A 55,533-nucleotide genomic window follows, 5' to 3' on the forward strand; every position below is an offset into this window, starting at 1 on the left:
ACATAGCATATTAAAAAAAAAAGAGCAACCATGCATCATCAAACCTCAAACGATTTTAGAAGACAGTAGATGGCAAAGATTCAATACAATTCTCAAATGCAAAGATCTGTGAAAAAGCAATACATCAAAAATATGTTTAAAAAAGCATATTTTTTAATATGTAAAAATATGCAAGCATAAAGCTGAGACACCGAGATAAAAAAAAAATTGTTGTGGACTTGGAAAAGGCATACGACCGTGTACGAATTCTGTGTAGAGTGCTTCAGGAGTACTGGGTATCAGGCTTGCTGCTATGAGTCACTCGGTCCCTTTATGTCCAGAGCAAGAGTTTGTTTTGCATTGCCAGCAGTAAGTCAAACTTGTTCTCAGTGAATGTTGGACTCCACCAGGGTTTCCCCTTGTCACCGGTTCTGTTCAGAATATTTTTGGGCGATAGAGTTCTGCAGGCCAACCCGCCTGCTTCCAAGGCTGATGTGGAGCAGGTGTTAGAAAAACTAGAGGATATGGAAAATTGGAGCAGACATATCAATGTTTGTTTTGTTTGAATCCCAGAGGGAAAGGAAGGTCAAGATATGGTGCAGTTTTTGGAGGGGCTTATTCCGAATTTACTCGACACAGCAGGCCACCGGCTTGAGATAGAGCACGCGCATAGAGCTCTTGGTCAGCTTCCTGGGGTGGGTGACAAACCCAATCTATCCTGGCAAGATTCTTGCAGTCGGCTAAGAGAGACTTTGTACTAGGAGTGGCAAGGAATATAGGCAAGTTTTGCTGGGTGGACCACAACATCATGGTTTTTCCGGACTTTGCTAGAGTTGCTCAAGCGAAGCGGGACGGATTCAAATAGAGTAAAAAAACTTACACCAACAGAAGGTAAGCTTTGCACTGCTTTATCCTGTTAAGCTGAGAATTGACGGCAAGGATGGATGCAAGACTCTTACATACCCATGGCCTTCATTAAATCAGTGGTCTGAGTGTGTAAGTTTGCCTGCACTCGATCAACAATACAGACTACACATCGTGCATTTTACTGATACAGCCTGAGAGGTTTTGTTGTTCTGTTGTCTGCCCACTGGCTCCTGACTGACTCTCTTTTTTTTCTTTTCTTTTTCTTCCCTAGTTGACTTGCTGTTACGGCTGTGGGAAGCAGGAGAAGGCAGACGAGTGATTTGGATCCAAACGTGGCTTTATTTATAAATCATAAACAAATAAACACAAAGAAAAGTCCACGCTGGGAAAAAATAAACTAAAACACAAAAGAACACACGGCAGGAAGAACATAAACGAAGGGAAGGAATTAGGGGCATAGACAACGAACATCCACGAAAGGCAGGGGGGTAACCTCGAACGAACAAAGGGAACAGAGAGAGAACCACGAGAGAACATAGGAATCGACATGAAACGCCAACGAACGACAAAGGAAAACGAAAACAACAGAGTTTAAATAGACAGACACGGTAATAACAAAATCACGAACAGGTGCGGACAATAACACAGTGCAGGCAGTGATGAGGGCCGGGAAACATGGGAAATGATGTTTTATACACGGAACGGACAACAAGGAAAATGTGACATGGAACATGGAAAGTGGCATGTGAAACAGAAAACACGGGGCAGACAACACAGGAACGTGACATAATCCCCCCTCAAAAGGACCGGATTCCAGACGGTCCTAAACAACAACAAAAAAAATAGAAAAAACAAACAAAAGTTCAAGGAGAGGGGGGCTAGACGAGGGGGAGAACAGACAGACCAAAGGGGCCACACGGTACACAAAGACAGACTAAGGAGGCACAAGGGACACGGAGACAAACCAAGGAGGCACAAGGGCAAGGAGGCAGTCCAAGGGGAGCATACAGGGCAGACAGGAAGTCCGGGGGGCACAGAGGGCAAGACGGCAGTCCAAGGGGCAGGGACAGGTCCAGGAGGCCTGGGAGTCGGCCACAGCACAGGTTCAGGAGGCCTGGGAGGCGGCCACAAGACAGGGACAGGTCTAGGAGGCCTGGGAGGCGGCCACAGGACAGGTTCAGGAGGCCTGGGAGGCGGCCACAAGACAGGGACAGGTCTAGAAGGCCTGGGAGGCGGCCACAAGACAAGGACAGGTCCCGGAGGCGGAGCTGAGAGGGGCTCTGGAGACGAAGCTGAGGGAGGCTCTGGAAGCTCTGGAGGCAGAGCTGAGGGAGGCTCTGGAGGCTCAGGAGGTGGAGCTGAGTAAGGCGGAGCCGAGGATGGCTTGGGAGGCCCAGGAGGTGGAGCCGAGAGAGACCCAGGAGGTGGAGCCAAGGGAGGCGGAACCATGGAAAGCTCTGGGGGCTCAGGAGGCGGAGTCGAGGGAGGCTCAGGAGGTGGAGCCGAGGGAGGCTCAGGAGACGGAGCCGAGGGAGGCCCTGGAGGCCGGGCCGAGGCAGGCTCGGGAGGCAGAGCCAAGGAAGGCTCGGGAGGCGGAGCCGTAGGAGGCCCGGGAGGCGGAGCCATAGGAGGCTCGGGTGGCTCTAGGAGCAGAGCCGTAGGAGGCTCGGGTGGCTCTAGGAGCAGAGCCGTAGGAGGCTCGGGAGGCGGAGCCGTAGGAGGCCCTGGAGTCTCTGGGAGCAGAGCCATGGAAAGCTCGGGAGGCTCTGGGAGCAGAGCTGTGGATGGCTCGAGAGGCTTGAGAGGCGGAGCCCTGTAAGGCTCGAGAGGCTTGAGAGGCGGAGCCCTGGAAGACTCGAGTGACTTGTGAGGCGGAGCCCAGGAAGGCTCGAGAGGCTCGAGAGGCGGAGCCCAGGAAGGCTCGAGAGGCTTGAGAGGCGGAGCCCTGGAAGGCTCGAGAGGAGGAGCCCTGGGAGGCTCGAGAGACTTGAGAGGTGGAGCCCTGGGAGGCTCGGGAGGAGGAGCCCTGGAAGAATCGAGAGACTTGAGAGGCGGAGCCCTGGGAGGCTCGGAAGGAGGAGCCCTGGAAGACTCGAGAGACTTGGGAGGCGGAGCCCTGGGAGACTCGAGAGGCGAAGCCCTGGAAGGCTCGAGAGACTTGAGAGGCGGAGCCCTGGAAGGCTCAAGAGGAGGAGCCCTGGGAGGCTCGAGAGACTTGAGAGGTGGAGCCCTGGGAGGCTCAGGAGGAGGAGCCCTGGAAGACTCGAGAGACTTGGGAGGCGGAGCCCTGGAAGGCTCGGGAGGAGGAGCCCTGGAAGACTCTAGACTTGGGAGACGGAGCCCTGGAAGGCTCGGGAGGAGGAGCCCTGGGAGGCTCGAGAGACTTGAGAGGCGGAGCCCTGGAAGGCTCGAGAGGCTCGAGAGGAGGAGCCCTGGGAGGCTCGAGAGACTTGAGAGGCGGAGCCCTGGGAGGCTCGGGAGGAGGAGCCCTGGAAGACTCGAGAGACTTGGGAGGCGGAGCCCTGGAAGGCTCGGGAGGCGCTGACTTTGGACGGTCATGGCTGCTGGCGCTGGCTCTGGGACGGTCGAGGCTACAGGCGCTGGCTCTGGGACAGTCGAGGCTACTGGTGCTGGCTGCTTGGCAGAGGTAGGCAGAAGCTGGAGGGCAGAGGCCTTTCCTTTCCTCCTCCGGCCGGACGAGGCTGGCAACGCTGGATCGCTGACCGTGGCTGGCGTGAGCTCAGGCTCGCTGACCGTGGCAGGCGCGGGCTCTGGCTCGCTGACCGTGGCAGGCGTGGGCTCTGGCTCGCTGACCGTGGCAGGCGTGGGCTCTGGCTCGAAAGCCGGAATCAAAAGGGGTGGTTCCTCTGACTCTGTCTCCACAATGAGCTCCATGTACTCCTGCCAGGTATAGTCTCCGATCTCCGGCAGATCGTAACATCGGTGTTTAGGTACCCCGATCCTATAAACGACCTTCAGGAGGTTGTCATCCCAACCGGTGCTGCCGGCCACGCAGGAGAAAAAGTGTGAGAACTCACGAATGTTTAGGTCCATCCGTGTTAGTTCCACGAAGAACACCGCTGGATCCATCTTTGTGGTCGTTCGTTCTGTTACGGCTGTGGGAAGCAGGAGAAGGCAGACGAGTGATTTGGATCCAAACGCGGCTTTATTTATAAATCATAAACAAATAAACACAAAGAAAAGTCCACGCTGGGAAAAACTAAACTGAAACACAAAAGAACACATGGCAGGAAGAACATAAACGAAGGGAAGGAATTAGGGGCATAGACAACGAACATCCACGAAAGGCAGGGGGGTAACCTCGAACGAACAAGTGGAACAGAGAGAGAACCACGAGAGAACATAGGAATCGATATGAAACGCCAACGAACGACAAAGGAAAGGGAAAACAACAGGGTTTAAATAGACAGACACGGTAACGCTGGATCAACTTGCCGTTGAGCTCATTTGGTCACTTATTATTTCATATTTTATTGAAGACAGTTAATGTTAAGGGAAAGAAAGGGAAAATAAGAAAAGGAAAAAAAAACATTTCATATAAAGTATATACACTGCATATACACTATACTGTATATATGTAAAAATCAATGGACTTGAGCAATCTGGTAGCAACAGTGTCGCAGAAAATCTTGTGAGCTTGCATGGACCGTCGGATTACCGAGCAATGGTTACCATTTGGGACTGTTATGCGTGAGTTTGAAGCACATTTTTTTCTGTTCTGTGGGTTATTAAGGAATTTATGGTTACTTCAATGTTGGATAGTGGTTTATATAATTTAGCCTTGGGTACACCATTTTTCTTTGCATGTCAATATGTCACACTTTATTATAGGTAAAATATATCTCTCCACATGGAATGTTAATGGGCTGGGGCACCCTATAAAAAGAAGAAAGGTGGTATGTTTTCTTAAGAGTAAAACATTTGATTTAGTGTTCCTTCAAGAAACACACCTTTCTCCACAGGAAGCTGAAAAACATGACAGGACGGGCATGTGTTTTGCAGTGCTGGTTCAAGTAAGAGCAGGGGAGTCATCACACTGATAAGTAAGCATTTACAATTTAAATGTCTCAAACAGTTCAAAGATAATTTAGGAAGAGTCATTAGTGTTTTGACTTAAATAAAGGGGCAAAATCTTATTTTGGCTAATATTTATGCGCCCAATGCTGATGATCAGAACTTTTTTATAGATCTTGAGGGAAAGTTACAAGCAGCTGTAACCCGCACACACACACACAAGACGAGACAGTCACAATGTCGGTGGGAAACTGCTTTTATTTACAGCATAGCAGGCAAAAGTACAAACAAGGGTAAATCCAATGAGAGTGGTCAACGAGAGCGGGAGGTCGAAGCCGGGGAATCAGAATGGAACAAAGGGGCAAATCCGGGAGAGAGTGGTCAACGAGAGCGGGAGGTCGAAGCCGGGAAAACAGTTAACAACTAGGGCGCAGAACTAGACGGGACTAGTGGGATCAAAGACAGGGGAACTAGGGGAACACTCGAGCTGGCAAGCTAAGGGGTAACTATTCACAGGGGAGTTCGGAACTAGACGGGACTAGTGGGGGGCAAAGACACGGGGAACTAAACACAATAACCAACAGGAGTGAGACGAAAGGGTTGTGATATATATAGGGGCGAGTGCAGGTGTAAACAATGATGGGTGATCAGACGAGTACAGGTGAAACTAATGTGGTGACTGAGAGCGGGCTTGCGAGCCCGAGGAGGGAGACCTGCTAACGAGCATGAGAGCTCGAGGGAGCAAAACGAGCGTGCAAGCTCGAGGGAGCAAAACGAGCGTGCGAGCTCGAGGGAGCAGAACGAGCATGGAAGCTCGCGGGAGCAAAACGAGCGTGCGAGCTCGAGGGAGCAAAACGAGCGTGCGAGCTCGAGGGAGCAAAACGAGCGTGCGAGCTCGAGGGGGCGGAGCGAGGGAGCGGGGTTCGTGACAGCAGCTGGGATCCTTCATGATATGGTTGAGGGTGGAGACTTCAATCTTTTAATTGCCCCAATCCATTTTTGTTATTAACAATTTTTATTGATTCCAGTGATAGATTAAATAAACAGAGAGGAAATACGGAATCAAATTATATGAATTTTAAATCCTTTCTTCCAAACAACTCCGTGCACCACTCACGAAAAATCGATCCAGTCCTTGATCATAGTGATACAATGGTGTGTAGACCATTTAAAGCTTGGGTCGGGAACCTATGGCTCACGAGCCACAAGTGGCTCTTTGTTAAAAATCAAGTGGCTCATCGGGTGTCTCACCATTCACCAACACATGATAATTTAAAACTTTCTAGAGATAATTTTCTTGCAGAAAGTGTGGGTGCGATTGCAATGCTTGAAGTCAATGACACAGTTTTGATTTCCTTTCTCCCAAATTTGTCGTACAGCCTACTCATTGTGAACAAAGTTTTGAAATGAACACCCGCCAAATGCAGATTTTTCATGCAGAGTATTTTGCTGATGTACCAGCCACTGTGGAGGGTGATCTGTAAGACTTCTTGGATTGATATATTACAAGAAATTAGACACAGAGATGCATGTTTGATGAAACATTATTATATTTTGAAGAACAGACGAAAGAAAAGCCATCTGATTTGATATGTGTGCGCATTGAGCTCTGCTGTTCATGAGTGCATTGAAAGCGCTTCTAAATGACATGCACATTAATAGAGTTCTGGGCCTCGTTTCCCAATAACTATTGATTGTAATGGCAGTGACTCCTGAAACGTGCATGTGAGCTGAGTAGGGTGCAAGCCATGTTTTGCAGGGCTTAGAATGCACCTCTGGGAAGAATGGCACTTTACGCTGGGGAGTGGATTGATGCCGGCCCGTGTTCAGATACCATTCGCCTTGTTGTGAGTGCTCAGGTTCAAATGAAGGAGACCATTCGAGCTCCACGACTGCTCTGGAGAGAATGTGCACCAGTTCGGCTTCTAATCTGCCAACCCTTTTGCTCGTGGGATAGTCAGACAGATCATCAGCCAAACGGTACCATACTTTACCTTTAGATGCCACAATAGACACAGCATCATATTCTGGAAATATTCCAAACAAAATGTAACCGTCATTGTTGACAGAGGCACCAAATTTTCACCGGCATTCTCCATGGGCGATAATGCTGTAAATGGAGAGTAGGAAGCCCGCAAAGCTTGTGCTGGCGGGAGACTCTCTTCAACTCCGCCTCGTGCACACCCTACTGAGTTACGCCCAGAACCACAGTGGGGGTGTTACGAGAGGCTGCAGATGAGGTGGCGGAAAGAACGCCACCCGTGAATGTAGTATTTTGATGCTCATGCGCTCGCAGTGAATGCATAGGGCATCCATGAACACTGCTTCAACGTGGGTGCTGTCTAGGCATAAATGACAGCGATCATGCCCATCCTGCGGTTGGATGTTTTGTCTACTGCATGGGATAAACTTGCGATATTCCATCCTTAAAAGGACGTATATTTTGTAGTTTTTTGCTGTGGGTAAAAACACACACAAAACAATTATACTTGCAAATAAATACTTTGCTAGGCACCCAGGGAATAGGTCTTCTTCTGAACCTGGCAAAAACTCACACCGCTAGGCAGGAGGGAAGACATTACTGTCCGCTGAACTCTGTGCTACAATGATAGCACAGCACTAACGATTACATCCTTTTGTAGAGACATCACTACATTTTTGGTATACAAAGGCATTTCAATACAAAGAGTCTAAGACATATAGCCTGTGCAAAGTGCACTGCAAGTCACATCTATAGTTTTAATATTATTCATATTTGACAAAGAAAAACACAAAAGATTTGTAAGAATCCAAAACAAAAAAGACAGCCCAGTTGACCATGTGAACCAAGTCACTTTTGATTGGCGTAGGACACCTTTTGGGGGATGCGGCCAATTTCAGTTCAAATGTTTCCAAAGAGGAAGAACACACTCTCTTCCTCTTCGCTCTTCGGTCATCTTCTCTCGTCTGGTCTCTCCTGCTCTGCTGACTGCTCAGACTTCGCTCTGACACTTCCCTCGTAGTCTTCTATGAATCTACAAAAACAGATCCATGCCATGTGAGGTCCAAGGAAGCTCGGGACTCAAAGTTCCGAAGAAGCCTCTCACTCTCTATGGTGCATGAGAAGGCCTCGCTTCAAAGTAAAACATCATAATTTATACAGACAATAACTCCAATCTTACAGAGGTCCAAAACATAGACGGAACAAACTTTCGACCAAGAGCCAAGAACCAAGCAACACAAAGAACGCAAGGAAACACCACAACACGCAAGTACATCTCCAATATTGTGCTCAAAGTGCTGGTGTATTTGTTAAATACTTTAGGTAATCCGATAGCAAATCGATGTAGACTCAAATAAGGATAAGTGGTTCTTAAGGTATTGTCAACAGACTCCATAAAGTTCATCTTCACTGTATTGATAATTTATTTCACATTCTGTCACTCTTTTCACCAGCCTGTTTTGTGTATATATGTGTTAGATTAGATTTATGTTTAGAATAGTAATAAAGTTTGTCTGTGTTCAGAGATGATTGACTGTGGTATATTTTGATAAATAATCTCATCCCTGTTTCTGAAAGATTTCGCTTCAAAGCTGTACCTAAATACATGTGATATTATTTTCAATAAGCCATGAGAATAATATCACTCCAATAACTGAATTAATCATAATTCACATATTAAAGCTAATTCCTTACAGTAGAAATTGTGAGTGGATACAAATAGACGTTGTATTAGGATTTAAATGGTGAAGAATCTATTAAGACAAATAATCTAGTTATTTGTAATTTATCTAATTTACAATGGTTGTCGAACTCGACTAATTCCATTATACATGCACATTTCTACAAGCATATATTTCATGAAGAGCGATGTTTTTGCTGTCTTACACAAATAATATCACATGTTCACTCATCACATGACCACTTATGAGAAAAATATCCTATAAAGTATTTTAAATGGTCAAGCACAGACCTCGACACTTGGTACATAAAACACGACAAGGTTAACAATCAACAAATTGATCATTTTATTACAGAGTCAAACTCATCCTGATATCACAAAACAATGAGTTACCATGACAACAAAATAAACAATGTATATGTAATAAAACAAAATGCCAAAGGCCATATTATTCATGCCCCAGTGCATGCTGGGAAGAGGGTAAATGGTAATGAACCTGTTATGAATCAGACGAGGGCAGACGAGGATTAAGGATCTAAATACAGCTCTTTAATGAAGGTGCAAAAGGTGAACAGGATAACTAAAAATAAAACAACACAGGGAACAAACAAAACATCCACTGGGGGAAAACAAAATATAAACATGAAAAACATCCACGAAGAGCATGGGCAGGAGAAACATCGAGGACAACCATAACATTCATTTGACGACCGACCACGAATGAACAAACAACAGGGTTTAAATACAGAAGGATGATGATTAAATTAAACTCAGGTGAGAACAATGACACTGGCAGTGATGAGGGCAGGGATGACAAGTGAGAAACACAGGGCAGACAACAGGGGATCGTGACATAACCCCCCCCCTCAAAGGAGCGGATTTCAGACGCTCCTAAAATGTTTTTTAAAAACCCACAAAAACAAAATCATCCAAAAGGGGGAGGGGGGGGGGGGCAGTCCCCTTCACTCCATGGATGATGTCCCCTTCACTCCATGGATGATTTTGTTTTTGTTTTTGTGGGTTTTTAAAAAACATTTTAGGAGCGTCTGAAAACAGACAGTCCAAGGGGGGCACAAGGGGCAAACAGACAGTCCAAGGGGGGGCACAAGGGGCAAACAGACAGTCCAAGGGGGGGCACAAGGGGCAAACAGACAGTCCACAGGGGGCACAAGGGGCAGACAGGCAGTCCAAGGGGGCCACAAGACGGGGACTGGGTCAGGAGGCCTGGGAGGCGGCCACAGGACAGGGACTGAGTCAGGAGGCCTGGGAGGTGGCCACAGGACAGGGACTGGGTCAGGAGGCCTGGGAGGTGGCCACAGGACAGGGACTGGGTCAGGAGGCCCGGGAGGTGGCCACAGGACAGGGACTGGGTCAGGAGGCCCGGGAGGTGGCCACAGGGCCACAGCCATGGAGAACTCAGAGGGCGGAGCTGTGGAAGGCGGAGCCATGGAGGATTCAGGTGGCAGAGCCATGAAGGGCGCAGCCGTGGAAGACTCAGGTGGCAGAGGCGTAGAAGGTTCCGGAGACAGGGCCGTGGTAGGCGGAGTCATGGAGAAATCTGTGTGCAGAGCCGTGGAAGGCGGAGTCATGGAAGGCGGAGTCATGGAAGGCTCAGGAGGTGGAGCCGTGGAAGGCAGAGCCGTGGAAGGCTCAGGAGGCGGAGCCGTGGAAGGCTCAGGAGGCGGAGCTGTGGGAGGCAGAGCCGTGGAAGGCTCAGGAGGCGGAGCTGTGGGAGGCGGAGCCGTGATAGGCTCAGGAGGCGGAGCCTTGGGAGGCGGAGCCGTGGAAGGCTCAGGAGGCGGAGCCGTGGGAGGCGGAGCCCTGGAAGGCTCAGGAGGCGGAGCCCTGGGAGGGTCGAGGTTACAGGCGCTGGCTCTGGGACGGTCGAGGCTACAGGCGCTGGCTCTGGGAACGCCACCAAGGAATACTCGGGGAAATCCGCCACATTTGCCAGCTCCAGAAACTCACGAATGTGGTTGTCCTCCTGCTTGAGGCAGAGAAGCCTGTAGTTTGCCTGGTGAACTGCTAGATCCATTTCGTCTTCGGTCGTTCTGTTATGAATCAGACGAGGGCAGACGAGGAGTGAGGATCTAAATGCAGCTCTTTAATGAAGGTGCAAAAGGTGAACAGGATAACTAAAAATAAAACAACACAGGGAACAAACAAAACATCCACGAGGGGAAAACAAAATATAAACATGAAAAATATCCACGGAGAGCACGGGCTCCCACATAAAACCTTTTGTTTAGGCCAATTTGAACTCAAAGAAATGCAGTAAAAAGCAAAGTATGTGTTTAGTGGTCCATATCAGAAAATACTTCAGTCCAAATATTTATAGAAAATGAAAGTTTTTCCATCACATATATAGTGTTTATTATATCTACCAATCATCATCAGTTGGCTCTGGCCAATTAATGATGTATCAATTTCTTATCATTGCTGTCTCACCCATCAAATGTGATGTTACCCAAGTATATTGTTTCACATTCAGAGCTTCCAAATTATTTTTAATCTCTTGCCTATAAGGAACAAGTACTAGGCATTCCCAAAAAATATGATAATGGTTGGCTTCCTTTCCTCCACATAATCTCCAGCTTGTACATAACTCCTGACTTGTGGATTTCCATTTCCATTGATTTACAGATTTTCCCCCAATCCTCATCAGAGATAATCATACTTCTCCTAATTTTTTTTTAACATACAATGTATCACCAGGATTGGTTTGAAGAAATCCATTATGTAGTTTAGAAATGACCTTATAACATGAGTGAGATTTACATGCTGATAAAAACACCTTCAGTATTCCTGTCTCAGCTGTTTCTAATACTGACCTAATATTCTGACTGAAATAATGTCTTCCTTGGAGGTATCTATAGAAATCAATTTGACTGAGTGCATAATTTTCCTTTAAATATTCAAAGCTTTGAAATAATCCTTTATAGAAAAATGTAAAATAATTTGAAATAAATTTTCTAAACCAATTTCGAAATCTTTCATCTGTTCTATTTGGGACTAAATCTGTGTGAAATGCACACCATCTTAAAATTCTAGATGCATCTTCTAAACCACGGTCTCCTGCCAAATATGTATGAATATGTCAATCCATGGATTTGTTCCATCAAGCAACCTATTCTTTCATTTATTATCTGCAATTAAAGCTGCTATTGTAACTCCTAACATTGTGCTGTCCTTCCATCTGGCTGAATATGTTGGGCAAATCCAGCAGACTAAAGGCCTTAATTGGGCTGCATTATAATAATGTCGTAAACCATAAGTACTTTAATCAGTCATTGAAAGTGTCAAATAACAGGAGAGTTACTGAGATTAAGTGACTAGTTTTAACCTGGTCATGTGATTCTGACATGGCAGCCCCCATGTGCGGACCCTCTCCCTCACTCCTCTCCCTGTAGATTAAAACAGCTTTTATTAGGTTACTGATATTACCAGAGTCTTCGTTTTATTGTGTGTGGTCATGACTTCCTACACAGAGTGCACCTTTAAGGCATATTTTCTATAGCCTAACAGAAAAGAGGCTTGAGAAACTTCAAGAAAACATAAGAATAAAAGACCTTCATTATGGAACATTATGAAGAAAAATACATTTTCTTAATATTAAAGTTGTGTATCTTTTGCTGAATACGTTATGAATTCAAAGGAGAACATGTTTATAGTTTTTTTTACGTATGTTTTATGTTTTGTTTTAATGAATGCATTATCATAAAATAATGAAATAATGAAAAATTTACTGAAATCGAATTGTTCTGCAAAAATGAAAAGTCTCTTTGGCTGTGAAACTTGTCCTCAGCGTTACTCGACAACAGTCGACACATTGCACGCTGAGGACGTCTGCTGGTGAAAAGACTGGAAACACGAGCAGCTTGTTTGATTGACCTCAACGAGCCACCGTAGCCTACTTCATAGTAGAAATAAACATATGTGGTGAACTGCCAAACATAAATAAAAATCCCTTCTAATACTTGCTTTCAGTTTTTGTGAAATCTTACTTGTCTCACACCGCTTCAGTAGATAAAACGACATTATTGAAGTGAGTTTTGTGGGTGAAAAGATCTCCAGCTCTGTCAGAATATATTGGTCAAAGGGCGTCAATGACATATATACTCAGATCTGCACTAATAAGTAAGTCATCCTGTTTGATCATGTGTCTAATTTATTATATTCACAGTTTTAAATAGATTCGCAGTTTGGATATTTAAATATGAATTATATTTGTGTTTATGTCGCTGTGAAAACTAATAGATCATGAACCATGAAATATTTTATGACACTGAACATACTTTTTAAGAAAACAAAAGTGCATCGTCAGATAGACTCTTTTATTTAGCCAAAATGACCCAATATCAGTTTCTTTTACATTGTAATGAGAAAATATTGCTTTTCTGTTGCTGTAAAAGTCGGTGCATGTTGGTGAATATATACCAATAAACAAGTTGAGGAAAGTTAACTGGGTGAAAGGTCACTCACTCAGTTAAAATAGGTGTTCTCTGTTCGTTTATTTATATTAATTTGTCCTGTCACTACTTGCCAATTAAATTAACAAAATAATACAATTAAATCGATATGGTAGAATTAAACCAAATCAAGGATTAATCAAATCAAAAAGTTGATTAGTAAATTACACTAAACCGCATGTAGCAGAAATTGCTGGCAATGAGTTGGCAGTTCTGCATACTAAAATAAAATCATCATTAAAATTGAAGAGTTAAAGTTATAGAGAAAGAAGTGCAATAAAAGGAAAGAGTATGTAAATTATATTTGCATACCTATATAATATACAAATGTATAAATGGTACAAACATTTATCTTTGTTATTATTATTATCATAAACCTATACAGTGACCTACAGTGAAAAAATATTTTGGACAATTAAAAATAGATGAATGTTATTGCATTAGATCAGGACCCCTAAATATGATGGGACCCAATTCCTAAAATATTATGGCAATATAAAAGGGAAACACTCATGATTAGTCTTTAGGGAGCATAAGGAATATATCGTCATTGGTCCCAAATCACTCCTCCCCTCCTCCCAAGACTTCACTCTCTCCGTTGATGGCCATACAGTTACCACCTCTACCCAGATCCGAAATCTTGGTTTCATTTTTGACCCCACACTCACATTTAAGCCCCATATCCGTCATATCACCAAAACTGCCTTTTTCCACCTACGTAATATTGCTCGTCTACGCCCTACCCTCTCCACATTTGCTGCGAAAACTCTCATTCATGCAATCATTACATCAAGACTCGACTACTGCAATAGTCTCCTATATGGTCTCCCATCCTCTGATATAAAAAAACTGCAATACGTTCAAAACTCCGCTGCTCGCCTCCTCACCCACACCCGCTCCAGAGACCACATCACCCCTGTCCTTCAACAGCTTCACTGGCTCCCTGTACAACAGCGCATCCATTACAAAGTTCTGCTCATCACTTACAAAGCCCTCAATAACTTGGCACCTCCATATCTCACAGACCTCTTACAGCATCACCGCCCCTACCGACGCCTCCGCTCTGCCGACTTAGGCCTTCTCAAACCCATCACCAAATCAATACACCGAACTTTGGGGGACCGAGCATTCGCCATCGCTGCCCCCACCCTTTGGAACTCACTCCCCATCCATATCAGAAACATCGGACTCACTAACCACCTACAAAAAACTGCTCAAAACCCATCTGTTTCACCTTGCCTACAATCTATAATTCCACTCTCACCATTGATTGTTTCATTTGTAAAGCGTCTTTGAGTTCCTTGGAAAGCGCTATATAAGACTTATGTATTAGTATTATTATTATTATTATCAAGCAGCACTAATAATGTCAAATTTGCTAAATGTCAACTAAATAACTTTTTAGTAAAAGAAAAATACACTACTAAAATTTGAAGTGGACCCTCTAGCACCCTCTTGATGCCCCTTGGAAATCCTCGGGGCCCCAGTTTGAAAACCCCCTGCATTGGATAACAACATTTCAAGCACAATAACACTTTTCTAGCCAAGTTTTTTAGGTTTCAAATGATAAAACAATAGATATACTGTTCAAAATTAAAAGTATTTGTACACTTTCTAGTTGTCACATTTTAGTGGAACATGTCCATATTTAAAGGGATAATTCACCCAAAAATGAAAATGCAGTCATTCACTCACCCTTGTGTTTTTCTAAACCCACATGTCTTTCTTTTTTGGTATACAAAGGGAGAAATTTTGAAACAGTGTTTACGCTCGCTAATGTCATACAATGGCAGTGAATGGTCACCACATCTTCACATTTTTTAAAGGACACATATGTATAATTCAGAAGTGTAATAAATAATCCTATGCGGCTCTAGTCTTGTTCTGAAGGCATACGATAAGGTTTAGTGAGAAACAAATCAAAATCAATTGTATTATTTAGTGAAAATCTTCACTGACCATTGCTCTCCTGGGTACGTTAATTAGAATGCATGAGAGCAGAAGTTCACACAGCCCGCTTGAGAGATGGGCCGTTCAAGTGAGAACTCGCTGTGATTTTGCTACAACCAGACCACCACTGAGATATTTGCAACAGAGCACACTACATCTGCACACAAACCAGAAAATTGAACTTAGAAAACACATCTAAAGATTTGGAAGTCAAAGAGGAGATGCATTTCTATGCAGGGGCTGTGTGAACTGCTGCTCTCGTGCGCTCTCATGAACGTGCACAGGAGAGCAATGGCAGGTTGCTCAGAACAAGGCACGAGTCAGATGGACTAATTTATAAGACTTCTGAATTATGCTTTTGCGATCTTTTGAAGCTTGAAGAGGTGGTCACCATCCACTGCTATTGTATGAGATCAGTGATCTTTTTTTTAAATTATTTCTGCCTTTGTGTACCTAAAATATGGGTTTAGAATAACAAGTAAATGATTAATGACTGGTAAACAAATAATGACTGAATTTATTTTTTGTGAATTATACCTTGTGATGAACAACATCTGTGGTTACTGAACTTCATATATCCACTAAAAATCATATTTTTTAGTTTATCTTTACTTTGATAACATTTTTTAAACTGGTGTGTTCTGTTTCTGTCAGAGTTGACGTGTGTTGTCTGATCAGAACAGGGTCTGTTGATGCCTGTCCTGAATGCTGTTAGAGGAATGTCTACTTCAGGAGGTCCCACCCCCCCCTATACCACCCTGTCAATCACCTGCCCGGCTGACACCATCACTCACGTTGAGTTCTGTCGACCAGAGAAACGTAACGCAATGAACAAAGCATTCTGGAGGTGATTTGTGACATCTATTACCATATCAAACACTGCTCAATTCAGTATTGTTCAGTGCATCCACTTCACCCAACCTTAACTTAATGTGAACGACAAATAGATTTCAGTGACCACAATATACAGTACATGTAATAATGTTGAATTGTCTTCTGGGTATTTTTGTTCTGTTTGCAGTGAAATGGTTGACTGCTTCAATCAGATCGCTGAAGACTCAGAGTGTCGTGTTGTGGTTTTCTCAGGTGCTGGGAAGCTCTTCACAGCTGGTAAAAATGTCAAATACTATCTTGCCCCACTTGATGAATATGGCTAGTTGTCAGTCTCTTTCCCTTTAATTGCAGGTTTGTCTGTGGGGTGAACAACATTCTTCATTACGACAACATTAACTGAGAGTGGTGATCTAATTTAGCAGATAACAATGCTAATTAATGGGTTTTGTTAGGACAGACACTATTGTTATCATTCATTCCTGGGTTTAGGGATTTGAACAAACTCCTAACCATTTTCTGTCATAGTCGTATATCAATGGACCAAAATATCATAGAGACTTGGGGCTCTTCTGACTTGTACCAGGAAGCAACCACCCCGCAACGTCCTATCAATCACCCAGAACACTCAAGGCCTGTTGCTGATCGCTCCACGCCCAGTATGTGTGATGCAAATTTTGTCATCAGTAGTCTGTGCGGCCCAGATTTTCTTGACCCACGGTTTCACAATGCAGTTGTAGTGCGCATGCGTCAAATGCATTCATATTCGCTCACGGTCAGAAAAGTATACTTTGAAAGGCAACAAGGTCGGCTGTGCGCAATCTGATCCGGAACACGTAAAAACTAATTATACCCGGGCCTTCAGTATCCACATAGCAACACCTTGGCAACCAACCACAACACCTTAGTATTGTGGCAACTACTTTTCCATGGGCAAGCCAGGCACCATGCACTTGTCTATAAAATGTAAAAAAAACAATATATAATAATTGTAAAAATCTGGTTATACGTGCTCTCCCTTTAACAACTACAATTGTACCTTTAAGAGAAACATTCAGTCTGCAGCACTAAAGACACTATGCATACAGTCCACACGCAGCCCAGATTTTCACGACATGTGGACGCGGTCCTCGTCTGTGCGCATTGACTGCACTAAAAGGTGACCACAAAGCAACTGTGCCATACGTCGAACACATTCATATTCACTCACTGTCAGAAGAGTATAATTTGAAAACCAACGTGGTCGACAGGGCGATCCGATCCGGAACGTGGTAAAAGGAAATATACCCGGGCCTTAAGGCTGTCAAATTAAAATGTAAAAAAAAAAATCTTAAATTCGAATATTTGATGAATGTAAGATAAAAATGCATTTAAATTTTAGATGTGTGCCAAGCACTGACGATGATTAGTGTCTCGCAGCACAATGGGTCATTGTAATCACCATTTTTGCACCACATCCAGCTGTTTTTTGAGTGTCTCATGCAGGAATGGCATGCTTTTAGATGCCATGTTAGGCAAAAATAACTTTTAAATGCATGTCTCTAGACAGTTGACTAACAGTTGACGTCTGGCTTTTTAATGCAGGAACGCTGCGATACATGCCATTGCACGTTAGTTTAAAATGGTAAGCATTTATGTTTGCTATAATATAACACAGTGCTGTTTAGTTTATATGTATTTGTTGCGCTCTCTTGTGGACAACGTCGATTTAAAAATCTGGTGATCACTGATATCTTGATTATATGGAGCCCATATAGAGGACAAGGTGGGAATAATTTTTTTTTAAATAGTTTTGCGTACCCTCGTCTAGTTTGCATTCCCTCGCAATATGTTTACCATGGTTTTACTACAGTAACCATATGTTAACCATGATTCATAGATAATACAGGAAAACTATGGTAATAAAACCATAATTATGAGGTTATTATGGTTTTACTACAAATATCATGGCTTTACAGTTGTATTATTGGGGCGGCTGTGGCACAGGTGGTAAAGCGGGTCGGCTGCCAATCACAGGGTTGGTGGTTCGATTCCCGACCCACACGACTCCACATGGCGAAGTGTCCTTGGGCAAGACAAGGCTGAAGCCAAAACGTATTGTGCATACCCTTTTAATTATGATTTTTATTACCATAGTTTTAATTTCCCTGTATTATTAATATGGTTTTACTATGAATATCATGGTTTAAATATGGTAACTGAAGTAAATGTATTGTCAGGGAACACAAAACTATTCCCGTCATCTACGGGGCTTTGTACGATTTTGGTAATATATAGCAGAAAATGTCACATTTTGTTTCATGGCCCTAGTAAAGACTGAATAATAATTCTCTGCACACAGGTATTGACCTCATGAGCATGGCCAGTGATATTGTACAGCCTGAGGGAGACGACACAGCCAGGATCTCATGGAACGTGCGCCGGACCATAAGCAAATACCAGGAGACCTTCTCTGTTATGGAAAAGGTTTCTGTTTTACATTGTCATTCATGTCACTGTGAGAGCATTATAAAATATTAAAGGTTTTAAAGCGCTAAGAACAGATAGTATGAGAAGTAAAAGAAAGAACTCTTCACCCACAAATTTAAATTCTGCTCTTTTTCCATACAAAAGTGTGTTTTCCATACAAAAGTTCTCCATGTCTTCTGAAGTCATGTCATAGCTTTGTGTGAGGAACAGACCAAAATTTAAGTTGTGAATCTCTTTATTTATTGATTTACTCCCGCCTGATCAGATCTGTCTCAGAACTTTGTTTGCATATTTAAGAGCTATAAGACAAGATAAAAAAAATAGTATACTAGAGAAGTAGGTTACTTCGTGATGGGGTCCTGATGACCCTGTTGGTGTTTATTTTGTGATCATGACTGGCTGACTGCATTATCCCATACGTATCTCATACACAGTCTGTTTCATCATGTTTCATCAAGTCTCATCGTGTCTTTTTCTTTACACAGTGTCCAAAACCAGTGATAGTGGCCATTCATGGAGCATGTATAGGAGGGGGTTAGTTTCTACATGTCCATCACTCTTTATACGTTACACTTTCTAATTGTTGGTACTGATATGTTAAGTACTTCAGCAGACAGTAAAACATATTGTTGCAAGCAGTCGTGTATGATTTGTTATGATTTGTGTCTGGTGTTAAAGGAGTGGATCTGATCACGGCATGTGATATACGGCTCTGTACACAGGATGCCTGGTTTCAAGTCAAGGTTTGGATGCTCTTATTAGATTCTAGTTGTGATTTAAAGGGATGTTCTGGGTTCAAAAAATGTTAAGCTCAATCGACAGCATTTGTGGCATAATGTTGCTCACCACAAAAATGTATTTAGACTCGTCCGACTATATATATATATAAATCAGGTTAAAGTGAGCCACTTGCAATGCAATTAATGTGGCCAACTTTTGGAGAGTTAAAAGGCAGAAATGTGAAGCTTATAATTTTATAAAACACTTATTATTGCTTAATGAAAAGTTGTTTAAATCGTAGTTTTAATGGTCGTTTTAGTGTTCACATTGTTATGTAGTCATGACAACGAAGATGTACAATTTGAAATAACTTTCCTTAGAAAGATTAGTAAGCAATTTTATTACACTAAAATCATGTTTACATGCATATTGTTTATGTCGTGTGGCTATATATTTTGAAAAAGTGTGAAGTGTGTATTTGAATGTTTATGGATTGGCCCCATTCACTGCCATTGTACTCTAGTGCCCCACCGTAACCCACATTTTTTCAAGAAAAGTTGGGACAAGTTGAAATAAATGTTTGTGGTAATTAACATTATGCTACAAATGCTGTTGATTAAGCTTAACTTGTATTGAACCCGGAATATTCTTTTAATGTTTATTAATCATCATATGTAATTTTTAGGGTTTGTCTGTCAATTGATTAATACATTTATTCAAAATAATTACATACAGGTCAGGGCATGATTACATTTTTTTTCACTTTTGTGTTTTGTGTTATGTTATTATTTGGTATATTTGTGTAATAATTTTTGTTGTTATAATTCATTAATTAATTAAAAGTGTTAAATTGACAGCCCTAAGGCAAAGTTTGTAAAGAATGTAGTCCCAAAATAAAACTCTGTACTCCTATGCATACAATACATTTTAGATACATGTAGATTCAAATATGATTGTAAATTGTTTGCTGTTTTCTCTTGAGGAAGTTGACATTGGCCTGGCAGCTGATGTTGGGACTTTGCAACGCCTCCCCAAAGTGATTGGATGTCGTAGGTATGAGGTTTAGCCCCTGAAACTCTGGCCAATGGGATAGATAATTAGTCACATGTGGTACTTAAAACTAAATCTGAACTTTTCACAGAACCCCATTACTTTTTGCATTTATGTTACATAAAATAATGAGTTAAGACCTGATTCCTCTGCATCTACAAATGAGTGCCATCCTAGGGTAATGATGTATAAATATGAATATAAATATATATATTTTTCAGATAGCACTAAAATAGTCATGGATCAACTGAAAGCTCTTATTCTCAACAGTGCATTTAAATGATATATCTACATCCTTATACTCCACATCAGCTCTTACCTTAGGTTTGTTTCTTCAAAATGTGCCATATTATACTTGTCTGTGAGCTTGCGTTGGGTAAAAAATCTAATGGTATGTCTTAGATGTCCAGAACAATATGCAGTGCGGCAGAAAAAGCTTGATAAACAAATAACCAAAATACAGTATGTTCTATCAAAATATGAGTATTGATAAATGACACCTAGATTAAGCAATATTTTGCAATTAGTCCAGTGTCTTGAGGTGAGCTTTTAATTTGGGATGTGAAAAATTGCATGCGGCAGCCGAAGTATGCAGCATAGTTTAAGGGGACAGCCTAAATATAAAACTATTATAGATCCTTTTGTAATTCAGAAGTGACATTTTCTTACGTTCTCTTTCAGTCTGGTAAATGAGCTGGCTTTGACTGCGAGGAAGATGTACGCCGATGAAGCCAAGAGTTGTGGATTGGTCAGGTGAGATATGTGAATCTGAATTTAAATGGGACGAATCCTACACGTTTTGTAAAGCAGAAAAGCTAAAAGTGATAAAATTGCCTCAAAGATGTCATTATTTTTGGTCACAATGAGTGAGAACATTTCATTAATCACTTGGTTTGTATTTCTGTGGTGATGTCCTGGTTGGTCCCACCCACAGATAACTCTCATATGTCCAAAATCTCTCCCCTCTGTACATGACACATCATACAGTTTATCTTTCTGATTGGCTGTGATTGTGTTGATTGTTCTGAATGTGTCATTCACTACAGTTCTACGCTCAGTAGATAAAAAACCAGCCATGATTTTGCTACTTTACCTTGAAATCTTTTATATTTAAATGACCTTTTTATGATTTAGAAACCTTTTATTTTGTAGAAATAGGTAGAGTGCTTGCCAATGGGTCACGGGTTTGCTGATGTGTCCAATCCTTCAATTACAGCCACTTTAGAAAGACTGCATACCTGTAACATTGTAACAGATTCACAAAACATGTGCTGAAATGTGCCACTCCAACTGATCACAACCATAATGATTTTTGAAATGACCGATTTCTGTAGATTAATTGAAATAAATGGTGTGATGAATTGGGAGTATGCGTGATAATAAATATGGATAAAAATTATTTTGTTTGTTTGAGAACTGTAGTAGACATAGTTATTTGTGTGGATTTCTCTTCTCTCGCGCAGCTGTGTGTTTCCAGATAAAGAGACGATGATGGCCGGAGCTATGGAGATGGCAGGAGAGATCGCAAGTAGGAGTCCTGTAGCGGTACAGGGAACCAAAGTCAATCTCATTTACTCCAGAGATCACAGTGTTCCAGAGGGCCTGAATTACATGGTGAGATCTGATGTTCTCGTTCTATACAGCATTTTATTGGTCAAAAATCTCTATAAAACATGATGAGTAATCAAGATTTTTTATCTGTTATGAAGAGAAAGACTGTAAATTTTAAATACATATATATTGACTCCAATGTCTCTTGATTGCTTTTAAAATCTTTTTATGGAGATCTCAAGAGCAGATTTACATTTTTAAATCAGAATTCGACTTTCTAAGCTGTCAAACACCCTATTCAGGAAGACCTCTTTGAAAAACGCCCTTTGTACAAAGCTGCCAGGAATTGTTCCTGGCTGGCAGCAGATGCCCTAACCCTGCCCCCACCTCGAACCAAGGCATCAAACTGAAAAACGATGTCTTTTTGGCCATATTTTGTTCAAAATGCTGTGACGCCTGTTCTATCTTCGATTCCTCTAAAAGTATATTGGTGCCCTTTGAAGCCGTCTACATTTGTAGCCCATCGTTTAAAAAAAACAACTCTTCCTTTACTTCCTGTTCATGTCTGCAGGCCACCTGGAATATGAGCATGCTTCAAACCCATGATCTGATGAAATCAGCTCAGGCTGCCATGGAGAAGAAAAGCCCTAAAGAAATTACTTTCTCTAAGCTCTAAGACTCTACAGGAGAATGCATGCATACTCAAACCAGCTTCAAAAGTACAGGAAGATCGGCTAATGATTTAGATTTGATCTGCATATCTTTGTCGACATGATTTTTTACAATTAAAATGAATTATGTCTTAAACTTCAGTGAAAGCGAATTATTCTATTTTTCTGGGATTGCCTACTATTACAGTGCGTAATACATTTGCAATCATATGATTTTATGATGGTGATTTGTGTTCTGCATTAAATGACATTTGACGTCAGATCTTGTATGAACTGTTACAATATTTTGGGACTTAAATAAAAAGGAAGACTGAATGTTTGTAGGCAAGATGCCCCAGGAAAAGATTTTTTTTGTTTATTTCACAGCAGTGTTGGGTTGAAACAAACTAAAAGTAACGATGCTACTAACTTAAGTAACTTTTTCAGTAGCGTAACAGAAGCTCAGCTATTTTCACAACAGTGTCCCTGATAGACGTCTATTTGATGTGTGTTTTATGGAAGACGTATTTGTTAGGTTGCTCATCTGCAATACACCAATAAGATATTCAACAGATGTCTTTGAGATGTTTATAATTTATAACGTTTGGGGTTGTAATACAATCTCAGTCAGACTGGGTGGGTGCGCGTGCTTGACCTCAATTTATTTTTTGCTATATAATCTAATTTGTTTTTTTATCCCTGTTATGATTTATGCTTAATTATTAGCCATAAACTTTTGATTTAATTATTTTGTACAGTGCTCCAGTACACTCACTACACATATTCATTTATGTATATTCATTATTTCCCAAAATATGCTAAAGACGAAAATATAAATGGTGGGATAATCAGCCACAATATTAAAACCACCTGCCTAATATTGTAAAGGTCCACCTTGTGCTGCCAAAACTGTGCCAACCCTATTCTTTTCAACACAATTTTTCCAATAAATGTCTTCATTGATTCATAAACATATAACAAAATAAAAAACAACATACACTACCGGTCAAAAATTTTGAAACACTCATTCTTATTTATAATTTCTTTTTTTCAGATTTTAGAGGAATAGTAAAGCCATAAAGTCAAAACTATGGAAAAACATAAATGGAACTATGATAAATAGAATTATGTTGTGACAAAACAAAATAAAAAATAAATCAAAACTGTTATATTTTATCATCTTCAAAATAGTCACCCGTAGCCTAGAATGTATGTACTCTTGACAGTTTCTCAAGCAACTTCTTGAGGTATCACCCTGGGATGCTTTTTAATCAGTATTGAAGTAGTTCTCATCTATGTTGGGCACTTATTGGCTGTTTTTCTTTATTATTTGGTCCAAGTCATCCATTTCAAAAACTACGTTTTATAATGAAATAAATTAATATGGTTTAAAAAAATAATAATTTTAATAATATTTTTGTCTACAAAACTAATTTCAAACATTTAAGCATACGCCTTCAGATCAAAAGAGTTTTAAGATCATGAGAAAAATTTAGTCAAGTGTTTCAAAACTGTTGACCGGTAGTTTATTGTCACGGTCTCGCTCACCTGCACCGTGTTTCGTGTCGTCTGCACCGTGTTTTCTGTTTCACCCGTCACTAGTCACTTTTCACGTCACGCTCCCTTGTTGTCCGCCCCGTGTTTTCTGTTTTACCGTTCACGTTCCTTGTCATGTCTTCCTTGTTGTCCGCCCGTTTCACTGTCTCGTGAAACTGCACTTCCTTCTTCCGTTGTTTCCGCCCTGTCGGTGTTATTGTCGCACCTGTCTGTCATTCCTCATTACGTGTCTCTTTATTTAAACCCCGCTGTTCTCCCTTCCCTTTGTCGTGCGTTGATGTTCCGTGTTCGCACTAAGCCTATGCTTGTTGCTCCTGTTCGTGTTCCCTGCCAGTCTGTCTACCCGCTCGTGGTTACCCTGTTATCCGTCTGTCCGTTCCGAGGTTACCCTGTTGTTCTCCGCCCTCCGTATTCTTCGGTATTTGGTTTACCTTTTTTCCCATCGTGGATTTTGATTTGTTCCAGTGTTTTGTTTCTTTTGTGTTGTTATTAATAAAGCCGCACTTGGATCCACACCTCCATCTGCGTTCTCCTGTTTCCACACCACATCATAACAGAACGCACGACCAAAACAATGGATCCAGCGGTCCAGCAGGCCAACTACCAGCTGCTAGGTTTAAAGCAAGGGGATCGACCAGTTGAAGACCACATCCGGGACTTCCTGGAGCTGGCTCACATTTCGGACTTCCCGGAGTCAGTCCTGGTGGTTTTCTTCAGGGGCAATTTGGAAACGTCGTTGAGGGAGCGGTTGCCACCGGCGACGCACGGCTGGACGTTGCAGGAGATTGTGGAAGAGACTCTGTTGGTCAGCGGCTCGCCACTCACTGTGGGCGTGGCAGAGGAGGAGGACCCTACCTCACCCCCCGCGGTGGCAACCTTCCACGCACCCATGGCTCTTCCCATCACGCCTGCCCCACCAGTCAGCGAACAAACCCCCACACCATTCGATTCCCTTGAGCCTGCACGGTCCACTTCGTCTGCCCGGAGGAGGAAGAGAAGACGGGCTTCCGCCTCCCGGTCCACGCCTGCCCCGGTCTGCGAGCCAGACCCCACGCCTGCCCCGGTCTGCGAGCCAGAGCCCACGCCTGCCCCGGTCAGCGAGCCACATCATAACATGTATATACACTGAATCAACATTTAACATTTAAATATACCCCTCCCCAATCACCAACCCCACCCTAACCCCCAACGAACACCCCTGTGGTCACAAAGATATACACATCCAAAAAAGAAAGCAACAAAAAGAAAAAAGAACATAATCATATATAATTAAACCTAAACATCTTTTTCCACAGCCCCTCCCCAAGAGTCCCCCAAAAACAACAAGTAATTGCCCAACTTCCTGTCAAACTAATTCTGAACCCCAGCCTTCTGCTTGACATCTCAAAAGCAGCTACCCTCCCCATCTCCGCACAACACTCTGGAAATGAGGGCGCTCTATCCGACTTCCATCCGATTAAAATAATTTGCCTGCCAACTATAATGCTGGTCAGAACCACATAACACCCCCCCCCCCCCCCCAAAAGCATGGTGTAAAGCAGTTCAATGAAAAGGAGGAGGCGAGAACAGGCTTGACGAAATAAATAATATTTTAATGATTAACTTAAACCAAAGACAAACCCACACACACATGATGGACATGTCCGAAAACGATCTCTCTCTCCCGCACCATCCTCCGCAATTGGCCTTTATCCCTCTCGGAGGCTTGATTAGCCTGATAAGGGACCGGGTGTGTAGAATCACGACCCGGCCCCGCCCTCCGCCCTGTCACATCACTCCCTCATTCTCTCAGGCAGGGGAGCCCCCGGCATGAAGTACACCCCCCCCCCCCCTTTCCCTGGGGAGGGCCGTGCCTTTTTTTTCAGGTCATCCCCATCTACCTGGATGAGGGACGGGACAAGGGGAGGGAAACAGAAATAATAAAAATGGGGGGGGGGTACTTCCTGTAACAGTGTAGTACCCCCCAAAAAACACTGTAAAATTTAAACGAGAGGGAAAATGCCAACGCAGAGCAGCAGTGAGAGGAGAGAGAGATGAAAAAAAAAAAAACACTTACTAGCCAGTTGCGAGTCGGCGGTCTCAGACCCCACCGCGTTTCAGCGGCTGGTAGGGGACTCCTCCCCTGGCAGCGGCCCTGGCAGCGGCCCTGACCGCTCCAGGCGGACGGTTAAGAGCCCCTTCTCCCCTCGCGGTCACATTTATGAATGTTTTAGATCTTATGCTTCTGAATTGGCTCCATTTTGCTAGAAGTTATATGGAATCATTAAAGAATTGAAAGCTTCTGCCAACCATAACACAAGTCCGGATCAGTCTGATACTTAAATGGGTTTAGGTTACATTCACTGGCTCATAAACTTAATTGTGGATAAGAATTAGGATAAATACATAATGCATTGAATTGAAGAGAAGAGAAGAATGCATAACTTTAAGAAGATTCAAAACATTTTCTGAATAGTACAGGGAAGTTTGGTTCATGATAAAAAAAAATTATACTGCTGTTATGTTAATTACTGAGTCAAAACGAACGAAGTATAATATTATGTCTGACTTTGTGCAAACTCTTAGAATCTCGACAATTTCTTTGGCAGATGATGCTTGGCGCTATGCCCCCTATACGCTCGTTATAGTGGTCATAAAAACCAGAGCACAGAGCCTTTTCCTCAGAATTTTTAGACTCAAGGGAGGAGAGCGCATCTCTCTTCAAAGCGAGAAATCAGAAGTGTGGTGAGCGATTACGCAGCATCTCGTTCCCTCCACTGCTTGCTACTCTTGGCATTCCCTCGTTTCCTCCACCACAGCCCAACGTCCGTCTTGTTGACCTGAAGATAATTGCTTTAGAAGCTTTTCAATGCATTGCATGCCAGTGAGGCGAGGAGACACTGTACCTCTGAGTGTAAAAATCTGCACGTCCTGCACCATACAGTGTAGGGCAGAATGCCATTGAAGCGAGGTGGCCGACTGTGCTCAGTACCCAGATTGAACTCCCTGGCATTGGGTACAGGGTACATTGGGTACTAAGCCCTGCATGACTCAATTACAGCTGGTGAGACTCATGTAGCTGCAATGAGGTCTGTCATTTGCGCTGCAGGCTTCTGACATGCTGTCAAAAGCAATACCATTGTAACAAGACTGGAATCGTATTCTCATTCCTGGCATACATTGATAGGGAAAGTGAGAGCTCTGTCCTGAGAACATATAAGAACCAGCTCCACAGGTTTTATACAGCATGGATGTCTTGCGCATACGCAGCAAGGTTATGGTGTGACCAACCATAGTTAAAAACGACACAAAGTGACCTACGATAAGCTACAACTTGTTTGGGGCTCGTCAATGGCGGGGAAGTGAGATGGCCACCCATGGAATCACAGTTTTAGGCGTTTAGGTTCTTCTTGAGGTCAGAAGAAAGCACCGTATATGCCATAAATCCACATGTTGCGACATGTGGCCACCCAAAGTAAAACAGACACTGAAACTCGTTTCTTGCTTGCATCTGAAGATAAAGCAAGAAGCCTGAATTGTGGATACAGAGGTGTTTCTTTTTGAAACACTGCATCCATCTTAAGTGTTTGTGTTGTGACATTGTCTTCTGGCACGTCGCTAAAAACAGCATGACAGGCAATGAAGTGACCAGCATCACAAACTCATTCCCGACTCACAACAGCAGATAAAATTAGAGGTCTGCTAGACGACATGGAGGCACCTTAAATATCCTTGTTGTGACATAGCAGTCTTCTGGCATGCCATCAACAATAGTATTGAGGAGATGTCATGATCTCATTCCTGACTCCCAATTGCGGTGAAAGCGAGAAGCGAATTCACTCTACAGACACTGGGCCACCTATAGACCTGACAATTTCCTAGGCTGGCAAGTCAACATCGTGAACACCATTCATCTTTTTTTTACATTTTTTTTTGAGGCTCAAGCAAGAAACTCCAAGCAACTCAAGTGTCAGAGTCCACTTTGTCCCATTTTCCTGCCCGCCGGGGTAAATTACAGTTAGCGCCACACCTGAGCATGTACATTTTTCAGTAGTTAAAGCCCAGTGACAAAGTATCCCTGAAATCATCACCACCACCTAACATAAATGATAGCAGCGCACTGGAGTAAGCTGCAAATCGCCACGGGTGTATTCTGAACAGGCAAGCTGAAACAACAACAAGCTTCTAGAGATGGAGAAGAGGAGAGGCATAATGCTCAAGCCTGCAAAATCATCCGCATACTCTGTGCTCTGTAAACACAACACAACAATGAACACATTACATCTCAGCGAGTATTGTGTCTGCATGGTCTAAGTCTAGGCAATAAATAGTGCTTGTGCCTGACAGGGATAATTGAAAGTGATCCCCCTCAGCATAACCTCTGCCATATTGAACAGGCAATGCTGCTAGAAATGGAGAAGAGTAGAGATGCAAGGCTCAAGCCAGCGATACCCTCAAACTGTCCATGCCCTATATCTCATCCTCGTGCACCTCCCTCTTGAGGTCCCTCGAGAGCAGCAGGAGTGTACCGGGAAGAGGGGAGAGCAGCGTCATAAAAAAGCATCTCTAGTTTCAAGTGCTCACAGTACACGCAATAAATCTCAGTCAGTGCTTTGACAGGTAAACATCACTAGTACTGAACTGGTGAAGCCGCTCGATATGGAGAAGAGGAGGCACACAAGGCTAAGGCCAGCGACAAATTCCCCTTAATCCGACGCACTTTATCGCGTGCTTGCGCATTTCTTGGGAGCTGTTGAAGGAGTATAGCAGGAAGATGTCGGAGTGGTTTCGGCATTCAGAACTAAAACGAGCTGAGAGCAAAACATCTTGAGATTCATGCGTTCACAATGAACACAATCAGTCTCGCTAGGCACCCCTTATAAAACAGTGCTCATACCCATCAGACACAGGATTATATAGCTCATTTTCATGTGCTTTGGGGAAACATTTGCAAAACGCCATCTTTAAGCAGCACAATCAAACATGAAAGTGTTCAAAAGATAAGCTGTTCATGGGAGCACGTCAAGGAGAAGAAATATAATCCACTCGCTGTTGAAGGGTGCTAATCCAAATTATGAAGAAATGAGTCTGGTTCAGAGATGAGAGACTTCATTGCGACACTCAAGAGAAACATTCTGAGGAAATGATGCTGTTTTCCGGTTTATATGCCATCTACAAATACGTGCCATCTACCAATGTAAATGCCACATTTCTAAAAGGGTTTAGTGATTGTCGCTTCTGCGAGGAGTTCCCATAGCATCACCGACTTAAAAGGGAACTACTTTATTTAAAAGAGTAGCTTCACTGTAGTTTAACTACTTTAAGATATAAGTAACTTGAAGCTTTGGAAGCTACAGTTTCAAAGTAGCTATCTTAGCAGTGTGCCAACAGTCACCTGCACACATTTATGTCTTGTTCATGTATCTACAAGCAGTAGCTTGTTTCCATATGTTTCCCCATTGGCCCAGGCCATTATTAATTCTTGTTCGTAGGTCATACTTTAATTTTACATATGGAGTATTTGTGAAGAGAGTCATTTAGGCTTGTAATATGATAGAGTGTCATAGCATGGATATCATGTACTTATTTTAGCGTCAAGGTTTCAGGTTATCATTATCATACACTTTTAGACAAGTTTGTAAAAACAAACACAGAACTATGGACATCATATTGGCTGATTGCCCAATCAGTTGGATATAAATACTACATTACAGCCCACATCCACCACCAAACCAGGTAGTTAATATAGACCGATGACTGATATGATAATCAGCTGTCTATAACGATGTTCATGATGAGATGGGTAATGGTAGTCCTACTTACTGACTTGGTTTGCTCAGGTAAGACTGATTCTGCATTACAATGTTTTCATAGCACTATCATTACTTTAAAAGGAGTAACTTTGAACTCAATAGGCTGAGAAACTTAACCATACACATTTCAGTGAGTGAATACAAGAAAAATATGTTTTTTGTCTTCCTCATCTTGTTAATAAATTCCTGTTCTAATGCAGTTATAATAAGCAATGGATTTATTCAGCTCTTTCATTTTTAATAGACTGTTTATTAGTTGTGTGCTGCCTAATCTCAATATCATGGGTCCCCAAGAAGTATATTGACAATTAAGCCATGCTTAGAAATATCTGAATGTCATTGCATCAGATAACAAAATATCAAACCAAATGGCATTGGCAAACAAATAATACTAGAGCTTTCTTGAAACTAATTTCAAGTGAAATTTCAAGGGATTTTTTGGTGAAATTTTCCTCAAGTTCATCCAGTTTACAATATTACTTAAAAGACATTAGCAATTCTGTGCACAGATGAGGAATCAATATTGATCCATTTGTGAAGTCGTAACAAGTCATATCTAATAAATAATCAGAGTATGTTGGGTAATTTACTCAAAAACTAATTATTCACTAAAAATGACTAATTACTTCTCAAAAATATAATTTGATTTCTGTACCCATTACGTCATCGAAAAGTAAGCAAATGGCTAATTACTTTTAAGTTACTTTCTAAAAACTTTCCAAAAAAAATTTGTTTTTCCATTCAACAAATTTAAAATAATGTCTATTTTTCTCCTTTTTTATTGTCAACCTTCAGCTGTCACAAAACAGATGTACATATCAAAATATCAATTAATATTTTAAACGTTACATATGTGCATCCCAAATATTGTACATACAAGTAAATACTTTCAATGAAAGTCAGTAACTGTAGACTGATTACAATTAGAATAATTTAAAATGTAATGAGTTCCACTACTTTTTTCAAGTAAAAAGTAATTTGTTCACTGAAATTAATTACTTTGTCATCAGATTACACCCAATGCTGTGAATAATTACTAATCATTCTTTTTGTAATGCATAATGTATATTCAAATATATCATGAAATTTTGATTCATATATTTTCACATTTTAATGAACTGTTCATTTCCTGGCCATTGTATAAAATTGTTTAATGACTTATTAAAGTGTAATGACTAAACTTTAGATTAATATGTCAGTATGATTAATCTTATGTGCAGTATAGTTGGTATTTCATATAGTGAATCATGTGGAGAGAAGAAAACAAATCTGGTCAACAAAAAGCAAAAAGGAATCTGTTTGGATCTGTCTAGATAGCTGTAGCATGGGCTATTTTTTTAAGTTTACCTTTGCATAATTTTATGACCTAACACTCACACCCTCATGATATTATATATCATGCATCTTCTAGGTCGAATTCTATGGAAAATGAAAGAACGTGTACGTGACATTCATCAAGACAGAGTAAAACAGCACATGATGATGCACACTTCCACAGTCATTCCCAAAGAAGGCAGGATTCACCAACCTCTGAACCATTTTGACAGGAAAAACAATAAAACCTTCCCTCAGGTACAAATGTGATTTTGTATGCATCCACACCCTGCTTTCAATATAATTTCATCCATCAGGTCATCACAAAAAAACTTAATCAAAACAAAACATTGTTAACGACCCCATGAAATGGACTGAGATACCCATTTACAATTTACAGAAAATTGACCAAAAAAAGATGATGACATCATCACTTACGGAACACCTCAGGGGAAGGGAAAATAGTCATGAAATAGTTTTGCATTCCCTCACAATAAGTTTGGGGTTCCCTAGCAATAGTTTGCTTTTCCTCACAAAATGCATACCTTTATCCATCCATAACAAAAATGATCTGTGGCTTTTACTAAAATAACCATAGCTGAACTACGGTATTTGGGTAACACTTTATTTTAAGGATCCATAAAAATGCACTAATTAAGGATGACTGAGAGTAACTGACCAGTAAGGCTATCTTAGCCATAATTTACACTTAAAAAACGCCAAATTTTTGTGTCGAATTAATGTAATTATTGAGGTCCATTGTTAATCAAGTTAAAAACCAATATTAAACCAGTAATTGATACTAATTATTAACTAAATACAAAAAATGAACCACTACATGGTCTGTGATTGATATCTAGGAAACATATTTGTAAACTAATATTTATGCGTTTATTTCTGTTAACATGAATACTGTATATTGAAATGTTAAATTATATAAATTTTCCATATATCTTCTCATTACAAGGTGGACATGTTATGCTTGACGACATATGACTAACACCACAAAATAAAGGAAAACATAGATAAAATAATAGTTATAAAGTTATAAACTTCAATTATCTCAAAGCAATTTTGCAGAATGGGTGTCCACTATTCACTATCAGTGTTAAAATGACACATTTACCACACAAAAATACACGTTAGTGAGAGAATGTAACACTAAACTCTTAACTGTATGTGGGGGAAAATATATTTTTTTGTTTGACGTGCATTTTTTGACAAGAGAAAATGACACAGTGTAACAGAAAATAATTTAAATGATTTAAAATGTATCTTTTAAGCCCACAGAAGTGTGTAACATTATAAAAAGTCTTAATTACTTTTAACAAGCCTATCAAAATTGTAATCTGTTTAAATTAAACAACATAAATACCACATACACTTGTAATGCTAAAGGTAGCATAAAAGTAATACATATGAATCAAGTGGTTTAATCCATGTCTTAAGATGTGATATGATATGTGGAGGTGAGAAACAGATCAATATTTCAGTCATTTTTTACTATCAATCCACCTTTGACCAGATCTAAACAGTAGGTGGCTGAATGTGTCACTTCCACACCAGAATGTGAAAAGAGGTGAAAAGTGAAAAGTGAAGATTTACAATGAAAAGAACTTAAATATTGATCATATTTTCACCCACACCTATCATATTGCTTCAGAAGATATGAATAAGACCACTGGAGTCAGATGGATTACTTTCAATAGTCAATACAAAAAAGAAAATATCAATGTGTCAATGTCAAGCCATTTCATGGGGTCTTTAACATGGTGACAAAAAATTGTATTATGTTATTTTCTGTTAAATTATTCTGCCTGTCAATATATAATTTTTTTTTATTATCAGTATATTCTTCATTTTAATTAATATTTGTTCTGCACAGAGATTCTTTTTAAATGAGGTTTATTGGCAGCACTCTGATGGACCAGTCTTCCTCTACATAGGAGGAGAGGGACCCCTCTCTAAATTCAGTGTCTTGTTTGGTCAGCAACCATTTTTTCTTGCTTCTGAGCATCACAACTGCTAAATAATGAAAGCACAATGTATCATATGATACGGCATACTCAGCACTCTAACACAGGAATGTTTCAGGTTTCAGTACAAATGAATTGTAAAAACACTATTAAAATTAAAACAAGTTAAAATAAGTCCCATAATGTTTAAGTATGTGTATATTTTGAATATATTTTCACATTTATCCATGGGGAATGCCTTCCCCCATAGACTTCCATTGAAAGTGCATTGCTGTCTATCCATATTCTTATTTAATTATTACTGTTGTTTACCATAATTAATTAACTAATTAACGCATATCAATTTAACAGATTATGACATTGTCGAGGGAGAACAGAATTTGATGTGTTTAAAACTTGCCACATTTCGTGCTAAGTATGTTAGATAATAGTTTATCCAACATATTCTCAACCAACCCTAACCACCCCAAAAATGGTATCTGTGTTTAAAAAAGTAATTGGACACCAAATTGTAATTGTGGGAAGTGCCAGTTTTTCATTGGTGGCTTTCATACATTTTACCATATTTTTTTGTGATTTGAAATATCTTGGTCCTGACCCTCTCTGTCTCTCAGGTCACCACGTGGACATGGCAGAGAGCCATGGGGCACTGCTGGTGGCACTGGAACATCGTTTCTATGGGGAAAGCATCAACCCTGATGGTCTAGAGAGTGAGAAGCTGAGAGATCTCTCCAGTCAGCAAGCGTAAGTGCTTTTGGCAGACATCGGCTTCACAAATCTGGATGAAATACTGTATGTGATATGTCTTATATCTCATCTTCTTCCTATTTCAGTCTGGCTGACCTAGCTGCGTTCCATCATTATATCAGCCAATGTTTCAGTCTCTCCCATAAGAACACTTGGATCAGCTTCGGGGGTTCCTATGCTGGAGCTCTCTCGGCTTGGCTGAGAGGAAAGGTTTGTTCTCTTTTTTCTTTTATTTTTAAGTCTGTTTAGTTCAGTTGACTAAAGAATGTACTAAACTGCCATACAAAGCCAAAACACAGCAACTACAGCAACCCTGAAAGTTGGAAAAGTAGTTTCAATTTGTATTGTCCAGCCAAATTGGGATTATAATATAGACTCACTATAAATTTTATATGAGTCAGAGCATAGCTGAGCCAAACAAATCCATCACAGGACAGATCATAGTCTAAGAAACCCCAATAACAGTCCCAACTCAGTTTTCACAAAATGTGTAGTTACTGCATTTTCTGTTTGCAGAGCATTAACTCTCTGCTAAATATTTTCACTCCCAAATTAAAAAGCTCAACTAATTGCAAAATATTGGTCTTATTGTTTAGGGAAAAAAAAACATAAAAAATATTCCAATATTTCATAAATAATTTTGTACATGTTTAAAATCTTGTGATGAACATACATTTTTTTGTTATGCTGTTTCTGAAAGTCTGTGATTCAGGCTCTTTTTGCTCTATTTCTCTGCTAAAAGTGCTGGTTCATTCCATTAGATGGCTGTAAGTAGTAGGAAAAATACATCTTCTATCACAATATGAAAAACGTCAATATTTATCACAGGACAAGGCTATTTTGTGGCTATTTTGGGTTTAATCTTGATATTTTATGCAACAGAAATGCAAAAATAAATCTAGTGAAGATTTAGTGAAGTTTAGTGAAATCTAGTGAAGTTTAGATTGTGAGCTTTCAAATGGTACCACATATTAATATTTATGTATCTAGTGACTTTTACATTTGAAACGTAAACAGTGGGTCCACGGAGCTTGAGGTTAGAAGTACGTTTTTAAAAAAAAATTATATTATATGTTTATAGTTTAAAGGTATCATATGAAAAATTTGCCATGATTTTAAAGTGAAATACTTGAACACAGACTGTTACTTAAGAACTTAACATTTCCAACCCATTCCAAAAAGAAAATGGAGTGAAACTTCTGAAACTTTTCAGATGGCCCAGGGATGCTTATATTAACACATGATAATGACGCCTTTTCAGTGTTCAGCAATTTGGCACATCCAGTCATGCTGACATAATAAGGAGGAAGTAAGATACTGTAGATTCATCTTATTATTTCATAAACACCAAGAAGATGCAATTATTCCAGGTAGTTTTTGACCAACAAGACGAGTACTAGCTGACCCGTGAGGTATTTCAATAGACATCTAAAAGGCTTTTAATTCAACGGTCAAAGAGAGGTAAATGAAAAATGGAGATAAATAGGACTGTTTTTAGTACAAAAAACCTTAGCTAAATGTTTAAGTGGACCTCATGGGATAAATAAAATTTATGATAAAACTCTGTATTACACGGGACTCTTGAATACTCAATTCTGATTGATCCATGGCGCCATCTAGCGGTCCAATATTGCTCAGTTACAACCGCACTACCACATATCAGACTGCTCACCCTTTGTGATATCTACAAGTAAGCTAATAAAATAATTTCAACTCAAATCAATGTTTCATGTCCATTTATTTGTATATTTGGCAAGTATTGAAGAGTCTTTAATATTGAAGAGTCATTTTTATCAAATAAACACCAACAGAACTCTGATGCAAACCAGAGATTGATTTCAGTTGTTTAGTGATTTCTTTCTTTTCATATTACTTCATATTATAATTTCAACGCCAATCAATATAAAACAGTATGTCCATGTATTTATTTAATTGGTTAGTAGCCATGTAATAAGTGCTATAATGTACAGTCAGCCGGTTGTTATTGCAATATAAACCCCTTCATGGTGATACAACCGTTCTCTGCTTCACTTTGGGGTCCTGATCACCATGTCAGGGTTTATTGTGCGATAACAACCAGCTGACTGTGCATTATAACTTATTTAAATAATACATTTTTGGTAGACCAAACCTCCACCTAGGTCTATTATGTACACCTTACAGGAATAGTCCCCAACATTAAAAAGAAAATCCTTTTTTCTGTCATTTGTGGGTGAACTATTCCTTTAAAAATACATTTTGGTTTGAACTTTGTGCAGTTTTGTTGAGAATATTTCTTCCTCTTCTAGTTTCCTCATCTTATCTATGGAGCAGTGGCATCCTCCGCCCCTGTTCTTGCCCAACTGGACTTCAGCTCATATAACAGAGTAAGTGGGTTTTGTATTCTCTTTTGCAAAAACACCTGTGGAGATAATTTAATCTTGTTAATCTTATAAACTAGATTGCAACATTTACAGTTATTATTGTATATAGTTGTTTTTATTTTATAAACTGTATAACTTTATTTTACAGGTGGTTGGTCGTAGTCTTATGAATGAGGTGGTGGGTGGCTCTAAAAAGGTAAGAGGGTTTGCGTTTGTGTGTGTTTTACATGTTCTGAGTTTCACAATAGCAAATTTCTTAAAAGGGTCATCATCACATGCTTTATATATAATTATTTTAATATGTTCCTTGAGGTTCACTTGTAATATTAGTAAAGTTTTTTTTGCACAAAAACAGTCATATATAAAAATATATATGTAAAACATGATCATTTTCCACCCTTATTCTGACCCTCTGTCAGAAAAGCTCGGTTTTCCTGCTGCTTCTCCTTTAAGACTTAACAGTAAATGCCCCCTGCTCCACAGGGGGGCCTGGGTGGGCCTGGACCACCCAATCATGAACTTGGCCCATCTTGAGAACTGCGCCTACACTCACCCTCCAACTGTTCGGCCCACCCGGCGGGTCCTATGGCCCAACTTACATTTTAGAGCTGGAGCCAGGCCTGCCGAGCCGTGGGAACAAGTGCGATCAACAGACCCCACCTCCGGATCAAACCATTCTCTGCACTATTTGACATTCACCGTGACCAAATCACTGTGATGAAATCAACATTTATATTCATTTTTATCTATTATTTTAAGTAGTGTTAACGGAAATATTAAGAATGGAAACAGGAAATCCATCCATCCAACCATCCATCCATCTTCAACCGCTTATCCAAAGTCGGGTCGAGGGGGCAGCCGCTCCAGCAGGGGGCCCCAAACGTCCCTATCCTGAGCCACATTAACCAGCTCTGACTGGGGGACCCCGAGGCATTCCCAGGCCAGTGTGGAGATGTGATCTCTCCACCTAATCCTGGGTCTTCCCCGAGGCCTCCTCCCAGCTGGACGTGCCTGAAACACCTCGCTAGGGAGGCGGCCAGGGGGCATCCTTATCAGATGCCCAAACCACCTCAACTGACTCCTTTCGACGCAAAGGAGCAGCGGCTCTACTCCGAGCTCCTCACGGATGACTGAGCTCCTCACCCTATCTCTAAGAGAGAAGCCCGCAACCCTTCTGAGGAAGCCCATTTCAGCCGCTTGTACTCGCAACCTAGTTCTTTCGGTCATGACCCAGCCTTCATGACCATAGGTGAGGGTAGGAACAAAAACTGACCGGTAGATCGAGAGCTTTGCCTTCAGCTCTCTTTTCGTGAAAATGGTGTGATAGAGCGAGTGCAATACCGCCCCCGCTACACCGATTCTCCGGCCAACCTCCCGCTCCATTTTCCCCTCACTCGTGAACAAGACCCCAGAAACAGCAAATCAGAAGGGAAAAAGAGTGGGACAAAACACGGATTAGAACCGCGGTCGCTAAGACAACTGTACAAATTAACAAACTGTGTTTACACCGTACACCACTGCAGCGACATCTACTGTTCAGTTTGTCACATATTTCTCTGGTTTCAACAGACTATTGGGGTGCAAATAGCTGCACAGTGTGGCAGATGCTATTTACACGGGCTGCAAATAAACACTCCGAAATATAATTCCTCATTTCATGACTCCTTTAAGACCTGGTATAGATACAAATACTTCCTTAGTTAACACAAGCATCTTCACTTTTCAAAAATAAAAATTTTCTAATGATACTGCATAATGGTGTGTGTCGTCAGTGTGTAGCAAAAGTGAAGCAAGCGTTTGCTGCAGTGGAGGCCAGTCTGCTCATGGGGAATGAGATAGAGGTGGGCAAAGATTTCAGGAGCTGTGAAACACCTGTAAAACCAGATGACAAGACTGAACTGATGCAGAGCTTGGCTGATGTTTTCATGGGAAGCGTCCAATACAATGAGCAAGGGGTTGTGTTCAGCATCGCGGAGCTTTGCGACATGATGACCAATAAGAGCGAGGCTCATAAACAGGAGGAGCCATATGACCGTCTGGTCCAACTAGTGGCGGTACAGAGCAACATTTTTTGGTATTGGTATCTAAATTGTCATGTTGTAAGGTTATAACAGGTTTATATATGGTTAATAAACATACATAAACAAGTACTATGTCAAGTTTAAGCTTAAAGGAATAGTTCATCAAAAAAATACAATTCTCTCATCATTTACTCTCCCTCATCCCATCCCAGATGTGTATGACTTTCTTTCATCTGTTGAACTGAATGGGTGTCAAAATATTAATGATTTATATTGCATTTGTAAATCACTTATTAGTCATTAATGAACCCCTTTATAATCCGTTAACAAAGGGAACAAATGTGAAGTGTCATAAATGTGTAATATGAAACACAATATCATACCTAACCAGCAGAGGGCATCATTGGCTTTACAAGTACAAGTTCATTGGGAGTGCCTGATTCTGCCTCAACCCCCCACACTTTACCATTCCGTACATAATAAAACACATTATGATTTTAAGACTTAAAATAGTATTAAAAGGTTCATATTAAGCTATATATCCACAGGAATTTGCAGTGTGTTTGAAAACTAATTTCTGACAGGCGTAGTTGTTACAGACAGTATCTTTATAAGTGTAGGACTGTCATAAACTTTGTGCCATGTGTTCAGATGTACCGTGCCAGAGAGAATGCGCCATGTCTGGATGTGTCTCATGAGCAGCTTGTTTTTGAACTCAGTAACACTACTGCAGGTAGATCCAGCTATAGACAGTGGCTGTACCAGACCTGCACTGAGTTTGGCTTCTGTGAGTATTAAGACTGTCTTTATGTCTGAACTCTCTCTGGTTTGCCTTTTAAATTCCCTCTTGAACATAGTTAAAAAAACAACAACAACATACACATTAACTTATACAGTAGTATATAGACACTTAAGTCACACTTAAAAAGAAGGAATATTGCAACATTAGATAGCAAAATATTAAAGCAAGATGCAAATGATCTGCACACAAATCATCCTAGACCTTTTTTCATAACTTCACTTTTCTTAACCAACTGGTAATTTTTAATTAGGCTTGACAACGGTCCCGTATAAGCCGGGACGATCTGTATTTTGGCTGAAATTTAGATGCCTATTGTCCCGTATTGAATGTGCAATTTAAAACTAATCAAACTTTTTTTGAAAAGTGTGCTGCCGTGTCATTAAAATTAAATGCCAATTAAATTAAAATCTTTCAAATTAAATGTCACTTGTTTCGACATTGATACATTTTCCAAGTGTGGATTAAAGGGATAGTCCAACCAAAAATTTAAATTCTCTTATCATTTACTCACCCTCATGCCAACCCAGATGTGTTTGACTTTCTTTCTCCTGCAGAACACAAATGAAGATTTTTAGAAGAATATTTCAGCTCTATAGGTCCATAAAATGCAAGCGAATGGGTGCCAACATTTTGAAGCTCCAAAATGCATATTAAGCCAATATAAAAGTCATCACTATGACTCCAGTGGTTAAACCATTTCTTCTGAAGCGATATGATAGGTCTGGGTGAGAAACAGATCGATATTTAAGTACTTTTTTACTATAAATTCTCCTCCCTGCCCAGTTGGTGGTGATATGCACGAAGAATGTGAATCGCCAAGTGAAATTGAAAGTGGAAAAACTGACTTAAAGATTGATCTATTTCTCACCCACGCTTATATCCCTTCAGAATATATAGATTTAACAACTGGAGTCACATGGATTACTTTTATGCTGCCTTTATGTCCTTTTTGGACCTTCTGAGTTCTGGTCACCATTCACTTGCATTGTAAGGACCTACAGAGCTGAAATATTCTTCAAAAAATCTTAATTTGAGTTCAGCAGATGAAAGAAAGTCATACACACCTGGGATGGCATGAGGGTAAGTAAATGATAAGAGAATTACATTTTTCGGTATATGTACCCAGAAAACACAGAATATTTCCCTTGAAGAAATAGTTCACCCAAAAATGAAAATTCTGCTGAACTAAAATTAAGATTTTTAGAAGAATATTTCAGCTCTGTAGGTCCAAGCAATGCAAGTGAATGGTGACCAGAACTTTACGCTCCAAAATTCACATAAAGGCAGCATACTCCAGCGGTTAAATTCATACCTTCTGAAGTGATTTGAAAGGTGTGGGTTGAGAAATAGATCAATATTTAAGTACATTTTTGTTCCTGCCCAGTAGGGGGCGTATACATGCATGAATGCGTATCATCAAAAATACAAGAAAAATGTGAAAGTGAAAGTTAAAGTGGAGATTGACTGAGCAGGGTGGATAATTTATAGTAAAAATTTACTTAAATATTGATCTGTTTCTCACCCACACCTATCAAATCTCTTCTGGAGACATTGAATTAAACACTGGAGTAATAAGGATTACTTTTATGCTGACTTGTGGGATTTTTGGAGCTTCCCATTTAGTTATTTTTCAGGGAATCAATTCCTAATGTTCTTGGAATGCTCTCTTTAGGTTTTTATAACCATGAAACTAAAGTTCCCAGAACATTGTCTTTACACCATACATCATGGTTTCATCTCATGGTTTACCTATCATATATTTTGCATCATATATTTGATTATTTTTCATAAACGTTGTGGAGAGATTGGTAGACTGACATTTGTAAATTACAGTATTTAATTAAAAGTAGAAATAAAGATCATGGTGTATACTGTACTTGTGTATTATAATGTATTATAATGAACAGATGTGAAAAGCATGAGAATAGAGGTGCAATAATCATGTTTTTATCAAGAGTCTTAAGTAAAAGTTATAAGTTATAAGCCAGCTTTGTATCTGTGTGTTGGTTTATGGAGCAGATCAGACCTGTGAGGATGATAGCTGTCTCTTCTCACATCTGATAACCCTTCAGTCTCAGGCTGAGCTCTGCTCTCGTCTCTTTAACATCTCTCAGTCCAGACTGCCCTTCAATGTTGACTTTACCAACCAGTACTATGGAGGAAACCGTCCTCAAACACAACGTGTGCTCTATGTCAACGGTGAGCATGCGGCTGAAGCACCTTAAGCTTTTACGTAGGCTATCCCACTCAAAATGCATAACTCTGGGTCATTTTTTAACCGGTTTACAGAAACCTGGTTTACAGAAATCTCTAACTGAATCAAGTCTTTCTTCCGTCAACACAGAGATGTCAGGCAGAATGTTACTTTACCATGTATAAAAATGGCTATGCTTTACTTCAGAACAGGGCTTCAAAACTAACCCTCTTTAATAATTACAAGTATGAAATATTGCTTAACCCTGGGTTAAAAGTGACCTTAACTTGAGGTTAAAAAGACATTACACTAAGGTTAAGCATAATGTGAGAAAACTCTAATGGTGTTTGAAAGATCTGTTGACAGTAACACTTTTTAATAAGGTTCCATTTGATAGCATTAGTTAACAACATTAGTTAACATGAACTAAAAATGAACAATACATTTACAGCATTTATTAATCTTGGTTAATGTTAATTTCAACATATACTAATTAATTTTTAATGAAAAGTTGTTTATGTTAATGCACTATTAACTTACATGAATTAACAATGAAAAATTGTATTTTTATTAACAAATACAAAAAAGAAATATATATATATATATTGTTCATTGTTTGTTCATGAGACCTAATGCGTTATCTAATTTTAATAAATGGAGCTTTATTGGAAAATGCTACCGTTTTAACAAATATTGCAAACCAAGGTGGTTTTTACAAAAAGTATTGTGGTGGCTCCTTGGTAAAGTGATAGTATCGGAAGATAATAACGTGGTACTTTGATATATATGGAACTGTATGATTACCATATTTATGTACCATGGTATTAATATATGGCAAAATACCATGGAGCCATGCAAAAATAAGTATATAAATAAATTAAAAAGTAAATAAACAAAAAAACGATAATACCTTGTTCCTTTTTTATTTTTGCTATTAGCACCTTTCGGATTTAGATACTTTCAGTTATATTAATTTATTTAATTATAAAAATGTTGTTAAAGCTAGAAAAAAATAAAGGGTTTTTATTTAAATATTATTGAAAGTTTTAAAGTATTCTTAATATTAAATGTAATATTATGAAATATTTAATATTAAGTTTCAACAGAAAACTAGGGAAATCAGTATGAACAATTTTTTTAAAAGTAAACATTTAAAAAACAAAATCTGCTTTCTAAAGACTGGTCAGAAATCATGACATTAATCATGATCATTTAATTCTATTGCATAATGTTGATTGTTACCACACAAAATACTAAATATAAATAAAAACAAAGCACAAATCACAGTTCCCTTTCTGTCGCTCTCTCCACGTTGTGTCGGAGAAGCGACACTAGGGGTCTCTCTTGAGCGCCGATATATATACCTCTGTTCTATGAAAAAAGGCCAATGAGAAGTTGGCAGACAGTATTTGCATATCTCGCCCCCGGACATACGGGCATTTAAGCGGGGCGAATACGGGAGTTCATTCAGAAAATTTCTTCGGAGCCGATGGTCGTGCATGCAGTCTGCTGCGAGTCACACACCAGTTCCTGTTTAATCCTCTGTTGGATCTGACGGCGCATAACAGCGGCTTTCTCCTTCCTTGCACGGCTGTGCATTTGTTGCCCCTGGGCGCTTCGACAGCGCAGACAAATCAAAAGAGATATTCTAAAAGAGTAATTTCGCTCTAAAAAGAGCAAAACACAGTGGCGTTAAACGTCCTTCTCAGGACGCGTCTTTTTAAAGATGATTTTTCCGCCCCTGTGTAGTTTCTGGATGCGGTTGATTTCTCCCCACCTCTGACGGTCATAAAAACTGCCTCGCGTACCTGGGTTGCGATCACACGCAGGCAGCGTTGTTATGAATGGTCTATGTTTTCAGTACGAGAACATAGCCATGACAGCATTGCAGTCGTGGCTTTTTCTTGTAGTGAGAGAAAGCCACTTCAGCCGCCCCCCACGCCTCGCCTCCTTCCTACGGGATTTGTCTCTGGGTCACCTGGCCCGCAAATGCCGTTATCACGGCACTTTGCTTCCAGATCTCAACAGTCCCGGCTTCCTGAACACGGTACCCCCGCCCTCAGCCCCACGACTGTTCCCCGGCCGGCCGGTTCAGACGAGTCCAGAGGACGCCAACATCAGATCTCCTTAATTATCAGGTTCCTAAAAGGCGCCCGGAGGCTAACTCCCCGGCCAAGCCTGTTCCCCTCCTGGGATCTCTCGGTCGTCCTCACGGGCCTCCAGAGATCCCCCTTCAAGCCGCTAGATTCAGCTGGACTCAGGGCCCTTTCTCTCAAAACGGCCCTCCTGATCACGCTCGCCTCCATCAAGAGGGTCGGGGACCTGCAAGCGTTCTCTGTCAGCGACACTTGCCTGGAGTTCGGTCCGGCAGACACATACGTGATCCTAAGACCGCGACCGGGCTACGTGCCCAAGGTTCCTACCACACCCTTCAGAGATCAGGTAGTGAACCTGCAAGCGCTGCCCCGGGAGGAGGCAGACCCAGCCCTTTCGTTGCTGTGTCCGGTATGTGCTTTGCGTATCTATCTGGACCGCACGCAGAGCTCTAGACGTTCTGAGCAGCTCTTTGTCTTTTTCGGGGGACAGCAGAAAGGGAACACTGTCTCCAAACAGAGGCTCGCCCACTGGGTTGTTGACGCCATTTCACTGGCTTATCACACCCAGGCCGTGCCCCCCCCCCCTTGCGGGTCTGAGCTCACTCAACCAGGAGTGTTGCGTCCTCATGGGCACTGGCCAGGGGCACCTCCCTAGCAGACATCTGCAGAGCAGCAGGGTGGGCAACACCTAATACTTTCGCGAGATTCTACAATCTCCCGTGTTCTCTCAGGACTGAGCACGTAGAACTCGGTAACACACTAACGATCTGGCCAGGTGAATCGCTTGTTCCTAGCACCCTTTCCCTCAGCCGAGGTAAAATAGTGCGCCTTTGTTCCCAGGAGACCCCATCTTCGGATCCCTGGTTGATTCCTCCCTAGCCCTTTTGGGTCTGCAGTTCAGCAGAGGAACTCGCCGACCCAAGCCACTACGGGTACTCAATCTACCCTGTACTGGAATAGGTGCTCCACAGGTTAAGGCCTCCTGTTCGGACTCCCCCTGTGTGTAATTCCGCGGTACTGTCCCCTCACGAGCGGACCCCCGTGTCTCCCTTAGGCAGTTCCAGCTGCCTCAGTCGCCGTACTGTAGCTTCCCCCTCCACGAGGCTGGATCTACCACCGCGCCAACTTTCCCACATAGGACCCAAGCGGCCATGTGATGTATTCGCCACTCTTTGCCTCCCCTGCAGGGTAGGTGTGGTCTCCGCAGGGTCTTCTCCCCCTGAAAGAATTGGAAACAGGGTAAGACCCCCTTCCCTTAATGCATGTAAGGGCCCCGGCTGTAGTTGCTCTATGCGAGAAACATAGAGAGAAAAGAGGCCCAGCCAGGCTTGGCCCATTCCCAGGTTGGCAAGCATCACCTTGTTCCCCTCACTAGGGTAACCAGAAGGATTCTGATGACTTTAATGGGGCATTGGGGAAGGGTACGTACAGCCTGAGACAGCTGGTTGCCTTTGCACGTAAGAATACCTGCCCGCTCCTGTATCAGCAGTTCACGTACACGGCTCAGCGCATGGCATGATTGAAGTGGGACCCCTAGTGTCGCTTCTCCGACACAACGTGGAGAGAGAGCAACAGAAGGGGAAAGTCTAGGTTACATATGTAACCTCTGTTCCCCGATGGAGGGAACGAGACGTTGTGTCTTCCCTGCCACGTCGCTGAGCCGAGCCACTGTTGTGGCCGGACCATTTCCGGATCCTCAGAAAAATCCTGAATGAACTTCCGTATTCACCCCGCTTAAATGCCCGTATGTCCAGGGGCGGGATATGCAAATACCGTCTGCCAACTTCTCATTGGCCTTTTTTTATAGATCAGAGGTGTATATCGGCGCTCAAGAGAGACCCCTAGTGTCGCTTCTCCGACACAACATCTCGTTCCCTCCATTGGGGAACGGAGGTTACATACGTAACCTAGACGTTAGTTACAATGGAAGTGAATGGGACCAATCCATAAACACTAAAATACACACTGTTCAAATGTTTAGCCACATCACGTAAACATTATATGTGTTAACATGATTTTAGCATGATAAAACTGCATACAAACATTTTCTGTGTAAAGTTACATTTAATTCCGGGATTGCAGGATACAATCCATGTCGTCATGGCAACAAAGTTGTAATATTGGATATAACTTTACACAGACTAGATTAGTAAGCAATTGTATCAAGCTAAAAACATGTTAACACCTGTAAAGGTTATATCTTATAACGTATTTTAACGTTTACAGACTGGCTCCATTCACTTCCATTGTAAATGCCTCGCTGTTACACAGGTTTTTTAATAATTTTTGTTTTATATATATATATATATATATATATATATATATAAAAGAGGGACAGGTCAAAATATTATTTATTTTTTTCGGTAATCAACCCTATGCCACAAATGCTATTGATTGAGCTTAACTTGTATTGAACCCAGAATATCCTTAAATGGATCTTCATTCATTAAAATGCCTTATCATTTTAATAAGGGTGTCCCTTGGAAGGGCAGCATTACATTTATGTGTTCCTTGGCATCTGAAAGTTTGAAAATGCCTATGTTAGACTGTTATTGAACTGATTATATGCTGAGAATACCGTTTCCCACTTAGACTACGCTACGGTGATGAAGCATTATTTAAATGTAAAGACTTGTCTTCCTGATGCAGGCAACATCGACCCTTGGGCAGAGCTAAGTGTAGTCTGGAATGACACTATGGTGGACAATGAAAGGGTCATTCTCATCGACGGCACTGCCCATTGTGCAGACATGAACTCAGATAAAGCTTGGGACAGACCTGCACTGCTCCATGCCAGAAAGGTAAGGCCACGAGAACCGAGAAGGAAAATGTGATGGAGTGTGTAACAAATATGGATTACATGGGATATCTTGGATAAGGAAGCTGTCATGTGTGTGTCTCTCTCACTCATTTGAATGTTGTTCTCCTCACAGGAGATTGAAAGACGTGTGGCCATGTGGCTCAAACGTGCAGCATGGCATCTTATGATTTGATCAGCTACCCCTTTGAAAACATGACCAGTGCCAGACATTTAAACCTCACATGATGCTTCCCTTTACTGCTCTCCACGACTTTCACAGCACAAATGAGTGCCATGGATTTCTTTTTCTGTCTTTTTATTTGAAAAAGAAATATGTGCTTGATAATGTATGTCCGACATTTTTATATCTTTATAGTTTTTAGATATTTTTGAACATTCATTTAGTATTTTCTTATCATAAAACATGCTTACATCTAAATAAATGAACCTAGCACATTTAAAAATAGAAAAAGTACTCAAATGTACTCACATGTGATGAAGACTTCAGTAACATCAGTGACTCACAGAGTGTTGTCATGTTGAGGTCACATAACCAGCTCAATAGATACAATCCCCCTATGTCAGACACTTTAGATTACTTTTGAATTGTCTAATGTAAACCTTTGGAGGATTATGCATTGACTTAGTCTCAGTATGCAATTTAGCACAGTTTCTAAGTAAGGGTTTGAATTAAAGTGGTAAATAAAATTTGTAAATAGAATTAGTTGGCGATGCTGAATTTGTATGATATTATGGTCTTGGCACAGAATCTAGCAAAACTTGTCATAAAAATAATGTCACTATATCTACTTTTTTGTGGTTAAAATGTGGCCTGGACACATTTTTGTGAGATTCATCCATAGAGGAGGTAAAACTGATGCTTTGGTGAGTATTATTGGTTGTTTTTCTTGGGTAGAAATGATCATGTTGTTCCAAATTCTGATTTCCAAAAGCCTGCCTTTACCTAAATCTCTCTCTCTCTCTCTCTCTCTCTCTCTCTCTCTCTCTCTCTCTCTCTCTCTCTCTCTCTCTCTCTCTCTCTATTCTCCGAGTAAGAAGGACATTTTTTCAGTGTCACTCAGTTCATAGAATGATGGGATCAAGGCTTCAAATTTGGGCAGAAACGTTTCTCTTATATTGCTATATTTCGAGCAAAAGAGCAGAAAGTGTTCCTCATCCTCTATGTGCTGTAGATCACAGTGTCTACAGATCCTCTGCTCTCTCTCTGTCCATGTTTGTCTACGTCTTCCTCTCTCTATCTCTAGGTCATGGTCACTTAATCTGTATTTGGAGAGGATTTGTCTTTCTTTAAAATGTTTAATAAATAGATAACTGGCCAATTTAGTGGTTCTATTGAGGGTCGAGTAACATTGGAGTTTATTCTGGAGGTCAAAATGTGCTTTTAATGATTTATCATGAGTGTCTTTTAGATTTGTGTGGATTTCTTTAATAATAATTTTGGGGCTGTAGCTGTGGTCAATAGGGAGTATAGTCTGATGGACGAGTTGAAGAGCGAGTGTGTTCAGAGGATGAGGTTCTGCTGAGGATTCATTGGCGAGGAGGGCTTTATATTGCACTGACTCTGTGACTGACTCTGGATCAGACTGATGGAGGTGATGCCAGAACTGAACACATCTCTTCTGGATCTCAATGTTCAGCGGGTACAGGCCTAGCTCGGCCCTGCAGGCGGCGGTGGGCGTGTTTCTGTGGACCCCTAAAATATTTTTGGCAATTTCAATTGTAATTTTTCTACTGGTGTTTTATCCCAATTTTTAAAATTTAGTACTGGTCCCCAAATTTCACATCCATATAAAATAATTGGTTTTATTATTGAATTATATAATTTGATCCAGGTTTTAATGGGTAATTTTAAGTGTCCGCATCGTGATTTTATGGCATAGAAAGCCCTCCGTGCCTTTTCACTCAGAGTTTTAACAGCCAGACCGAAGCGTCCCGAGGCTGATGTCGATACCCAGATAGCTATAGCTCGTGCTGTGCTGCAGGACCTGGCCTTTATACAGGAACTGGTGTTTGTGTGCCTGAGATCGGGCCTATGTGTGTGTGTGTGTGTGTGTTTGTGTTTATGAAGAGTCACCAGCCTGTTTTATACAATAGGAGGTGCTGTTAGAATGTATTTGCAAATACTGCCCTCTGAAAACACTTTAGGGCGTTTTCACACCTGATTCATTTGGAGTATTTGTTTAGGAACCTGATTATTTTTTCCCCTTCTGTTTGTTTGGCTTATAATGTATTAACACTGCAACCACACTCGTTTCCGCACTGAAACAATCGTCTGATACAACTTTGACGAGGTAGTCTCGGTCTGAATCCAAATGAGCTATGGAGCGGTTTGCTTGTGGTGAGACTGCAATCTGATCTAACAGACCAGCAAACCAACCAATATCCCTATGATAACCATAAGTATACCCATACATGATGGATCTATGGAGAAGAAATCCGTGGGTCAGCACATCACTGTAATTAAAGGAATGTTTCGGGTAATATTGATTACCACAAAAATGTATTCTGTCTTGCCCCTCCTTTTCTTTAAAAAGCAAACATTGAGGTTACAGTGAGAAACGGACAATGGAAGTCAATGGGGTCGTTTTTTTGAAGGGTTTAAGCAGAAATGTGATGCTTATAATTTTATAAAAGCACTTGCATGAAATCTTCTGTTGAAACTCATTATTTGAGCTATTGTTTAAATTGTGATTTTTACAGTCGTTTTAGGGTTTGTTGACATTATATCATCATGTAACAAAGTTGTAAAATTAGCTTTAATTTAAGATTACTAAGTGATCACACTAAAATCATGTTAACACACATATTGTTTATGTCTTTTGGCTATCATTTTGAAATGGTGAGAATTTTAACATTCAAAAACTGGCCCCCATTCACTTCTATTGTAAGTGCCTTACTGTAACCCAGATTTTTGCTTTTTTTTAAAGAAAAGGAGGGACAAGTCAGAATAAATTGTTGTGGTAATCAACATTATGCCATAAATGCTGTTGATTGAGCTTAACTTGTATTGAACCCGGAATATTCCTTTAATAATCAATATGTGGAGCCTCCGTTTAGCCGTAAATACAGTTAAAAAACTAGAAACCTTTTTGCTACTATATAAGATATAATTGCATGTTTATCAAAGGTGTTATTTAATATTTCGCTTCTCTCTGTTGGATAGTGCCAGAACAGACACAGATAGGATGGTGTTAGGAACTTTTTGACAGAAAACCATTGTGTTGCTTAAGAGTCCAAATACTTTTCGGGGCCACTGTGTATTGCATAAGTTGTGGTTTCAGCAGTTCAGTTCAATTACTTCAAATGTAATTTAATGTCCATTTTATGTGTGAAAAGATCATTGTAAAATTTTGCAATGTACAATTATTACTATGATTTCAGCATTAAGGAATAGCACGTTATTAAGAACAGGATTATTTTGATATTCCCATACAGTCCCATTGCACCAGAAATAAATCACCAAGGAACGAGTTGTAGTTTGTGGGATTTTTCAGTCGTTTCTATGCAAATCATTTACAAATAGGGTCATATGAAATACTATCTGAACAACAGCAGAAACAGAAAATCAATCATGCGCAATCTATGAACGAATGAGTGTGTGTAAGATGAGCCATCTGCTTGACGGCGGTTTGTGTGTGTGTGTGTGTGTGTGTGTGAGGGGGTGGTTCAGAGGACAGGGGGTGTGTTCGACTCCTGCTGTTTGGTCCTGCCTCTCGTTGATTGATGATCTCCACTCCCCTGGGGTCGACCAGGTCACGACCTCCCACCACTGACCCCCCTACCGAGAGAGCTCATTCAGCGCCCCTGCCTTCACACACACACACACACACACACACACACACACACACGTACACACACACACACTGTTCACTCAACTAGGCTGTTTTCCCCCTTTCGCTTTCAAACAGACATATAATTCCATATACTCTTGCCAATATACTGTACATGTACATGTGGGAATTCACCCTGACATACTTATGGGAAAGTTGATGTGACATGTAACAATAGTGTCCTGTGGTGTGACATGCTCTTCTCCATCTAATCCTATTTTAAACAGTTTTTTTTCACCCCAGTTAAAAAAAAAGAAGATTAATCCTTGTGTTGTGTTCGTTTTGTGCTAACACATTTTGTGCCCCCGGTCAAAAATGACCGGCCCACTAAGATTGTGTATAAATCTGTAATATTGCATATATTATCAAAAGATATTGTGTTAGATCTTTTTAACAACTTTTAGTAATTATGTACTCCTTTTTTATACATATTGTTATTGATAGAAGGAATTGAATTGAACTGAGCTCATACCAGGCCAATGGGAGGCACTCCCTGCGGAAATAAATACATAAATAAAAATAAACAATAATTACATAATAAATTAATAACAACTTACTTGATCTGAACAAAGTAGGTGTCATTTACTAGCTTAGAATCTGGGCTTTACAATGCATATATTGTAGCGGATCCTACCAGCTCTTTAATAAATGCTTTTTAATTTGCCGACAAATCAGAACTGTTTCGTTCTCACCATTTGCAAATTTGTTGTCTCAGTGATATGCACAGTTGAATATCCATCCAACCATAAAAACGATGCGATAGCCATGTTTTGTATATATTTTGTGTCTGTGCACATGTCCGAGGACTTTGTGTGTGCAAAAACGCATCCATATATGTGCTCATCTAAAGGATTGGGATACTTCTGAACACTTAGTATTTCGATATTTTGTAGTGTAATCCATTTATTTCCAATGGCCAGTCATTTTTGACCAAGATCACAAGTGTAACAAAGTGAAAACAAAGTCAAGGAATTTTATTCCAATTGGGTAAAGTAAAATAAATAAATAAATAAATAAAAATCGTAAGAAAACACAACATAAGGGTTAAAAGCAGTTTTTATGACCTCGTATTAATTGAGACGCAATGTGAAATATTTGTCATTTTTTAAATGCATTTGTCACATTACAGAACTATTTATTGTAAGTGAACAGCAAAAAGGTGTGTATAGATTCTTAAAAGAAGTGGTGACCTGCTCACGCGTCTAAAATATAAATTACCCCATAAAACAAGTATATTTACATTTATGCATTTGGCAGACGCTTTTATCCAAAGCGACTTACAGTGCACTTATAACAGGGACAATCCCCCCGGAGCAACCTGGATTAAGTGTCTTGCTCAAGGACACAATGGTGGTGGCTGTGGGGATCGAACCAGCTACCTTCTGATTACCAGTTATGTGCTTTAATCCACTACACCACCACTCCAATTATATGATTTTTAATTTATGTAAATAAATCTATATAATATATTTGAATAAATACATATGTTTGTACTAACAACAAACATACCTAACAAAAATCCAACTTCAATATGTCAATATCCAATAGAAGAAATTGTTTTATAATTTCTTATCCCATTGTTTTAAGCATAAACCCAAGTTTCTCAGAAAACAAGACTTATTATTGTGTCATTCTGGATTTAAAGAGGTTTAGACACATTTTTTTGTTTTTGCAGTGGAATAACATTAGCATCACTTACTGTGTTTACATTAATTAAATCTGATAAACAGGTTATTTTTGTTCATTTTTGTTTTCCGAGGCTAACATTTGTACACATGCTGTCCATGACTATACACACATCACACACATTTTGCTTTTAGACCTTGCGGCAAAATATATGCAAAAGATGTTTTAGGCCGCACTATACCAGTATGCATTCCATTTTATTAAAAGCAGCCAACAAACAAAACTTTATCACATTACTGCAACCAGATAAGCAGAATCTAAGAGCCTGACATAGAAGTACTCTCTCTCCCTGTAGCCTGTTCCCTTGATCAATGAGCAAGTGCCAGAGCCACAACTATTAATCAGGGCCTATCGGCTATCTGTCTCCCACAACAACCAATCACAGTGCCCCGACAGCTACTCCATAACAAATAGAGCAGGATGCAGGCGGAGGGGAGGGGTGGAAGAATACTTTATCTGATCTTAGCCAGGTCACAGCACTACAACACATACAGATGACTACAGATGCTGATTGAAAACACACACACACACACACACACACACACACACACACGTGCTCTGAAATGAAAGCACACACTCTTGTGTAAACAGGGATGCTATGCTATTCAGTACAAATATGTTTGCAGACAGACGTGTCCCATGTAAAGTAGAAACCTGTACACAATTTCACATTCCATTACAGCTATATATAATTCCTCATGCAACATTTTGCTTGTGTGTTATTACAAATACATCTGTTAACAAGGAAAGTTTGTTAAGCCAACCTTTGAATGTTGGCGTAACAAAGCCTTGGTCTGAGAGTGTAATTATGTAAAAAAATAAATACATTTATGTTTAAAAAGCCTTGGGGTTTTAAGGTTAGATAAGATAGATAGGCAGATAGATTGAAAAATGGGTGGATGAAATGCCTTAAGTTAATAAAACCCATATTGACAATGGCCTTACAATTATAAGGTTTTTTTGAACTTTAATGATTTCTTGCCAAAGGGCCCTGATGAAAATATACATTTTTAAATTATGAACAGCTGTATCAAAATGCGGTCCAATCAACATTCGGGAAAGCCGTTCATCATAACACCTCTGCAACAATCTGTCAGTGCCTGATGCAAAGCAGACCTTCCATTAGATTTATCGAGCACTTGGCTTTGCGTTCCTCCCTTAGCCTTCTCTCCTCTCTCTCTTTGTCCTTCTCCACATCTGTCCATTCATCATCTCTGTGGCCTACGGAAGAGTATTAATCCCTCTATCCCATCCCTCACTCCACTGGACAGATGAGAGGGGGGCAGGAAATGGGAGAACCTTGGATTTTTCAAACCATTTTTGTAACATTGGAAGAGAAAAAGCGTATCACGCTACACAAAATGTATGCACACGTTTTACAGGCTACTCTGAGTGGCTTGATGTCCATATGGGCAGGTGGACATGTTTGTTAGAAAGTCTGAGGGCTTGTCGTGACATTTTGACAAACTGAGTAATTTAACTTGTGTCTTGCTACACTAGAACCTTTCATCTGTGAAACATTCTAGAAAAGACTGTTAAGACTATATTGCATTCCAAACAAGTCCATTGGGGATGTGGTTTAGTGGTGGGCACATGTGCTTTGACATATGAATCCTTAAGGCCCCAATATACTTCTAGCAAAATAGAAGAAAGATTCTGTTGAGTGGCATCATTTTGAACAAACTCTGGCCAAAGTGTTTTTGTTTTTTTCATAGTGGTGCAAAACAGTTTGCCAGCACAAACTTTCAGGAAAAATTCGTACTGGCCATTACGCATCTTCTGAATGTCATTGGTACACATCATCTGTGGATGTGACCTGGTGCTTCCGCTACTTTGACACAAACGTCTTTTTCCAGGTGATGTCTTAATTCAGTCGAGATCAGTCAACATGAGCAATCATTACAATCATCCAAATAGACATTTTCCAAGACCCTGTCATGGGATTTTTTTTTTATTAAGTCTATAAAAGTATAAAATACAAAAATAGATTGTTACGTCATGGTTACTGTTGTAACCTCCATTCTCCGAGGGAAGGAACGAAATTAATGAAGTGACACAAGGGGTCTTCCTGGGACGCCAAACGTACCTCTGAACCTGAGAAAAGGCCAATGTCAAGTTGGCAGACAGAATTTGCATGCCGAAACCTGACGTGACAGCGCGTCCGCCGTCTTGTTGCGGTTGCCAGGGATGTGAGTGGTACACAGCGACCTGAGTCGCGGCTGACTCCAAAGGAAGAGATGGCGGGCGAGTTGTGACATATGACGAGAGTGCACGCCACCTTGACGATTTATGTACGCTACCGTTGCGGTGCTGTCTGAACGGATCAAGACATGCTTGCCCCGGATTAGTGTGAGAAACCTCCGTAAGGCAAGAGATACAGCCAACAACTCTAGGCAGTTGATGTGCCAACGCTGCCAGGTACCTGTCCAGAGGCCAGTGGCAGCGTTCCCGTTGCACACGGCACCCCAACCCTGTCGAGAGGCGTCTATGGTCACCACAACACGTCTGGACACCTGCTGCAAGGGGACTCCGGTCTGCAGAAAGCAGAGGTCTGTCCAAGGGTTGAAAGTCTGACTCCATCTTGGGACTCGAGTCTGTAGCCAGTGCTGAAGCAGTCTCATATGCATCAACCTGAGCAGCGTGGCCGCGGCTGAGGATGCCATATGCCCCAGGAGCCTCTGGAATTGTTTTAGAGGAACCGCTGTGCCAGACTCGAAGAGAGCGAGGCACCTGAGCACTGACTGAGCACACTCGTTGGTGAGACGCGCTGTCATTGAGACTGAGTCTAATTCAATGCAGAGAAAAGAGATGCTCTGAACCGGGACAAGCTTGCTCTTTTCCCAGTTGACCTGAAACCCTAGACGGCTGAGGTGCCTGAGCACCTGGTACCTGTGAGCGCACAGTAACTGTAAAGTGAGCCAGGATGAGCAAGTCATCGAGGTAGTTGAGTATGCAGATGCCCACTTCCCTTAGTGGGGAAATAGCTGCTTCTGCGATCTTCGTGAAGATGGGAGGGGACCGGGACAGGCTGAAGGGAAGGACCATGTACTGATATGCCTGGCCATCGAACGCGAACCATAAGAAGGGTCATTGTCGAGGCAGAATGGAGACGTGGAAGTACGCATCCTTCAGGCCTACCGCCGCGAACCAATCTAGCTGTCGAACTTAGGTAAGAATCTGTTTCTGAATCACAATTCTGACTGGCACTCGCTGCCCCACTTCCCTTTATACCCGTATGTCCGGGGCAGGGAATGCAAATTCTGTCAGCCAACTTGACATTGTCCTTTTCTCAGGTTCAGAGGTACGTTTGGCATCCCAGGAAGACCCCTTGTCAAGTCAAGTCAATTTTATTTGTATAGCGCCTTTCACAACACACATCGTTTAAAAGCAGCTTTACAGAATATCAGCATTAACAGACGATAAAACTGTAATGTCTATAAAGTCGATTAATCATCATTGTGTAATTTAGATAAAATATGATTTTTAATAGTGTTTAAAAATAATTAAATGATAATTGTATTAATAACCCCAGTGAGCAAGCTGTAGGTGACTGTGGCAAGGAACACAAAACTCCATAAGATGTAGATTAATGGAGAAAAATAACCTTGGAAGAAACCAGACTCACATTAAATATTAATTATGTATAGGTAAAATCATGGTTTAAAATTATTAAACGGTGTTAAGGGTCAGTGATTAAACATTGATTGTGTTTGAACTGTAAGATTAATGACCAAAGTCTTTGAAGTCCTTCTTGATTAATTGCAGAAGTTCACATAGATGCAATTGTCCTTGTTAATTGGCTGATGAAGGCTTTTGTTGACAATAGTTAGTCTAAGCATTTCATTTCAAGATCGTAGTCCATAAATAGACCAAGGTGATGCAGGTTGGAGTTGGCATCATTTCATCCTCTGAAGTCCGTCATAATAGATTGAAGTGATGTTTGGCTGGCACCGGCTGCATTTAGTCATCATCATTCTGCGACATGTAGCAGTGGAGTCCAACGTGAAGCAGGAATGGTGCTGGATCCAGCCGGTTCTGGTGACCTCAGGATAGGAGTCCCGAGGTTGAGACAGGGAAACAAATAAAAAGATGTAAGCGTAG

The 55,533-nt window shown here is 40.9% G+C and overlaps 2 protein-coding genes across 4 annotated transcripts; both read left to right on the forward strand.

Annotated features, from left to right (window-relative positions):
• Positions 1 to 12,452: 12,452 nt before the first annotated feature.
• On the forward strand, positions 12,453 to 22,779 carry LOC127631785 (delta(3,5)-Delta(2,4)-dienoyl-CoA isomerase, mitochondrial-like). 3 transcript variants are annotated; one of them, XM_052110127.1, is made up of 10 exons: positions 12,453 to 12,680; positions 15,617 to 15,809; positions 15,984 to 16,072; positions 18,135 to 18,259; positions 18,748 to 18,796; positions 18,941 to 19,005; positions 19,965 to 20,035; positions 20,714 to 20,785; positions 21,496 to 21,646; positions 22,155 to 22,779. In XM_052110127.1, the coding sequence occupies exons 2-10, from the start codon at positions 15,655 to 15,657 to the stop codon at positions 22,257 to 22,259; spliced, it is 882 nt and encodes a 293-aa protein (XP_051966087.1). In that variant the 5' UTR covers positions 12,453 to 12,680; positions 15,617 to 15,654; the 3' UTR covers positions 22,260 to 22,779. The 3 variants fall into 3 exon arrangements, with proteins under 3 accessions (XP_051966087.1, XP_051966084.1, XP_051966085.1); XM_052110124.1 differs by having other exon boundaries at positions 15,641 to 15,809; XM_052110125.1 differs by having other exon boundaries at positions 15,646 to 15,809.
• Positions 22,780 to 24,364: 1,585 nt separating this feature from the next.
• LOC127631437 (thymus-specific serine protease) lies at positions 24,365 to 46,088 on the forward strand. Its single transcript, XM_052109549.1, has 13 exons — positions 24,365 to 24,595; positions 29,543 to 29,609; positions 30,994 to 31,154; positions 32,782 to 32,881; positions 33,487 to 33,616; positions 33,706 to 33,829; positions 35,908 to 35,985; positions 36,131 to 36,178; positions 37,755 to 38,036; positions 38,655 to 38,790; positions 40,825 to 41,004; positions 45,745 to 45,896; positions 46,029 to 46,088. Exons 1-13 carry the CDS (start codon positions 24,365 to 24,367, stop codon positions 46,086 to 46,088), a joined length of 1,749 nt encoding a protein of 582 aa, XP_051965509.1.
• The last annotated feature ends 9,445 nt before the right edge of the window (positions 46,089 to 55,533 follow it).

Source organism: Xyrauchen texanus, chromosome 38 (genome assembly GCF_025860055.1).
Source record: "Xyrauchen texanus isolate HMW12.3.18 chromosome 38, RBS_HiC_50CHRs, whole genome shotgun sequence".
NCBI classification, from domain to species: Eukaryota; Metazoa; Chordata; class Actinopteri; order Cypriniformes; family Catostomidae; genus Xyrauchen; species Xyrauchen texanus.

Coding starts and splice junctions, on each gene's coding strand:
- LOC127631785 (XM_052110124.1), top strand. CDS start 12,650: ATGACATATATACTCAGATCTGCACTAATAA. Junction 18,260..18,747: donor CCTTCTCTGTTATGGAAAAG/GTTTCTGTTTTA, acceptor TTCTTTACACAG/TGTCCAAAACCAGTGATAGT. Junction 20,786..21,495: donor AAGAGTTGTGGATTGGTCAG/GTGAGATATGTG, acceptor TCTCTCGCGCAG/CTGTGTGTTTCCAGATAAAG.
- LOC127631437 (XM_052109549.1), top strand. CDS start 24,365: ATGGATCCAGCGGTCCAGCAGGCCAACTACCAGCTGCTAGGTTTAAAG. Junction 31,155..32,781: donor ACAATAAAACCTTCCCTCAG/GTACAAATGTGA, acceptor TGTTCTGCACAG/AGATTCTTTTTAAATGAGGT. Junction 35,986..36,130: donor ACTTCAGCTCATATAACAGA/GTAAGTGGGTTT, acceptor TTTATTTTACAG/GTGGTTGGTCGTAGTCTTAT.